At 32.3% G+C, this 72089-nt stretch overlaps 3 protein-coding genes and 3 non-coding genes across 12 annotated transcripts; 4 read left to right on the top strand and 2 right to left on the bottom strand.

The window, feature by feature from the left end:
* Positions 1-6932: 6932 nt before the first annotated feature.
* LOC107955663 (small ubiquitin-related modifier 1) lies at positions 6933-9046 on the top strand. The gene is made up of 3 exons (XM_016891469.2): positions 6933-7217; positions 8519-8668; positions 8772-9046. The coding sequence occupies exons 1-3, from the start codon at positions 7140-7142 to the stop codon at positions 8835-8837; spliced, it is 294 nt and encodes a 97-aa protein (XP_016746958.1). The 5' UTR covers positions 6933-7139; the 3' UTR covers positions 8838-9046.
* A 24601-nt stretch (positions 9047-33647) lies between these two features.
* Positions 33648-50267, bottom strand: LOC107955662 (AUGMIN subunit 2). 6 transcript variants are annotated; one of them, XR_001700056.2, is made up of 8 exons: positions 49987-50267; positions 49317-49442; positions 48779-48883; positions 48085-48153; positions 46967-47080; positions 46487-46868; positions 35623-35887; positions 33673-34007 (listed from the first exon to the last, which is right to left on the bottom strand). XR_001700056.2 is itself a non-coding variant. In XM_016891464.2 (7 exons), the coding sequence occupies exons 1-6, from the start codon at positions 50107-50109 to the stop codon at positions 46497-46499; spliced, it is 909 nt and encodes a 302-aa protein (XP_016746953.1). In that variant the 5' UTR covers positions 50110-50267; the 3' UTR covers positions 33648-34007; positions 46487-46496. The 6 variants fall into 6 exon arrangements, 4 of the variants coding, with proteins under 4 accessions (XP_016746953.1, XP_016746955.1, XP_016746956.1 ...); XR_001700055.2 differs by having other exon boundaries at positions 33740-34007; positions 35623-36008; XM_016891464.2 differs by lacking the exon at positions 35623-35887 and having other exon boundaries at positions 33648-34007.
* Positions 50268-57657: 7390 nt separating this feature from the next.
* On the top strand, positions 57658-57721 carry LOC121203929 (small nucleolar RNA U49). Its single transcript, XR_005898862.1, has one exon. It is a non-coding gene; the product is annotated as a small nucleolar RNA U49 (small nucleolar RNA).
* A 186-nt stretch (positions 57722-57907) lies between these two features.
* Positions 57908-58053, top strand: LOC121203928 (small nucleolar RNA snoR2/U65). The gene has a single exon (XR_005898861.1). It is a non-coding gene; the product is annotated as a small nucleolar RNA snoR2/U65 (small nucleolar RNA).
* A 20-nt stretch (positions 58054-58073) lies between these two features.
* LOC121203921 (small nucleolar RNA snoR77Y) lies at positions 58074-58166 on the top strand. Its single transcript, XR_005898854.1, has one exon. It is a non-coding gene; the product is annotated as a small nucleolar RNA snoR77Y (small nucleolar RNA).
* Positions 58167-59190: 1024 nt separating this feature from the next.
* LOC107955660 (pseudopaline exporter CntI) lies at positions 59191-66715 on the bottom strand. Of its 2 annotated transcripts, none has more exons than XM_016891462.2 (10): positions 66276-66715; positions 64657-64810; positions 63294-63468; positions 62453-62568; positions 62280-62347; positions 60912-61051; positions 60676-60742; positions 59755-59826; positions 59542-59607; positions 59191-59450 (listed from the first exon to the last, which is right to left on the bottom strand). In XM_016891462.2, exons 1-10 carry the CDS (start codon positions 66468-66470, stop codon positions 59316-59318), a joined length of 1188 nt encoding a protein of 395 aa, XP_016746951.2. In that variant the 5' UTR covers positions 66471-66715; the 3' UTR covers positions 59191-59315. The 2 variants fall into 2 exon arrangements, with proteins under 2 accessions (XP_016746951.2, XP_016746950.2); XM_016891461.2 differs by having other exon boundaries at positions 60912-61062; positions 62288-62347; positions 66276-66712.
* Positions 66716-72089: the final 5374 nt, after the last annotated feature.

The raw sequence follows: 72089 nt of genomic DNA, 5'->3' as shown, positions 1-72089 counted from the left end.
GTATTCAAGGAACTCGGATGCATACGCCACATCAGGACCTACGCTCAACATGTGGATCTCAGGGTCATTGTGTATGACAATGCCATAAGTAGGAACCGAAGTGGCATATAAATCATTGTCCGCACATTTGTTGTCGATATCATCTAAGACTTCAACTAGACTGGGTCACTAAAATCTTCACCCTCATGATCAGAACGACTATCATTACCGCATCTTTCTTCACCATCTACATGAGTACCAACCACCAACTGATGTATCTGTAAACGAGGACTTGTATTATGGTTGTTATACACAGTCGCAGCATTGTGTGGATTCTTGGCCCATACCGATGTCGATCCATAACCGCACGGTTCTGCTCATCCAACATTCAGATCAAAGTCAAAACTGTGTACAAACGATCGCCTATTGACAGACAGGGGCAAAGCCAGAAAATTTTTTTAGGGGGGCCGGATAAAATTTTAATTTTTTATAGTTTATATTTTTATAATTTGTAAAGGATTAAATTGAATTTTTATAATTTTAGGGGGGCAAAGTGCAATTTTACCTTTACTAATTTAAAATTTTTAAAAAATTTCAAGAGCCTAAAATGAAATTTTCCATTTTAGAGGGGGCCGGGGCCCATGCCAGTCCCCCTGGCTACGCCCCTGTCGACAGACGCCCTCAGAACCTCCGTACACAAGTCTTGAACTCCATATTGTTGGTTTAATAGAGTGACATTGTAATGACCCAAATTTTACGGTTATCGGGAAAGTGAATTTTCGGGTCTCCATTTCTAAAAAAATGGATTCGTAAATATTTATTAAAAATATTTACGAAGTCAATTGAGTGGTTAATTAGACTTTAATTAAGTAAATTTAGCTTAATTAAGAGTAATTAATGGAAAAGATTAAATTGAATTAAGTGTGAAAGTTTAATTATAGAATAAAGAAAAGTGAAGGGACTAAATAGGCAAATAAGTCAAAAAGGGGTGACAAATGTATGGTTAAAATAAGTTAAATGTGTACAAATATAAATGGTACACATGTATTATACATGTGTATTTACTTATTATATAAGTAAAATAATAATAATTAAAGTATATTATATTAATATTATTTTAAATTAATTAATTAAATAAATAAAAGTTATGACAAGTGTAAGGTGATAAATGAATACATGTGTATTAATAAATATACACATGTATAAATAATAAATATTTTAATATTTTAATAATAAAAATAAAGAAATGAAATAAAAAATAAATGAAATAAAAGAAATGAAAAAGAAAAACAAAGCAAACGAAACAGAGAAGAACAGGGAAGAAAGAAAGCAAAGAAAGAAAGAAAGGGAAAAAAGGGAAAATCGAGGTTTTGAAGCTTTAAACTTTAATAGGTATGTCAATTTAGCCATTTTTACTTAATTTTGATGTTTTAAAAGCTTTAGAACAAAGTTTTGATGAAATTAAGTTGATATTTTGAAAGTTATTAGATTTCTAAATATTGTTCATGTTGAGTAAAATGATGAATTAAGGGCTAAATTGATAGAAATTTAAGTTAGAAATGAAATAAGGATTGAATTGTAAAGTGATTCATAAGTTTTATGCTTTAAGGACTAAATTGAAAGAATTTTGAAATTATGGTTTTATGATGAAAATTAGATAATTATGTCTAAGTTTGGTTAAAAATTGAGTAGAAATAAAGTATGAATTAAGATAGAAAAGTAAGTGAATTTAGTTAGGATTAAATTGAAATTAAAAGTAGAAAATCAACATTTTGCACTAAGACTATTTTGGACAGCAGCAGTAGTCTAAGTTTGAAAAATCACCAAAAATTGTAGAAATTGAATTAAAGTATAAATAAAATATTGAATTAAATATTATTGAGTCTAGTTTTTTATAAAAGAAACGGTATAAGCAATTGAATTGTAAATTATGAGATATAATGAATTTTGTGAGACAAGGTCAGAATGAATTCGAGTTCCCCTGTTCTGAATTTGGAAAATCACTAAAAATTGGAGAAAAATAATTTGAGGGTTAAATTTATATGTTTAGAATCCCTAATGAGTCTATTTTTAGGAGAAATAAACGGGAATATTATCCGAGTTCTGTACTGTGAGATAATTAATTTTTAGTGAAGAATGGTCGAAACTGTCAAACAGCAAAATAGGGGTGAATTTAAAGAATAAACTGTACTTAATGGCTAAACCAAAAATTCTGAAAAATTTTATGGTAATAAGATTTGTGAGTCTAGTTTCAGGAAAAATTAACGGATCTTAATTTAGAATTCTGTAACTCAAGATATAAATTAGTAATGTATTAATGATTATGAATTGTATTAATTTCGTAGTCAATGTGGTGCCGAAAATCTCGGCTAAGAAAAGACAAGACAAAGTCAACGGGAGTTAGCTCGAAAATTACGGTTTGTATTTCTATAACCCGAACTTAATATTTAATTATTGAATTTATTATTTATTATGTATGGTAGGTGCATTGATTAAATTATTTGAAATAAAATGAATATTGATTGAAATTGAAGGGTGAATTTAATTAATAATTGTTGTATTTTAATTGAATGTTATGGTAAATAATTAAAGTATGAATTATTGGTATTGTGTTTTTATTGAAATAATTTGATTTGAAAATGTTGTGAAATAATTATGAACATGTGTTTATTGTGGAATTTAATTATATGAAAATGAAAAGTGAATTGAATTGTATTAAATTATGAATTAATGTGCATAACTGAGATATGTATATATTGAATTGAATGAAAATGTATGAGATTGTGAAAATGTGTGAATATATATAATTATTGGAATGGTATATTAAGGAAAGAATTATTGAATTGAGAAAGTGAATTATAATTGATACTGAAATGAGATAGAAATTATACTGAAAAGTGAGTTAAATACCCTATTAACTAGTCGGGCTAGTCGGATATAGTTGGCATGCCATAGGATATGGAAGAGTACGGGTTTTGCCGGCTTACTGATCAGGCACTTATGTGCCGACTACTGTTACTGTTACCGTTACTGTTACCGATTCGGCACTTTGTGTGTCGAATACTGTTACTGTTATCGTTATTGATTCAGCACTTTGTGTGTTGAATACTGTTACTGTTACTGTTCCGGATTTGTTCCGATGAGGTACTCTGTGTACCGTATTTCTACTGTTACTGTTACTGTTTTGGCTTCGGCCGATGAGGCACTATGTGCCATACTAGTGTGTTGGTTGGATCCGTGTATCCGTCTGAGTCCGAGTCATGTTAATAGGGGTAAATAAAGGTATAAAATAACTGATTATTTTTGAATAATTGACTGTTACCGAATAATTGACTGTTACTGGATAACTAATCAATTGATCAATACTGAATAATTGGTTATTATTGAATGATTGATTGTTACCGAATAACTGACTGTTACTGAATAAATAATTGTTCTGATTATTAATGAACATTACTGATTGATTAATTGCTATTGAAATTAATAAATGATTTGAAATTTAAAGTAGACCAAAACATTGGTTGGAAAGTAAATGTTTGAATGCTCATTGAGTTTGAATAGTTCGATATATATAAATTAATAAGTTTTATAATTGCTTAAGTGTTTAGATTATAGAAATACCACTGTGTGTATACTCAGCGTACGGTTTGTTTCCGTGCGCAGGTTGAGTTAAGGCTAGACTGTTGAATCAGCATCCCAGGCCGATCCTGAATTCAATGAGGTAAAGTATGTTGAGTATTGATAATGGCATGTACCTAGGATGTTTAATGAGAGTCATTTAGGTTGTAAAAGTATTGATGAAATAAGTAAATTATGGTTGGCAACGGTATATAGTATGAATTTTGAAATTTATAAAAAAATTCATATTGATTCTAAATTAGTTCCAAATTGAATTTACTGTTCATATTGGACCGCGAGGGCCCATTAAAGGGACGACATCTTAAAACTAGGATGAGTGTGAATATTTATTTTAATTAATGACCAGAATTGGACTGCACTGACTGGTAATATCTCGTAACCCTGTTCCGGCGACGGTATAGGGTTAAAGGACGTTACAGACATTTTGAACGGGCTCCACATGCGCTAACTCAACGAACAACTCAACTTTTTAGCATTCAAATTTTCCAATCGAGCAATAAGTATGATCATAGTCTCCACAACTTCATCATCTATAGATTCCATCTCCGTATATTTGCAGGGATTTGACAAAATTGGAAATTTGTAGAATAGTCTGGACATCATCCTCCTACAACATCGAGCAATTTTTGCACTAATCTTTTGTTTCATATCATCAACTTTTACATGTTTATTAAACTTCATTCCTATTTGTTGGCGAGATTCAAATATATAACCAACTATCATTTGTAAAATTACCCCCTCAAAATGAACGTATACGAAGAATTGGTTATTTATCTTCGATACTAAATCTGTAAGATAAATTAAAAAACAAAAAAATATTAGCTCTTATTAAAAAATATATATAGCAACAAAAATATTTTTTATCAAAAAAATATACCTTGCATCTCATATTACTAATTATCACTATAAAATAAAATAAAATTTACAAATAATTACAAACTAACATTATAAACTCGAACTTAATTTTTAAAGTCTAAAACGAAAGGCAAATGTTAATCTTAAAATATTGATTTTTAACATCTCATTTTTTTCTCCCGATTTCTTAAACCAATTATTTTCTCTCGTATTGCTAAACAAATTATTTTTAGTTATTTTTTTTCTGTTTTCTCCCATTCTACTAAACATTAATCTTTCTTCTTTTTTCTCTTCAATAGAAACAATTTTTTTTGACAGGGGAAAGGGGTATATATACTAGGTTGTGTACCTAACAGTGTTGCGGGACCACTAGTTCCACCTAACACGTCGGCAGCACCACTAAAAAATTAATTTTGGGGGGTTTCTCTTGTTTTCCCCTCTAATATCCAAATTTTTTTTTAAAAATATAGTGGTGTTGTTTGACACACCGGTGACATCAATTAATTTTTTTTATCTTAGGATTTTTTTTTCCTAACAACAGTTTTTTTAAATATCACCAGTGTCGCCTAACAGACCAATGACACTATTATTTTTTTTAACACTTTGGATACCTGTATTTCAATGGGTATTTTGATAAATAAATGCAGGTGTTGTCTGACATAGTGGCGACACTAATAAAAAATTCTTTTTTTTAAATAATGATTTTGTCATGATTGGCTGAAATGGGAGTGATGTCGTAGGTGTGTCACCAGCGGCACTGACGAGTACTATTGCAAACAACCCATTCCCGTAAATAATTTCTCCCCAACCCATTTTCATAATTAATTAATTTTTTGTGTTATTTTTATAAAAAAAAGCCTATAAACAATGGCGAATCTATAAGGGTGCTGGCATGGGCCCCGACCCCCTTTAAAATGTAAAATTGTTATTTAAGCCCTTAATTTAAAAAAAATTAAATTAATAAAGGTAAAATTGTATTTTGCCCCATCTAAAATTATAAAAATTCGATTTAATCCTTTAAAATTATAAAGATATAGACTATAAAAAATTAAAATTTCATTCGCCCCTAAAAGATTGTTCTGACTTCTCCCTTGCCTATAAATAGCATTGGAGAGACTAATTGGGCAAACTTGACTTACCTTCTTTGAGTTTATCTATTTAAGGATTATTAAGGGTTTTGGTATCGTTCATAGTGAGAGGATTTTAGTATCACACTATTGTTAACGTTTTTCCATACCAACATCCTTCAAAATTCCATTTCCTAGCTAAACTATGTATAAACTTTACATGTTTTTTAGTTTCCTAAGAGGTGGCTTGAGCTTTTGGATCTATTTTTTATTAGTAATGAACGGCTAGAGGCTAACCAATGATAGTCTTCTAAAACCTAGTGTAGGTATTACTATTGAGCTTCTTGATCTTGCAAGTAAATGAATACTTGAGACTAACCAATGATAGTCTTCCAAAACCTAGTGGAAGTATTACTATTTATTACTTCCAAGTTCTTTGAATCTTCAATTGTTTCTCCCCAAATCCTTCATGTTAGTGTTGAGTTGTTATTCAATTGTATTTTGAGTTGCAATTAACGACAAAGATGAAATTAGAAAAAGTAAAAAAAACAAACAAACACACAAATTAGTTACAACATATTTTGGAATCCTTTCTTATATTTGCACAACTTTGCTCGAAGAGTTATCCATTATAATTTCAATAGTACAAGATGTGGTTTATGCTTGATTCGCTCATTGTGTTGCAACTCACTCCTATATAATTATCCATATTCACTCTTTTACTAAATCTTTCATCCTAAAAGTTTCGGCATAGGCTAATCAAAATGGTTTGTTTACAACATAAAATGCGCTCACAACAAATTCGTCTATTGAATAAATTAGTTCTCTCTCGAATTCATCCACAAATTAGGGAACAAGTCTTCAATATATAGACGTTTGTAAAACTGTAAATCCAAGCTAGTATGATCAAAATAAACATTCCAATTAAGCACACTTGATATGACATAAAATAAAATAGATCTTCAACAATCAAATTTCTACCAATGACAAATCACTTTAAACAATGTAAGTGAAATATACTAAAACTTTTTAAAAGATTTTTTCTTGTCCGAATATTTTCACCAATTATAATTACGAAAATTATTGCTCAATATCCTTTAAAATATGCATAAAAATAGGTAAAAATATACCTAAAAAACAAAATAAATAAATTGGAATTTGCACAATTGTAAAATGAGTTGTTGACAATTGTAAGTAAAATGTCTTTATTTTAGATAATTATGATTTTCCTTTTCTTAATATTTTATTAAACAATGAAAATGTTTTGAAAAAACAATTACAAGCTGATTGAATTTTAATTCGTTTGACATAAATATTATTATCAATATAAGAAGATATAAGTTTGAATGTGCCGAAACATATATTATTGAAAAAGTTAACTTATATTTATTTATTTAATTTGATAATAAATAAAAATCGAATTAAGTTTACACGTCATTAAATTTGATTTAAAAAAAATATATAAGCTGATGCTTTAATAAAATAATAAAATAATTTGAAATCAAAAGAAAAAGAAAACCCTAATTCTATAAAAGATCGATTTAGTGAAGAATCGGAATCAGAAATCACTGAGAGGACAAAACCCAGAAAAAGAATAATATGTCGGGGCCGCAAGAGGAAGATAAGAAGCCTGGCGATCAATCCGCTGCCCATATCAACCTCAAAGTCAAAGGCCAGGTCTTTCTCCACTTGAATCCCTCCATTCTATTTTTTTTTAGTTAATACTGGGAGAAAATTTTCTCTTTTTTTCCCTTTTCACTTGTTTGCTCAGTTATTTTAATTCCTATTCTTTTTCATTGCACATAGAAAATTATGCTAATGTGGACTAGGATTGATTTCATAATTCCCCTTGTCTTTCCTTGTAATTTCTGTGTTTGATATTTGAACTTTGGGATTAAATAAGATGCTGGTATGATTGCGATTGGGTTGTTGCAGAGATTGTTCTTTTTATATTCCTGTTTTTGTTGTTATGGAGCTTAATACTTGAAATTAAAGTTAATTCTGTAATTTTCGTCTTATAATATTATTTTCATTATTTTCTTCTTCTTTTTTCTTTGTTACGATTTATGCATGCTTTAGAGTTAGACTAGACTGTCTTCGGTAACTTGAGTATTTTTTTTTTCACAAAAGAATGGATTTTTCTATTAGTATAAAATGTAGATAAACGACATGTAATTATGAGTTTTATGATTATTTTCAAATTTATCTGATTTGTTGAATACTATGTAATGGTAAATTATTTTCAAGTTCATTTTGTTATATGTTTCAAATATATAAATAGTATATATTGAATGTTAACTAGTTTTTACACGGTGCATATGTCATTCTTTCAATTTGTATAACAAACCAAATCCAGTTTCTGTCTCTCAAGTTCACTTTGTTTTTATTTATTTATGTTTGATTTTGTCTTTTAATTGATTCTTTGCTTACATAATAATGGCACCCTTTCCTTGGCCAAAAGAAACACCACACTTCCAGTTTGATTTTTCCGGTATCTGATAGTTTTCTTTTTGAAAGTTGGCTGACAAATTTACAACCATCCCTTCCATTTGTAGGCATACATTAGAATGGTTAGTGTCGGACTTACTTCGGATCTTCTTGTGCTTCTTGTATTTCTTGCAATCCAGTTTGGAAAACACATATAAGCAAGAGATAATTCGGGCTGTGGGTCGTAGAAAATTTGAAGGTTGAAGTAGTTTTAGTACTTTTGGGATGATAGAGAACTGCAAGTCTGGTATAAATTCTTGTAGTGACCGTGACACACCTTTGTTTTGACTTATCTATTCATGGAAACTGTTAATTTTTTTGTTGGTAAGCGGTTCTGGTTCAACACTTTGTTAGTTTACCGTTAAATGATATATATATTTGGAGAGGTGTTCATATTGTCGTAGTGGAATTGAGATTTATAATTGGCCTTTTGGAGTAAGGCTTCCTCTTTTATTTTGGACTAAATTTGTAATTTTGTATGATGTGCCTAGGATGGAAATGAAGTTTTCTTTAGGATCAAAAGAAGCACTCAACTGAAGAAGCTCATAAATGCATATTGTGATCGACAATCTGTGGATTTCAACTCAATTGCCTTCTTGTTCGATGGCCGCCGCCTGCGAGGCGAGCAAACTCCTGATGAGGTATCATTCCATTTTCTCTCTGTTAGATGAGTGACCACTCGTGCTAATGTGCACATTGCGGATGGGGAATGTGTTCTAATGCATATTTTCTCTTTTCCTTCAGCTGGAAATGGAGGATGGTGATGAGATTGATGCTATGCTTCACCAAACTGGTGGCAGAAGCGCTTGATGTTGTCATTTGTGTGAAGGCAAGTTTTAGCTTACTGTTTTTAGCAGTTGAAAGTAGACTTATTGTCTGATTGTGTAGATGTTATTATATACAGACTTATTGCTATGGAATCTTTATTTACCTATTTGGTTCTGAAATATCTAGCTTTCCTTTATGAGTTCTACTGGCTTCGGTTTAAAATGAGATGAGATTTGAAGCTTGTTTTTTCATTATGCCTTTGGTTTGATGGCTGTGGCAATTGCTAGCTATTTGTAAGTTAGTGATTTCTTGGTTCTCAAATATTTATACTGCATGCATAGTGTATTCACTATATTATGATCCAAATTTGGACGAGGTTTTAATATTATAGATTGGATTTTATTCGTTGAAAGAAAGAAAAATATGTAGAAAGGTTAAATTCTGCTATTGGTCCTTATATGTAAAAAGATTGTATCACCTCCGGATGTGTTGAACATGAATATAGAACATGAGTACTTCAACTGAACCTAAAAGTAAGTAAAAAGGGATTGTATCTTACTATATGGCACATTTATTTATGTTGGGGTAAAACTATTATATAATAAGTATATTTATTAAAAATTTATATAAAATTTAAATGAAATTTTGGTTGAAATAGTAAAATTTTAAGTTTTTAACTTATTTTGTATATAAAATGTATTTTGGTATTTTTCCAATTGAGTTGATGTTTTGTTAATTTGTGATATTAATTCAACCAAAAGCTTAATATCTAATATAACATTCTCCCAATAATATAACTTACTTTCTATATATATATAGAAATGAGTTGGAGTTCGATTGATTTATGAAATCAACTAATATCTAATGTAGATATTATTCCAATTTTTGAGTGGATATCAAAAGCGGATATATATTCAACGTAAATATATTTAATTTTTAAAAATCTTTTATCTAGTTTAAATTTTGTTTTATACTTTCTACATTTGAATCTTTCATATGCACCAAAACAAATATTAAATAATTTTAAAATAATAATATTTACCTTTTTTTTCCATGTACGTATTTTTTTCAAACTACTATATAAATTTCTTTGTTATGGGGATTGGAAAAAATTAATCTCTATATCATTAAATGAATCAAAATAAAGTTAAACTGCAGTAGAGTTCAGCACTATAGAGAATTTTTTTGGTAAAGTGAGGAGACGTTACAATGTAACAAAACGAGATATTGAGAAGAGATGGTAGAGAGAAAATTTGGAGCAGACTCTAGAAAACAAGTATAATGGTAGGTGGTGGTAATGGATGCAATACAGGGTTAGGAAAGATGAGAGCTACAATGGTTGACAAGGGACTGAGAAAGATGAAAGCTATGGCGGTTATTATGATGGTAGAAAGAAAGTTGTAGAGAGAATTTTAGGGTGTTAAGTTTATTAGAAGATCAAAAAATCCCCCGAATAATATGCTCAAATTTCTATTTATAAACTTAGGAAAGGAAGTTATCTATTATGAAACAAGTGACATATTTTATGGAATGTGGGAGAGATGTGGGTTATTTTTCAAGTATGTATTGTGAGTTATTGGGTAATGAATTAAAATAAAATCACGTTCATGTCACTTGTAGTGAATAATGAAAGAGAAGTTATAAAAATAGTGGATATAATGTTAGTTTAATGAAAGTTACTTTCGTATAACTCATTTTAGCAAAGAGAATGCTACTTGCAAACTTAAGTGCAAGTCCACATCTTGATAAACAAAGACAGGGAGAGGTAAAAACACTTAATACTCCAAAGAAAGGTTAAAAAATAGAATTCTTAATCATATATGTATCTAAGCCTTCAAGCAATGCTTTTCAAGACATCCCAACAGTGGAGTAAACTTATGAATATTGTCAACTTTCTTAAGCTTAGTTACACAACTTTCTCAACATAGAATCGTTATGCAAAAAATAATATTACCTAACACTACTATTGATAAAAGCGTTAATAAAAAAAAATACCTATATTTTGCCTCTGCTGCCTCTGCATGAGGAACTTCTTTTTAACAAAAGAAATTCTCGTGCATATGCATAGATGAATGATACAGCAACAGTGATATATTACAAGTTACATTCAAATTCCAATAAATAAATAGTCTACTGGTCCCCTTGCAAGGCATTTATTGATAATTGCTTATTAAGTTATATAAGTAGTAATATTTGCAAGCGAGCTTCTTTCACAACAATAATAAAAATAAGTAAATAACAAAAAGATTTTTTTAATAATAAATAATAGGATAAATAAATAACCACACTAATTTGCACGCAAAGGAGCGTGAGTTCACTATCAATGATTTTTTTATTAATAAATATAAAGGTATAAAATTAATCTAACTTTATAATTTAGAAAAAAAAACATTTTAGCCTACAATTTAAATTTTTTATCCCTTGAATTTATGCTTTTTGTTAAACCACCCAAAATGGATGGAAATTTTTTTTTAATTTTAGTAATGTAGCATACACGTGGATTACCACATGAATAATATGTCAACATTTAATTAATTTTTTAAATTTTAAAAAATTCAAAAAATTACTTTTAAAATTTTAAAATCATTAAAATTATTTTAAAAATATAAAAAATATTTTTACGATATTTTTAAAAATTAAAAATTAATTAAATGCCGACATGTCATTCATGTAATAATTTACGTGTATACTACGCCAACAAAATTCAAAAACTAAAAGAGACAAAAATAAATAAAGGTTAAAATAAACTTTTTTTATAAAATTAAAATACCAAATAAATCATAATGTATAAATAGAAATCATAAATAGAGATGGATGAAAGCAAGCGAGAGGCGAAGCTAACAAGAAATGTAAGCTGGTAAATTGCGACGTTAGCAAGATCAAAACTAGTAGGTCGCGAAATAGGAGGAAGTGAAGCTAACAGGAATAAAAATCTAATTGAAATTATAACTCTTATTATTAATCAAGTTATAAGACGATAAGTCTCAACATGAACTAAGTTGCTAATATGTTATATCATATATATATTATAAGGTACAAAAATACTATATTGTGCCACTTGTCATATCTCTATTTTTTATTTTTTAGTAATAAAATCAGATTATATATATCACCAATTTTTTAAATACAATTAATTCAAAATAATTATTCAAAGATTGATGATAATTTTTGCTTTAATTATCAATGGATCCTCTTAAATCAATACTTTCTTCTTTACTTTATCTGGTCTTTTGCTTGGAGAAAGGTAAACGAATATCTCTACTCTTCTTTATAAAAATTTCAACCAATTTCACTATGATTGTATTAAGATATTTTTCTAAGAAATAAGAGTTTTGAGTTTTTATTTTGTTAGTTCCTACTATTTTGTAAATTGTTTCTCAATTTTTACTTATCCAGTTGCCTACCTATTAGTAGAAGTTTGTTTTTTAACGTTATTGAAATTGTCTATATTAAGGCTACTACTTCATAAATAAAACATATAGTTCAGTTTTCTCCCCTTTGAGTCTATTTTCTTACTTAGTCTTTTATTTAGTTTTAGCAAAAACTTTCAGTTAACAGTGATATCAAATTTATGTTATCAAAAACACACACACAAAAAAAAGGCACCAGCTTTTCGTATTCCATGGCATCTAAAAATTTCGTGCAACCTGCAATACCTTGCTTCGATGGTCATGGTCACTGGAGCATGCTAATGAATAATTTTCTGAGATTAAATGAGCATTGGTAAGTTGCCTCGAATGGAATGTCAGCACCACCAACAACAGTGTCTCGAATGAAGTTAAAGGATCTTAAGCTTAAAAACTACTTGTTTCAGGCCATTGAACATTCAATCTTGGAGACAATTCTTTGCAAAGATACCTCCAAGCACATTTGGGACTCCATGAAAAACAAATATCAAGGATCAAATAAGATTAAGAGGCAACAGTTACAATCTCTACGATATGAATTCGAAACATTATGGATGAAGACTGGAGAATCAGTTTCTGATTTTTTTCTCAAGAACAATGGCAATAATAAACAAAATGTGAATCCATGGTGAAAAGATTGAAGATGTGATTGTGATTGAGAAAATTCTGCTATCAATGACACTACAATTTAATAATGTGGTATGTTTTATTAAAAAATCAAAGGATCTTGATACTCTTTCTCGTGATGCGTTGCAGGGCTCTCTATTAGTTCATGAGAAGAAAATAGTTCAGTAGGACGAGGAGGAGTAAGCACTAAAAGCTTCTACAGATCATGTATCTTCGCCTAGTCGAGGAAGAGGTCGAGGCAATAGAGATGGTGGCAGACATCACCAACACAATATGAATAATCAAGATTTATCTCAAGGCAGAGGCAAAAGATATCATCAACTATTCAAATAAAAAATTGAGTGCTATAGATGTCACAAGCTTGGGCATTATCAAAACGAATGTCAAACCAAGTTGTCTCAAGACAAAGAGAAGACCTTGAAATCAAGTTTTGCTACACACACACACACACAAAAAAAAAACATTGTTGATGGCAGTTCATGAAAATATGGACAAGACTAAAACAGAAATTTGGTATGTAGACACAGGCTGCAGCAATCATATGAGTGTAGTAGTAAATCCATATTTTCTCATTCAAATGGAAATTTTTATACTACTAATCAGTTTTGAGGATAAATTTACTGTAAATGTAACACCTCCTAACCCAATTCCGTTGCCGGAAGGTTATGATGTATTACCTAACGATCACAACAACATTTGAACACTCATATAGCAAAATTAGACTGTACAATATTATGCTACCAAACCGAATTTATAAATAAATATATTTCTAATCAAAATTTTAGGCTTATAGAAAAATATGTTATAAAAACTCGTGCCAATATAAAATTACACAATAAATTCAACATGTATATGCAAACATAGTATAATGTATGCGCATAACAAGAAAATATGAAAAGAATTCATTAATAAAACTAACACAAATCAGTGTCACGGTTCCTTTGTTCTCTTTTGAACCTGGTTAGTTACCAACTCATTTGCTTATACTTACTTACAAAGTCAATTGACCATTTTACGAATTCATTTTAAAAAAAATTAATAGGTTAAACCGAATGCCATCAATGTTTGATATTTACTCAACAAAATAAGATATATATATACTTAACAAAAATTATGCGTATGAAGTAACGTTATAACAAGAGCAAATGTGCATCATTTCTCATCAATGTTTAAGCAAAATGACCATGTCCATTTCAACCATTTTGAACGTTTATATAAAACCATATATGCTCAATGTGCATGCCAAAATCATATATATATATAATAAACCGAATATAAATACCAATTAATAAGCTTAAAACATACTCATGCTTGCCATTACCACCGAATATCAATATCCAACCCACAATTGATCAAATTATAAGTATAAATATTCGATCATCAACCAAGAACATATAAAACAACTCACTTATCACAACATATACATATCATGATTAAACTTACACCACCATAGCATATAATACTTAGACTCGATTAATGCTCATTATTCCATCATATTCAAATTTTACCGAACTAATATTATAACCCATATTGATCATTACGATAATCAAATACGCATAGTTTAGGTATCACAAATAAAGGCAAATTCAAACCACAACCAAACATAACCAAACTTTAACATGTAAATTAAGTCATTTTCGCATGACTTAACCATTATACATATATGAAATTTAAACATCTTCAAAAGAGTTATTAGCTTATACATGCCATAAGTACCAAACCAACTTTTAAAAGTACCAAAATATTGAAGATAATGTGGATGACTTTACTAACGATCCCCGAGTGCGTAACGGTCTCCAAATTCTATAAAATAGAGACAAGAAAAACACATCCAAAGTAAGCTACCATAGCTTAGTAAGTTATAAGCATCCAAAACTCCAAATTCAATTTAATAGTTTAGTATCATCTAACTAAGTCATGCTACTAGATCATTTAGTCAATATCTTACCACATTCAAGGTAATTTATTAATCATATACTCAATTTCAACTAAGTCCAATATGCATATGCTCAACCACAATATACTACATTACTCTCAAACACAAAACCGAATGCATTTAGCATTCCATCATCGTATAACATTAATATGTTCGAGCACAAAGCCATTAAAACCAATCTATCATTATACATACTTTCCATTTATAATATCCATTACCTAGAATCAATACTCACCTGCACAAACTTGAGCTATACATCATAGTTGTTCATCAAGAAATTTGAAGCTTTAATTCATTCAACCATTCCCGATCTACTCAAATAAATTGCACACCTAGTGCTAATGTTTACTCGGAAATATATATCGAGTTTGCACACTTAGTGCTCGATATTTAAACTCGCACACTCAAAAACCACATTCGCACACTTAATGCAAGATTCACATCCGTAATCATTTATACTCGCACACTTAGTACCTAAATTCCATTACTCAATACACATCAATTTAAATTCATCAATTCCCTTTGAATTCCGCAACATCAATCTTTCATGTAATTCAATTCGGCTCATATACTTAAATTGATTTAAATTTAATCAACAACAAAAATAATTTTGGTTAATAACTTACCTCGGATATCGGCGGACAGTTAAATTCGACTACTCAATGATTTTTGATTTTCCCAGATCCACGTCCGATCTTTTTGGTTCTTCATTTAAAAAGTTCCAAATTAAGCTCATTCAAATAGAATTTCATTCATTTAAGTCCAAATACAAATAATTGAGCAATTTATCAATTTACCCCTAACATTATGCACTTTTACAATTTAATCCAATTTTCACAAAACACAAAATATGAAGAATTTGCATATACAATGCTAGGGCCGAATGTTCACTAGGCTTATATAAGTCCTCCATTTCACTAATTTCACAATCTAGTCCTTCAATTTAGTATTTTTGCAATTTAACCCTAAATGCTCAAAATTACCAAAAATCCTAATACCAAAAATGTTAATCTAACACAATTATTTTATTTTCTAACATCAAACATAAATTTCATCAAACTATCAACAATGACACTTCATGAATACACAATCAAATTTCAAAATTTTAAGCATGGGCTTTATAGTATTCAAAACAACGATCTCGAAAACGTAAAAATTAATAAAAACCGAACTCAAATCACTTACCTAATTGAATTTGCAAGGACAAAAAATATCAAAGCTTAAACTTTCTTTTCTTTCTCTTAGTTTCGGCCAAAAATAATAAGAAAGATGAACACTTTCATCTTTTATCAAATATAATATATTAACATGTATTAAAATATACCATAATGCCATAAAATATAATAAACAATTCAAGTCATTAATTCATGCATATTGGCCGGCCACTAATTCCTATTTATGGCCAAATTGCAACCTTAATATTCCATAATATAAAAACAATCATAATTTGGCCCTTATACATTAACCCTTAAATTTTCCATTTTACGCGATTAAACCCTTTTTCATCAATCGACCTCCAAACACTAAAATTTTTAAACGGAACTTTCATAAAAGCAACTTCACACATTTTAAACATAGAAAATAATATTTAAATATCATTCTGACTCGAATTCATGGTCCCAAAACTACCGTTCCAATTAAGGTCAAAATTGGGCTGTTTCAACTCTCTCCCCTTAGGGATTTTCGTCCTTGAAAATCTTACCGATGAATAGGTTTGGATAACATTCTTTCATCGAATCCTCAAGTTCCCAAGCTGCTTCCTCAACCCCGTGCTTATGCCATAGCACTTTCACCAATGAGATTTTCTTATTTCTCAACTCTTTCACTTCGCGAGCCAGAATACGGATCGGTTCTTCCTCATAAGTTAAATCGGACTGAATGGACTAATCAGATGAGAAGGATCAGATCTATACCGTCGGAGCATCGAAACACGAAAAACATTGTGGATCTTTTCTAGCTCAGGTGGCAACAGTAATCTATATGCAACCGACCCAATCCGCTCTACAATCTCATATGGCCCAATAAATCTCGGACTCAACTTACCTCTGTGACCAAATCGAAGAACTTTCTTCCACGGCGAGACTTTCAAAAATACTCGGTCACCTATCTGAAATTCTATGTCTTTACACTTCAAATCCTCATATGATTTCTGACGATCTGACACTGCTTTCAAACTTTCACAGATCACTTTTACTTTCTGCTCAGTCTCTTTCACCAAATCAACCCCGTATATCTTGTTCTCACAGAGCTCGGTCCAGTACAAAGGTGTACGACATTTACGACCGTACAAAGCTTCATAATGTGTCATCTTGATACTCGACTGAAAGCTATTATTGTACGCAAATTAAATCAGGGACAAGTATCTTTTCCACGTACCCTCAAACTCGAGAAAACAACATCTCAACATATCCTCAAGTATTTATATATCCTCAAGTATTTGAATGATTCGTTCGGACTGACCATCCGTCTGGGGGTGGAAAGCAGTGCTAAAATGTAATTTAGCACCTAGTGCATCTTGCAGTTTCTTCCAAAACCGCGATGTAAACCTCGGATCTCTATTCGAAACAATAGAAATAGATACCCCGTGTAATCATACAATCTGAGAAATGTACAATTCAGCTATCTTATCGAGCGAGTAATCTGTACAGACTGGAATAAAGTGAGCCGACTTCGTCAATCTATCAACAATAACCCAGATTGCATCTTTCTTGCTCGGTGTTAACGGTAAACCAGATACGAAATCCATCGTGACTTGATCCCATTTCCATTTAGGTATCATAATTGGCTGAAGTAATCCCGATGGCACCTGATGCTCGGCTTTTACTTGCTGACATATCAAACATTTCGACACGAAGTCTGAAATATCTCTTTTCATACCGTGCCACCAGTAATACTGTTTCAGATCATTATACATCTTCGTGCTACCTGGGTGAATAGACAATCTACTATTATAAGCTTCATTACAAATCATCCGAATCAACTCAGGATCCTCTGGTACACATATTCTGTTTCTGAACCGCAAACATCCCTCAGCATCAATCTGAAATTTCGAGTCAGCATTCGAATCATAGTGATTCCCTTTTGCTATCAAGTCATCATCAACCTTTTGAGCTTCGCAAATCTGCTAAACAAATAACGGTCTCGCTTTTAATTCTACTATAATCGTACCATCGTTAGTCATAGCCATATCTGCATTCATTGTACGCAGAGCAAACAATGATTTTCAGCTTAGGGCATCAGCAACCACATTAGCCTTTTCCGAGTGATAATCAATCACAAGCTCGTAATCTTTAAGCAACTCTAACCATCGTCGCTGTCTCAAATTCAAATCTTTTCAAGTCATCAAATATTTGAGACTTTTGTGATCAGAATAAACATGACATTTTTCACCGAACAAATAATGACGCCATATCTTCAGAGCAAATACTATAGCGGCCAATTCGAGATCGTGTGTCGAATAGTTCTTTTCATGCGGCTTTAACTGTCTTGAGGCATAAGCTACAACTTTGCCTTCCTGCATTAGAACACAACCCAAACCATTCAAGGATGCATCACTAAATATAACGAACTCTTTACTCGATTCCGGTTGAACAAGCATTGGAGCTTCAGTCAACAAAGTTTTCAATTGGTCGAAGCTTTTCTGACACCATTCTGTCCACTCAAATCTAATATCTTTTTGAAGTAGCTTTGTCATCAGAGTTGCAATATCGAGAAACCTTTTACAAATCGCCTGTAGTAACCAGCAAGTCCTAGAAAACTCCGAACTTCTGAAACATTTCTCGAGGGTTTCCAATCAAGTATAGTCGAAATCTTACTCGGACCAACTCGTATTCTCGATGTTGAAACCACATGCCCTAAAAAGGTAAACTCGTGTAACCAGAACTCACATTTATTGAACTTTGCATACAATTATTTATCTCGCAAAGTCTGTAATACCAATTTCAAGTGCTCGACATGCTCGATTTCATCACGAGAGTAGATCAATATATCATCAATAAACACAACCATAAATCGATCTAAGTACTGTCTGAAGATTTGATTCATCAAATCCATAAAAACAGCAGGTACATTAGTAAGTCCGAACGGCATCACCAAAAACTCATAATGTCCGTATCTCGTTCGGAAAGCAATCTTAGGCACATCAGAATCTCTAACTCGCAGTTGATAGTAACCCGATCTCAAATCTATTTTTGAAAACATCGAAGCACCCTTTAGCTGATCGAACAAATCATCAATGCGTGGCAACGAATATTTCTTCTTTATGGTCACTTTATTGAGTTGTCGATAATCAATGCACATTCTCATAGTTCCATCCTTCTTTTTTACAAATAGAACTGGGCTTTCAATTCTTTTAACTCAGTAGGTGACATTCAGTACGGAGCAATCGAAATCGGAGTCATCCCTGGTACTAACTCAATACCAAACTTTACCTCTCGAATAGGCGGCAATCCCGGTAATTCTTCAAGGAACACATCCAAATACTCGCACACCACTGGTACAGATTCAATCTTCTTTTCAGTTACTTTACTATCAAGCACATATGCAAGGTAAGCTTCGCAACCCTTTCTCACATACTTCCGAACCCATACAGAAGATATCACTGCTGGCAAACCATTCAGATCAGTAGACTCAATTCGGATTATCTCATCATTCTAGCACCGCAAATCAATTGTCTTTCATTTACAATTCACCACCGCATCATGTACTGTTAACCAATCCATTCCCAGAATTATATCAAACTCATTAAACGACAATAGCATTAAATCAGCCGGGAAACATGAATCTCGAATAATCAGGGGGTAGTTCTTACACACTTTATCAACTAACATACATCGGCCCAGGGGGTTTGATACCTGAATCACAAACTCAGTAGACTCAACAGACAAAGTCTTATTGGGTACTAATGTTTCACACACATAAGAATGAGTTGAACCGGGATCAATTAAAACAATTACACTAATATTATAGAGAGTGAAAATACTGGTAGTAACATCAAGGGATGAGGCCTCCTATCGAGCGCGAATGTCATATGCTCTGGCAGGTGCACGAGTCTCAGATCGAATTGCTGTGTTCGAAGCCCCTCTCTGAGTACCACTCCTACCTCCCGTGTTCCTAGGTGGTCTACCCCTAGCTATCGCGCCACTTGGTCTCACACTTTGAACATTATCTTTCTCAACTAGCTCCGGGCAATTCCGAATGAAATGATCTCGTGAACCACATCTATCACAGACTCTATTGTTATATTTGCCCCAACATTCACCCATATGCCGCCTTCCGCATTGCTGACACTCAGGTTTATTCGGTCGAGTATTACCAACACTGGCAATCGAAGTGGCTTGTGAACTCACTGGTGGTCGATCTCGTACAGAAAGCCCGGCAGTAGTCTTAAATCGGTTGCAATCATCTCGAAACTTTTTTGTTTCCGACTGAAAAGACTTACTCGTTGATCTCTTGCGAAAATCTCTAGCTTCGAACTCAGCTTCTCTTTTCTCTTTCCCAAGCTCTTCAGCTTCGCAAGCTCGCTCGACAAGTACTACGAACTCTTTTATTTCAAGTATGCCAACAAGCAATTTTATATCTTCATTCAGCCCTTCTTCAAATCTTTTACAAATAGCAGCTTCATATGAAACACACTCTCGGGCATATCGACTGAGTCTCACAAATTTTCGCTCTTATTCAGTGACAATCATACGACCCTATTTAAGCTCGAGAAACTCTTTACGTTTCTGATCTATGAATCTCTGGCTGATATATTTCTTACAAAATTCAGTCTGAAAGAATTCCCAAGTGGCCCATTCTTTCGGCACAACTGAAACCAAAGTATTCCACCAATAATAGGCAGAATCGCGTAACAAAGACATGGCACATTTTAGACACTCATCAAGAGTACATGATAGTTCTTCAAATACTCAGATAGTGTTATCGAGCCAAAATTCAGCCCTCTCAGCATCGTCATCATCTGTGGCCCTAAATTCTTGGGCCCTGTATTTTCAAATTTTATCAATAGGGGGCTTATTTAATCTCACAAGATCAATAGTCGGAGGTACCACAGGCATCAGAGGTGGGTTATTCGGGTTCGAGGGTTGTTGAACAGCCAGATTTGTCTGAATATATTGAATGAACCGCTCGTTCATCATAATATAAAAGGCTTGCTTATCCACATCATCATGGTTACTTGCATTCGGTCGAGAATCAACCAGCTCTATCCCTTGCGCAGGAGCAGGCGCTACACTCTCGACATCATCCGCTACGGCTCGATCGGGATCAGGATCCATTTACTATACGAAAAACACATTTCAAGTGTCAGGAGCCATCACACTATCGTAGTATAATTTATGGCATGTATAGCTAGACTCAAACACTCTACGTTAGTCCGAGAATCGGCTAAACCGTAGCTCTGATACCAATCAAATGTAACACCCCCTCACTCAATTCCGTCGCTGGAGGGTTATGAGGTATTACTTAACGATCACAACAACATTTGAACACTCAAATAGCAAAATTAGAATGTACAATATTATGCTACCAAACCAAATTTATAAATAAATATATTTCTAATCAAAATTTCAGGCTTATAGAAAAATATGTTATAAAAACTCATGCCAATATAAAATTACACAATAAATTCAACATGTATATGCAAACATAGTATAATGTATGCGCATAACAAGAAAATATGAAAAGAATTCATTAATAAAACTAACACAAATCAGTGTCACGGTTCCTTTGGTCTCTTTTGAACCTGGTTAGTTACCAACTCATTTGCTTATACTTACTTACAAAGTCAATTGACCATTTTACGAATTCATTTTAAAAAAAAATTAATAGGTTAAACCGAATGCCATCAATGTTTGATATTTACTCAACAAAATAAGATATATATATACTTAACAAAAATTATGCGTATGAAGTAACGTTATAACAAGAGCAAATGTGCATCATTTCTCATCAATGTTTAAGCAAAATGACCATGTCCATTTCAACCATTTTGAACGTTTAAATAAAACCATATATGCTCAATGTGCATACCAAAATCATATATATATAATAAACCGAATATAAATACCAATTAATAAGCTTAAAACATACTCATGCTTGCCATTACCACCGAATATCAATATCCAACCCACAATTGATCAAATTATAAGTATAAATATTCGATCATCAACCAAGAACATATAAAACAACTCACTTATCATAACATATACATATCATGATTAAACTTACACCACCATAGCATATAATACTTAGACTCGATTAATGCTCATTATTCCATCATATTCAAATTTTACCGAACTAATATTATAACCCATATTGATCATTACGATAATCAAATACGCATAGTTTAGGTATCACAAATAAAGGCAAATTCAAACCACAACCAAACATAACCAAACTTTAACATGTAAATTAAGTCATTTTCGCATGACTTAACCATTATACATATATGAAATTTAAACATCTTCAAAAGAGTTATTAGCTTATACATGCCATAAGTACCAAACCAACTTTTAAAAGTACCAAAATATTGAAGATAGTGTGGATGACTTTACTAACGATCCCCGAGCGTGTAACAATCTCCAAAATCTATAAAATAGAGACAAGAAAAACACATCCAAAGTAAGCTACCATAGCTTAGTAAGTTATAAGCATCCAAAACTCCAAATTCAATTTAATAGTTTAGTATCATCTAACTAAGTCATGCTACTAGATCATTTAGTCAATATCTTACCACATTCAAGGCAATTTATTAATCATATACTCAATTTCAACTAAGTCCAATATACATATGCTCAACCACAATATACTACATTACTCTCAAACACAAAACTGAATGCATTTAGCATTCCATCATCGTATAACATTAATATATTTGAGCGCAAAGCCATTAAAACCAATCTATCATTATACATACTTTCAATTTATAATATCCATCACCTAGAATCGATACTCACCTGCACAAACTTGAGCTATACATCATAGTTGTTCATCAAGAAATTTGAAGCTTTAATTCATTCAAGCATTCCCGATCTACTCAAATAAATCGCACATCTAGTGCTAATGTTTACTCGGAAATATATATCGAGTTTGCACACTTAGTGCTCGATATTTAAACTCGCACACTTAGTGCTCAAAAAACTCATTCGCACACTTAATGCAAGATTCACATCCGTAATCATTTATACTCACACACTTAGTGCCTAAATTCCATTACTCAATGCACATCAATTTAAATTCATCAATTCCCTTTGAATTCGGCAACATCAATCTTTCATGTAATTCAATTCGGCTCATATACATAAATTGATTTAAATTTAATCAACAACAAAAAAATTTTGGTTAATAACTTACCTCGGATATCGGCGGACAGTTGAATTCGACTACTCAACGATTTTTGATTTTCCCGGATCCACATCCGATCTTTTTGGTTCTTGATCTAAAAAGTTCCAAATTAAGCTCATTCAAATAGAATTTCATTCATTTAAGTCCAAATACACATAATTGAGCAATTTATCAATTTACCCCTAACATTATGCACTTTTACAGTTTAATCCAATTTTCACAAAACAAATAATATGAAGAATTTGCATATACAATGCTAGGGCCGAATGTTCACTAGGATTATATAAGTCATCCCATTTCACTAATTTCATAATCTAGTCCTTCAACTTAGTATTTTTTCAATTTAACCCTAAATGCTCAAAATTACCAAAAATCCCAATACCATAAATGTTAATCTAACACATTTATTTTATTTTCTAACATCAAACCTAAATTTCATCAAACTATCAACAATGACACTTCATGAATACACAATCAAATTTCAAAATTTCAAGCATGGGCTTTATAGTATTCAAAACAACGATCTCGAAAACGAAAAAATTAATAAAAACCGAACTCAAATCACTTACCTAATTGAATTTGCAAGGACCGAAAATATCAAAGCTTAAACTTTCTTTTCTTTCTCTTAGTTTTGGCCAAAAATAATAAGAATGATGAACACTTTCATCTTTTATAAAATATAATATATTAACATGTATTAAAATATACCATAATGCCATAAAATATAATAAACAATTCAAGTCATTAATTCATGCATATTGGCCGGCCACTAATTCCTATTTATGGCCAAATTGCAACCTTAATATTCCATAATATAAAACAATCATAATTTGGCCCTTATACATTAACCCTTAAATTTTTTATTTTACGGGATTAAACCCTTTTTCATCAATTGACCTCCAAACACTAAAATTTTTTAAACGAAACTTTCACAAAAGCAACTTCACACATTTTAAACGTATAAAATAATATTTAAATATTATTTTGGCTCGGATTTATAGTCCCGAAACTATCGTTCCAATTAAGGTCAAAATTGGGCTGTTACAACTCTCCCCCCTTAGGGATTTTCGTCCCTGCAAATCTTACCAATGAATAGGTTTGGACAATGTTCTTTCATCGAATCTTCAAGTTCCCAAGTTGCTTCCTCAACTCTGTGCTTATGCCATAGCACTTTCACCAATGAGATTTTCTTATTTCTCAACTCTTTCACTTCGTGAGCCAGAATACGGATCTGTTCTCCCTCATAAGTTAAATCGGACTAAATCTCAATCTCGGATGGACTAATCACATGAGAAGGAACAGATCTATACCGTCAGAGCATCGAAACATGAAAAATATTATGGATCTTTTCTAGCTCAGGTGGTAACAGTAATCTATACGCAACCGACCCAATCTGCTCTACAATCTCATACGACCCAATAAATCTCGGACTCAACTTGCCTCTACGACCAAATCTAAGAATCTTTTTGGTTCTTGATCTAAAAACTTCCAAAGAAAAGTAAGAGAAACGAAGGAATGGGGCTGCATGTCAGTGAAGAATAGCATATTAGCTTAATCAAGTGTGGAACTCGTGGACTGGAAGGAGAAAAACCAAGCGACAAGAGAATGGCTAAGCTAGCATAGGCACTACAACTCTGAGGTAATCGTTGGTGAGTTTCTGAACTTTAAACTTTGGTGTTTGTCTTACTTTTTCATTACTGTCTTGTTTGGGTTATAGTTGATTTTGTGTTCTGCTGATGATGAGGGGTTGCTCTGTTGCAAGATTTTTGCTGTAATTGTTTATGCATGTTTAGTGTTGACATAAAAATGCATGCCCGATTGCTAGCATAAGCATGTTGTATTGATGAGATGCTTACTGAGTAAATCGCTATTGGTTATGTTGTATTGTCGAACAGTCCATTAGTTGTAATGTGTTTTAGTGATTATGGTGGAATTGTTGGCATGTTTGGTTTTGTGCCAGTAAACGGTATGATTAGTTGAATATGTGAATTTGTTGAATGTTAGATAAGTGATATCTTGATCTGAATAATTTGCATGCGGAGCATATGAGGTATGTGATGATTAGAGATGAAAGAATAAGAGATGTCATGTTGTGTACTTGTACCCCATGTTATTTGGCTTTGCGAAGGTTCGGGTGTATGGTATGGAGAATGGCCAAGCATGCTCAAATTACAAGTATGAGACTCTACGAAGTCTATGGCTTTAAGCCTCATGTATGAATGCAAGTCTCATGGCCATGGGCATACACAAGTTATGACAGTAACACCTCTAACCCTATCCGTCGTCAAACTAGGGTTAAATGCGTTATCGGATTAATCTAAACATCTCGCATTCATTTCTTAATCATCATAGCATCATCGTCAAACATTATTATAAAGTCCCTTACATAGGTCAATGAGACATTAAACATGCTTTAGAAAGGGGTCGGGACTAAACCGAGCACATACAAATTTTCTCAAAAACTTAACAAAATTTTCAAAGTTTCACAGGTCACATGCTAGTGTGAATAGGCCGTGTCCCTCACACGGCTTTAGACACGCCCATGTGTCTAAACCGTGGCAAAACAGGGCATACATACTAACTTAACCACACGGCCACAAGACACGCCCATGTGCCTTGGCCGTGGTCGAAACTGACTTAGGTCACACGGTCGATCACACGCCCTTGTGTCTAGCCCGTGTACTCTTCAAAATGGTTACACACGCCCATGTACTAAGGTTGTGTGCCTCACAAGGCCACCAGACATGCACATGTGTCCAGGCCATGCTCGAGACTGACTTAAATAACTAAATCACAACAGACACAAAGCCGAGACACACGCCCGTGTACTCAACCGTGTAGGGTGAAATTAGGCTTGGTTTAAGCCACATTTACCACCTATCTCAAGCACACCAAAACCATAACATTTTTGCAACATTTGCATACATTCATAGGCTACCAAATCAACCAATTTGTATATACCATCCAATTACCAACCAATTCATTACTCAATTTCTCAACCAAAACTTACCAAATCAATGTACCAAAATCAACACAACTTATATAAATTTCAAATACATAAACTCATCATTTTATCACGTACTTCATACCACAAAACTTGCCAATTTAACATTCCATAATCAAACCATCACATGAACATTATAACATCATATAACTTACCTATCAAACACATCATTTAGGCCAACTTAAAAGGCCTTACATACCAACATTCACAAGCCAAATCCCATGGTTAAATATTCACATCACAAAATATACCAAAATACTTCTAGCCTATACGTGCCATATACCATATATACAACTCTCAAAATGGTACCAAAATAGTTGTCCGATAGTGTGATTGATGTCACTGACGATCACCAGATCCGAGCTAGCTTTATAACTCTGTAAAACAGAGAACATTTTACACAGTAAGCTTACAGCTTAGTAAGTTCATGATATGATACATTTAACTCATCAATCCACAATTCAATATCTTAACTAACACTTAATTTTACTCATCACATTACTCTTAGTTATTCAAAGCTATAACTTTAAGCATATGATAAACATTATTTACATAATCTCTCATCTGTATCATACACAATATCATCCACCACATAGGTTCTATACATACCTGTACCATCACATTCTTACCTATCATATTTATCTCTTCAATGCTCGATGCACAATATCATTTAATCATCTTTAGACGTTCTTTGATCTTGCACACTTAGTGCCAATTAATTAGCCGAAGCTATAATATTATCGCACACTTAGTGCCATTTTATTAAACCAAATTTATATCGGTACCGCACACTTAGTGCCATTTATTCAGCCATCGCTGTTATATTCTCGCACACTCAGTGCCATTTTTAATAGCCGTAGCTATTTTATTTCTCGCACACTTAGTGCCTCAAATTCAATTCACATTTCACATTCTCCAACTTCTCAATCTCATTCTATTTATTTCATCACATATAAATGTTATACAAACAATATGTATTATACACGAACTTACCTCGGACGTAATAACGACGATATTAGTCGATCAATCGAGCACCTTGTTTTTGCCTCAATCTAAGTCCGAATTCCTCTTTTCTTAATCTATATGTATTCAAAATTAACTCATTTAATCACCAACACATTCAATTTAATACACAAACACATCTTTGGGGATTTTTGCACTTTATCCCCTAAAATTACACATTTTGACATTTTAGTCCTTATTACACAAACACCAAATATACAAAATTCATCAAAACCATGCCTTAGCCGAACTTTACGCTAGATCATATAAGCCCACACATTTCATTTATTTCACATTTTAGCCTCTCAATTTCTCATTTTTCACAAATTAATCCCTAGTATACATTTTTACTCAAAATCACTTTACAAAACATGTATATCAAGCACTGAGCTTTCATATTTCATCATTTTACATCACAAAACTCATGAATTCATCAATGCCATCTCACCAAATTATCAACAATTTCATAAATTTAAGCATGGGCTAGCTAGATCATTTAACAACGATCACAAAAACGTAAAAATTATCAAAAACCGAGCAAAACTCATACCTTAATCACAAATTCCTCTAGCCGAAACCCTAAAATTATTCTTCCTTTCTTTTCTTCTTCAATTTTTGGCAACCATGGATGATAATGGCTTAGTTTGATGTTCTTTTTTTAATTAATAAACATTAATAAGCCATTTACATATTTAGCCTTATTATTTTCATTATAATTCCACTATCTCATGTCCATTAATGTCCATACATTAATTCAATGGTCAAATATAAACATAAGGACTTCTCATTTATAAAGACATAGCAAATAGGCTCTTTAACAATTTGAAGGCCAATTTTACATTTTACGCGGTTAGGTCTTTTTAAAAAAAAATTAAGCACACAATCAATAAAACTTCCGCAGGAAACTTTCACACATGTTTAAACACATACTTTAAACACATAAAATAATAGTAAAATATTTTTTTGACTTAGATTCGTGGTCCCAAAACCACTATTCCGACTAGGGTCTAAACCGAGCTGTTACAACTCTCCCCCCTTAGGGATTTTCGTCCTCGAAAATCTTACCAGTTAATAGGTTTGGATATTACTTTCTCATAGCATCCTCGGGTTCCCACGTAGCTTCTTCAACCCTGTGCCGATGCTACAACACTTTCACTAATGCTATTCTTTTAGTCTCAGCTCTTTGATCTCACGAGCTAAAATCTGTATAAGTTTTTCTTCATAAGACATATCAAACTGAATTTCAACCTCAGTAGGGGAAATAACATGCGAAGGATTTGATATGTATCTTCGTAGCATCGATATGTGGAGTACATTGTGAATCCTTTCCAATTCTGGTGGCAACAACAAACTATAAGCAACTGGCCCGACATGCTCGATAATCTCATACGGTCCGATAAATCTCGGACTCAATTTTCCTTTTCTGCCGAATTGAAGTACTTTCTTCCACGGTGAGACTTTTAAAATACTTTATCACCAATCTCAAATTCAATATCTTTTCTTTTTAAATTTGCATACGATTTCTGACGATCCGCAGCGCTTTTCGGACTATTTCGAATTACTTTCACTTTTTCTTCTGTTTCTCTAATCAAATCAACCCTGTGGATCTTATTCTCACTAAGCTTTATCCAGTACAACGATGTTCGACATTCTCGACCGTATAAAGCTTCGTAAGGAGCCATTTTGATACTCGATTGAAAGCTATTATTATATACAAATTCAATCAATGGCAAGTATTATTCCCACGTACCTTCAAACTCAACAATACAACATCTCAACATATCCTTAAGTATCTGAATAATCCATTTAGATTGACCATCCGTCTGTGGGTGAAAAGCAGTGCTAAAGTGTTAAACTGTAGTTTCGTACCTAACGCATCTTGTAGTTTCTTCCAAAAGCGCGATATGAACCTCGGATCTCTATTTGAAACAATAGAAATAAATACTCCATGCAATCTCACAATCTGAGAAATGTATAACTCAGCAGGCTTATCAAGTGAATAATCTGTACGAATCGGAAGAAATGAGCTGATTTAGTCTATCTATCAACCACAACCTAGACTGCATCTTTCTTACTCGGCGACGGAGGTAAACCCGATACAAAATTCATCGTGATTTTGTCCCATTTCCACTCAAGAATCATAATCGGTTGTAACAAACCAGATGACACTTGATGTTCAGCTTTAACTTGCTGACATATCAAACATTTCGAAACAAAATCAGAGATATCTCTTTTCATTCCAGACCACCAATAATGTTGTTTCAAATCGTTATACATTTTTATACTTCCCGGATGTACAGATAACCGATTACTATGAGCTTCGTTCAAAATTATATTAACTCTGAATTTCTCGGAACACAAATCATATCTCAAAATCTCAAGCAATCATCATTATCAACTCGGAATTCAGAATAAGAATTCAAATCACACTGAGCTCGTTTTGCTACTATCTCATTATCAATCTTTTGAGCATCAACAATCCGCTGTAAAAACAAAGGTCTTGCTTTCAATTTCGAAAAAATCGAACCATCATCAAACAAAGCTAAATGAGCATTCATGGTACATAATGCAAACAATGATTTCCGACTCAAAGCACCAGCAACAACATTTGCTTTTCCAAGATGATAATCGATAACAAGCTCGTAGTCTTTTAGCAGTTCTAGCCATCTTCTCTGTCGTAGATTCATATCTTTCTAAGTCATTAGATATTTTAAACTCTTATGATCAGAATATATGTGACATTTATCACCGAACAAATAGTGGCGCCAAATCTTCAAAGCAAATACAATCGCAGCTAACTCAAGGTCGTGCGTCGGATAGTTCTTTTCATGTGGCTTTAACTGTCTCGAAGCATAGGCTATGACCTTGCCTTCCTGTATCAAAACGCAGCCCAAACCGTTCAATGAAGCATCACTGTAAATCACAAATTCTTTACTCGATTCTGGCTGTACTAACATCGGAGCTTCAGTCAATAGAGCTTTCAACTGATCAAAACTTTTCTGACACTTTTCAAACCAATCAAATTTCATATCTTTTTGAAGCAGTTTTGTGAACAAAGTCACGAACATTGAAAAGCCTTTTACAAATCTCCTATAATAACCGACAGGTCCCAGGAAACTGCAGACTTTAGAAACATTTCTCGGAGGCTTCCAATCCAGAATAGCCAAACTGGATCAACTTTAATACCAGATGCTGATACAATATGGCCCAGAAAACCGACCTCTCGTAACCAAAATTCACATTTACTGAACTTCGCAAACAATTGCTTATCTTTCAAAGTCTATAGCACTATTCTCAAAGTCTAAATACGGTCTGAAATTATGTTCATCAAATCCATAAAAACAGTAGGTGCATTCGTTAATCCGAAAGGCATAACTAGAAACTCATAATGTTCATACCTCATTCTGAATGCAGTTTTCGGAATGTCTGAATCTTATACTCGCAATTGATAGTAACCTGATCTCAGATCTATCTTTGAAAACACAGTAGCTCCTTTCAACTGGTCAAACAAATCATCTATCCAATGTAAAGGATATTTGTTCTTGATCGACACTTTATTGAGCTGTCGATAATCGATGCACATTCTCATAGTTTTGTCTTTCTTTTTCACAAACAAAATCGATGCACCCCAAGGAGAATAACTCGACCGTGCAAAGCCTCTATCTGTCAATTCTTGCAATTGAGCTTTCAACTCTTTTAATTCAGTCAGTGTCATTCTATATGGAGCTATCGAAATCGGAGTAGTCCCTGGCATTAATTCAATACCAAATTCAACCTCTCGGATCGGTGGTAAACCCGATAACTCATCAAGAAACACATCTGGATAATCACAAACAACTGACACTGATTTAATCTTCTTTTCAATCACTTTCATGTCAATTATATAAGCTTAATAAGCTTCACAACCCTTTCTCACATATTTCTAAGCTAGCATCATTGAAATCATTGCCGGCAATCCGTTCAAACCATCTGATTCAATTTGGATAATCTCATTACTCTGACATCTCAAATCAATCATCTTTCGTTTACAATTTACGACTGCATCATGCAACGTTAGCCAATCCATACCCAGAATTATGTCAAACTCGTCAAATGGTAGCAACATCAAATCGGCCAGAAAAAAATTACCCCAAATCATCAATGGACAATTCTTGCACACTTTATCAACTAATACACACTTGCCTAAGGGGCTCGATACTCTAATTACAATTTCAGTAGAATCTACAGGAAAAGTCTTACTGGATACTAAATTCATGCATATATACGAATGAGTAGACCCTGGATCTATCAATGCAATAACTTTAGTATCATAGAGAGTAAAAGTACCGGTAATAACATTTGGAGGTGAAGCTTCTATACATAATCGAATAGTGTAGGCTCGTGCGGGTGCTCTAGCTTCTGATCTTGCTGCATTGTCTCGCGTCACACTTCTACCACCACTCGCATTTCTTGTGTTTCTCGGTGGTCTACCTCTAGCTGTAGTGTTACTCGACCTCATGCTCGGAGCATTATCTTTTTTAGCTAGCTCTGGGCAATCTTTTATAAAGTGATCTCGTGAACCACAACTATAACAAGCTCGGTTATTACTTTTTCCCCAGCACTCTCCAAAATGCCATCTTCCACATTGTTGCACTCAAGCTTAACATCTTTTATATTGCCAACGCTCGATACCGATGTGGCTTGAGCTTTAAGATTAGTTTATTACTTCTTGCGATCTCTATTCTGATATCCCATTGAAGCTGTCGATCGATTAAAGTAATCTCTTGATTTCTTTGATGAAGAATGATAAGATCTATTCATCGATCTCTTCCTCGAATCTCTCGCCTCTGCATCAACTTATCTCTTTTCTTTGCTATGGTCCTCGGCTTTATAAGCCCTCTCAATCAGTACTACAAATTCTTTCAGGTCAAGTATTCCAACTATCAGCTTTATTTCTTCGTTCAATCCATCAACAAATCTTTTGCACATAATCTTTTTAGTAGACACGTATTTTCGAGCATACTTACTCAAACGTACAAATTCTCTTTCGTATTCTATAACAGTCATCCGACTCTATTTCAACTCCAAAAACTCTATTTTTTTGATCGAGGAATCTCTGGCTAATGTACTTCTTCCGGAACTCGGTCTAAAAGAATTCTCAGGTAACTTGTTATTTAGGAACCACCGATGTCAACGTTTTCCACCAGTGATATGCATTATCTCTAAGCAAAGATACTACACATTTAATATATTCATCTGGAGTATAAGACAACTCATCGAATACTCGGATAGTGTTTTTAAGCTAGAACTCAGCCCTCTCGACATCATCATCAATCGTAGCCCGAAACTCTTCAGCCCCATGTTTATGAATCTTATCAATAGGTGGCTTACTCAGTCGAATCGGATCTATTACTTGTGGCAAAATCGGGACTTGTTGAAGAATAGGTGAGGGTGGAGGTTGTTGAGCTGCCGGATTCGTTCGTATGAACTCTATGAACCACTCACTTATCATTTGGAAGAAGGCTTGCTTAGCCTCTCCTCCTTGAATACTAGATATCAGCCTAAATTCGGTTGGTGCTACCCCCTGAGCGGGAACGGGCGCATTGCTCTCAACATCATCAAGTATCGCTCGTTCAGAATCCATAAGCTATATGAAAAACATAATTTAACTGTCAAGAATCATCACACTATCGCAGTTCATATATACGGCATGTATAGCTAGACTCACATACGCTACATTAGTCCTAGAATCGATTAAACTATAGCTTTAATACCAATCAAATGTAACACCCCTAACCTATATTTGTCGCCGGACTAGGGTTAAAGGCGTTACCGGACAAATCTAAACATCTCGCATTCATTTCTCAATCATCATAGCATTACCGTCACACATCATTATAATGTCCCTTACATAGGTCAATGAGACCTTAACCATGCTTTAGAAATGGGTCGGGTCTAAACCGAGCACATACAAATTTTGTAAGAAACTTAACAAAATTTTCAAAGTTTCACAGGTCACACGTCCGTGTGAACAGGCAGTTTGCCTCACACGGCTTTAGACACGCCTGTGTGTCTAAACCGTGGCAGAACAGGGCATACATATTGACTTAACCACACAGCCACAAGACACGCTCGTGTGCCTTGGCCGTGGTCAAAACTGACTTGGGTCACACAGCCGATCACACGTCCGTGTGTTTAACCCATGTACTCTTTGAAATGGTTACACACGCCCATGTACTAAGGCCGTGTGCCTCACATGGCCACCAGACACGCCCGTGTGTCCAGGCTGTGCTCGAGACTGACTTGAATAACTGAATCACAACGAACACACGGTCGAGACACACACCTGTGTGCTCAACCGTGTGGGGTGAAATTAGGCTTAGTTTAAGCCACATTTCCCACCTATCTCAAGCACACCAAAACCACAACATTTATGCATCATTTACATACATTCATAGGCAACCAAATTAACTAATTTGTATATATATTCATACCATCCAATTACCAACCAATTCATTACTCAATTTCTCAACCAAAACTTACCAAATCAATGTACCAAAATCAACACAACTTATATAAATTTCAAATACATAAACTTATCATTTTATTACATACTTCATACCACAAAACTTGCCAATTTAACATTCCATAATCAAACCATCACATGAACATTATAACATCATATAACTTACCTATCAAACACATCATTTAGGCCAACTTAAAAAGCCTTATATACCAACATTTACAAGCCAAGTCTCATGGTCAAATATTCACATCACAAAACATACCAAAATACTTCTAGCTTATACATGTTATATACCATATATACAACTCTCAAAATGGTACCAAAATAGTTGTCCGATAGTGTGATTGATGTCGCTGATGATCACCAGATCCAAGCTAGCTTTATAACGCTGTAAAACAGAGAATATTTCACAGAGTAAGCTTACAGCTTAGTAAGTTCATGATATAATACATTTAACGCATCAATCCACAATTCAATATCTTAACTAACACTTAATTTACTCTTCACATTACTCTTAGTTATTCAAAGTTATAAATTTAAGCATATGATAAGCATTCGCAATACTATACAATGCAACTCAACTTATCATTCATTTATATAATCTCTCATCTATATCATACACAATATCATCTACCACGTAGGTTCCATACATACCTGTACCATCACATTCTTACCTATCACATTTATCTCTTCAATGCTCGATACGCAATGTCATTCAATCATCTTTAGACATTCTTTGATCTCGCACACTTAGTGCCAATTAATTATCTAAAGCTATAATATTACCGCACACTTAGTGCCATTTCATTAAACTGAATTTATATCGGTATCGTACACTTAGTCCATTTATTCAGCCATCACTGTTATATTCTCGCACACTCAATGTCATTTATAATAGCCGTAGGTATTTCATTTCTCGCACACTTAGTGCCTCAAATTCAATTCACATTTCACATACTCTAACTTCTCAATCTCATTTCTATTTATTTCATCACATATAAATGTTACACAAACAATATGTATTATACACGAACTTACCTCGGACATAAAAACGACGATATTAGTCGATCAATCGAGCACTTTATTTTTGCCTCGATCTAGGTCTAAATTCCTCTTTTCTTGATCTATATGTATTCAAAATTAACTCATTTAATCACCAAAATATTCAATTTAATACATCTTTGGGCATTTTTTCACTTTAACCCCTAAAATTACACATTTTGACATTTTAGTCATTATTACACAAAACACCAAATATACAAAATTCATTAAAACCATGCCTTAGCCGAATTTTACCCTAGCTCATATAAGCCCACACATTTCATTTGTTTCCCATTTTAGCCCCTCAATTTCTCATTTTCACAAATTAATCCCTAGTATACATTTTTACTCAAAAGCACTTTACAAAACATGTATATCAAGCACTAAGCTTTCATATTTCATCATTTTACATCAAAAAACCTCATGAATTCATCAATGGAGTCTCATCAAGTTATCAGCAATTCCATAAATCTAAGCATGGGCTAGCTAGATCACTTAACAACGATCACAAAAACATAAAAATCATAAAAATCGAGCAAAATTCATACCTTAATCACAAATTCTTCTAGCTGAAACCCTAAAACTCTTTTTCCTTTCTTTTCTTCTTCAATTTTTGGCAACCATGGAGATAATGGCTTAATTTGATGTTTTATTTTAATTAATAAACATTAATAACCCATTTACATATTTAGCCTTATTATTTTTATTATAATTTCACTATCTCATGTCCATTAATGTCCATACATTAATTCAATGGCCAAATATAAACATAAGGACCTCTCATTTATAAAGACATAGCAAATAAGCACTTTAAAATTTTGAAGGCCAATTTTACATTTTACGCGATTAGGTCTTTTTTTTTTTAAATTAAGCACACAATCAATAAAATTTTCACAAGAAACTTTCACACATGCTTAAACACATACTGTAAACACAGAAAATAATATTAGAATATTTTCTACCTTATATTCGTGGTCCAGAAACTACTATTCCGACTAGGGTCTAAACTGGGTTGTTACAATGACAGTCCGCTGGACTTGTCCTCATGCTTCAAGTTATGATAGTCCGCTAGAATTTTCCTCATGTTTCAAGATACGACGATATGTGGATGTGTCTTTAAGCTTCCATGTTAAGGCTATACGTTGGACTCTTTCATATAAAAATCCACGAGACTATCTGTTCATCGAATCCATACGATTGAATTTGCATGGAATGACTTCTTGCATCCTAGCCCACCAAGCACGAATACAACATATATGAATCTTTATCTATGAATCTTTCAAGCAAGAATCCGCAAAAACTAACTGATGAGTATGAATTCTCCAGTCTAAATTCACCAAGTATATTCCTGCGAATCTAAGTTCGCCAAGAATTAGTTCACATGTATGAATCTGTATCTATAAATCTGCATGTACGAATCCGCCTGTATGAATCTGTAACTATGATTCAACAAATATGAATTTGTGTTTATGAATCATCATGTATGAAATCATTGTAGATGTGCAAAAGGAATCATCTTACAAGATATACTAGTGCACGAACGCTGAAAGTGAAAAACTGTGTCAATGTGTAAAATGGGTCAATTTGCAAGTTGTGTCAATGCAAATGAATGACAAGAATGCTCTATGAAGACGTGCGATTTGCCCTCAGGCAAGTGTTGTCAAATAGGAAATCAGGCCATTAAAGTTATATCATATAATAATATCATGATCGGGTATGTTATACTAGAAAATCATTAAGTTCATTAGAATTTACCTAGCTTCCTATTATGCTTTTCAGGCATAATACGCAAGTGAAGGACTAAGCCAGAATTCACCAAGCCTGTGTAAGCTTGTTCCTCTCACCTATAACATGCATATAGTGGGGGCAATCTGTAGGTTAAGCCTTAGGATTTGAAAATTTTCTAATCGAGTTTGAACAACATTGTAATTATTCCAACATAGGTTGATTGATACAATTTAATGAAGTCAATATTCTTAATCACCATTAATATGCTTGTTACTGTCTCAATTAAAATTTTGCGTGATCGTAGCCATTCTGCTTTGGTCAGTCGAGTAGTTGGGATGCTACAATAGTTCTTCAAAATTTGTGAAAGGTTTATCAATTAGATGTAAAGTTAGCCTTTCTATACGGAGAATTGCGAGAAAAGGTATACATTGATCAATGTCCTGGTTTCATGAAGCAAGGTGATGAAAGTAAAGTATACAAATTGAAAAAAGGACTATACAGACTAAAACAAGCTCCCAAGAGCTGAGTATAGTCGTATAGATGCTTATTTTACGAAAGAAGATTTTTTTTAAGTGTTCACATGAAAAAACTATTCACAAATTAGATGGTAACGGAAAATTACTTGCAGTGTGTCTCTACATTGATGATTTGATCTATACTGGCAATGATAAACTAATGATCAAGTCTTTTAAGAAAATATGATGACTAAGTTTGACATGACTGATTTGGGATTGATGCATTACTTCCTTGGCATAGAATTTTGGCAATCAGATACTGGTATATTTATTTCACAAAAGAAATACATTCTTGAGGTTTTGAGTAGATTTAAAATGCATGATTGCAACTAACCTGTACTCCGATAAAGTTTGGCATAAAGCAAAGAAAACATAATGTAACAACCTAGGGAATCCCACATCCACAAAACATGAGAGAGACCTGAACTAAATAAAGGGGTAGCAACACTTAAGTGGTAAAAGGCCTTTTGGAGGTGTATAGGCACTCTCAAGAACAAAACTATGAGGGTCATGTGCACCCAAAGCAGATAATATCTTACCAGACTGGGTGTTGGCTATGACATTTATTAATATCAGAGCCACTGGTCGTGCCTCTTGAGCGATGATGGGGCAAACCTCAGCCGAGGACGCTAATCTTTAACGGGGGTGAATGTAAGACCCTAGGCAGGCCTTTTGAGGGTGTATGGGCGCTCCTAATAGCAAAACCGTGAGGGTCATGTACGCCCAAAGTAAACAATATCTTATCGGGCTAGATGTTGGCTATGACATTTATGAGTTAAGAAGATAAATGCTACTTTGTTCAAGCAAATGATTGGAAGTTTAGTGTATATAAATTCCACAATACCTAACATCATGCATGGTGTTAGCTTAATTAGTCGTTATATGGAAAATCCAAGTAAGAACCATTTGCTAGCTGCCAAAAGAATCTTTCGTTATCTTAAAGGCACAGTTGATTTTGGTATTATGCACAAAGGTGAAGTGAAAAGCTCCTTATTTAGATTTACAAGCAGTGATTATGTCGGTGATTTTGAATATAGGAAAAGCTCATCAGGTTTTGGCTTTATGATGAGTTTTGAAGCAATATCATGGTCATCAAAGAAACAACAGATAGTGACATTGTCATCCATAGAAGTTGAATTTGTTGCAGCAGCTTTATCCTCCTATCAAGTTCTTTGGTTGAGAAGATTGCTTGAGACACTTCAGCAGCATCAAAAGGAAGCAATAACTATCTATTGTGATTATATTTTAGCAATAAAGATTTCAAAAAAGTCCAGTTCTTCATGGAATAAGTAAACATATTGTTGTCAGATACCATTTTATACACAATTTGTGAAATGGTGGTGTAACTGATTTAGTGTTTTGTAACAGTGAAAGTCAATAGTTGACATCTTAATAAAGCTATTGAAGCAAATTGTGTTTGAAAAACTTAGAAGGATGCTTGAAGTATGCTTTTCAACGGAAGTTGCAATTAGAGGTGTGCATGGGCCGGGCGGCCCGGCCCGGCCCGAAGGCCCGCCAGAAAAATGGGAGGGTTTGGGTAAAAATATAGGCCCGAAAAATGGGCTTGGACAAAAAACGAGGCCCGTTTAGAAAATGGGCCGGGCCTCGGGTAAGATTTTTTTGGCCCGGGCCCTGCCTGATTTTAATATTAAATTATTTTTTAAAAAAATTATTTTTAATTTTAAGTAACTTTAGTATTTTACTTTACTCTTTTTGTTGTTTTTAATGTTATTTTAATATTGTAAAACTTTTGTTATTATATAATTTAGTTCTTAATTTAATTTTAATTTGTTTCAATTTTCAATTTAATATAATTACTTTTTATTTTATTTTAATTTATGTATTATTTTAAGAATTATTTTAGTCTTATTTTTTATTTGTTTTTTGTTTTAATATTTGTTTTTATGTTTTAAATGTATTTGATTTATTATATTTTAAAGTTTTTTATTTAATAAAAAAAGTAGAAATTTTTTTTTAATATGGCCGGGCCGGGCCGAGCCGGGCTCGGGCCTACCATTTTTTTCCCGAGCCGGGCTTGGACAAATTTCTAGTTCCATATTTCGGGCCGAGCCGGGCACGAGCCTTGAAAACTGGCCGAAATTTTTTATGGGCCCGGCCCAAACCCGGCCCGGCCCGACCCATGCACACCTCTAGTTGCAATTGATGTCTACAGACATCAGTTTAAGGGAGGGTGTTAAGATATTTCTCTATGAAATAAGAGTTTTTGTTTTAGTAGTTCCTACTTTTTTGTAGATTGCTTCCTAATTTTTAGCTAATGAGTTGCTTAACTATTAAGAGAAGTTTGGTTTTTAAAGTTATTGAAATCACCTATATTAAGGTGGTTATTTCATGAATAAAATAGATAGTTCAACTTTCCTTTCCTCTGAGTCTATTTTCTTATTAAAGTCTTTTATTTAGTTTTAACAAAAATTCTCAATTAACAAATTTCTCATATTTTTATTAAATTTTAGTTTTTCACTATCAAGACTTGATCTGAATTTGTTTAAAACATCTATAATAACTTAATTTTTATTATTTTAAACTTCAATCTTTTTATATTTAAATTTTATTAATTGAAGTTATCTTTTTTTTCATCAAGAAAATTTATTTATTTATTTCATTGAAAAAAAAAATTCTCTAAGAGTATTTTTTTTTTTTTCAAGAAACTCCATTCGATTTCACTATGGTTTTAGTTATACTAATGCCAAGATCACATATATTTTAATGAGTATATATATTTACTTTAAATATATTTAATAATTTATTGTTATCGAATATGTATTTTATATACTTATACTATATTGCAAATATATACATACATATTTAGATTGAACTCCAATACTCCAATTTTTTTCCAATTTACTTTTATATGTATATTTTCATTCAATATCCATTAAAACATATATAATATGTTTTCAATTCTATAATTTATACATAATTCTTTATAGTAAATTTATATTGAATTTTAGAATACATATTTTTCTTAATATTGTGTTATGTAAATTTTATGGTGGTCAGCTCCACACTGACTCTGGCTGTTTCGATTGGTGTGCACTATTTTTGTGCTAAAATAAAACATCAAATGACCCTTTCTGTACTAGTAAAAATTTCAGTTTGCACTAGTTGCACTGGCTCGTTCCAGTCAATTTCGGTCATACCGAGTGGAATATGATACACCAAATAATATTAAAAAAATATTTATTTTATCATTTGTTTCGTTTGTGTTAAATTAAGTTTTATTTGATAAAATATTTTGATATAACAAAAATTATTTTTGAACAAAGACTTAATGAAGTTCAAAGTTAAGATTTCTCAAAGACACTGAAAATTACTTTGAGCACTTAAAAATTACTTTAGACAAATTTCAATCATTTTAAAACAAGTGAAAAATTGCTCTCTTATATTTACAAAATTGTTTTTAAGTTTCGAAGTTTAGAAACATTGAGCAAAAATATACAGTATTGATACTTAGACATTTTTATTGATACTCATGCCTGGTATTGATATGGAATTGTCATTCTGGATTTTTTGAACAAAGTAAAAATATCAATACTTATTATTAAGTATCGATACCTTTTTTGATATCGATACGAATTGATATTCTGACTTCAAGGAAAAATTGAGCAAAAGTGTTAAGTATCGATAATTGCAATTACCTAAAAAAATTTATCGATACCCTCCTTTGATATCGATATGGTTTTCAGGTTTGATGTTTTGAAAATTATTCAAAAATTACTCAAGTATCGATACGCATAAAAAAGTATCGATACTTTTAATCAAGTATCGATAAATTTCTCTAGGTATCGACATGAAAAAGGAGAAACGGTCACTAAATTGGACATTAAATGCTTTAAGTATCGATACCCTCAAAAGATATCGATACATGTTGTTAGAGGTGACATTAATGCACTAGTTTTTACATCCCCAACGACTCTATTCAATTCTACAACAATCACAATGGATGGAAATCAATTTGGGAGTATAACTATCATCTTCAAAAGGTTCAACAATAACATGAGAGTACAAAAAGATCAAAAAGTCATCCCATCAATCTTTGTGCTTAAATTCTTCATATTTTTCTTGTATACACTTGTGAGCATTTAGTGTTTTTCAATCAGCTCAAGTGTTTTCTTTGTATTAGTGCTTAATTGGCAAACATTCTAATCTTGTAAGGATTATTTCTTTGTTTGCTCTTTTGAGAGGGTTTGTATCTTAAGAATTGGTAGAAATCTTAAAGGAATTGTAAGGTTAAACATTGTCCTCAAAGGTTCATCAAATTAGTGAATTTATAAAAATCGTTAATTATGGAAAGTTAAGTAGTGGAGTAAGCAATTAGGGCCGAACCACTCTAAATTTCTTGAGTTCATTATTTCATACTTTTTCTTTTGCTTCCACAATTTTTAAAAGGTCAATTCAAACCTCCCTCTTAACTATTTCAGTTAATTGATCGAATTAAAAATTTTAAACTTTGAAAAATCAACACTTGCATTAATCAAAACTACACTTAATCTAACAAACTTTAAAATAGAAAATCAAAATATAATAAAAATTAATAAACTCGCTCAGGGGTCAAAATAATTTCTCCTCGCGTTTACCTTCTTTTATTTCTTTTAGGGAAGAGGGAAAGAAGTTGAATACCTAAATACCTAATATTTTAGCTTTTAGCTTGGTTTCAGAAAACCTCTTTCAACCTTTGATATGTATGTTAGTATTAAATGGGTTAATGTTGTGGATTATATTCTCGTTTAATACATTAGATGTTTTTTTTTGTTAATTTTAAATTTACTGAATGATAGATTTTGATTTTAGAGTTTATTGATGAGTATTTTATATAATTGATAAATATTTATATTCAAAATATATTTAATATCATTCATTTAATATTTTTAAATATTAAAATGCATAAATTAAATATTTTTTAAAAATTTTCAATAAATTTGAAAAGGTACATCACATACCAATATCAATACATACCAATTCTAATAGAAAAATAATGTATTTACTAATACGGTACCGACTACCTTAATAAATTTACAATAATTTTACGTATATAACTTTTTTCTCATATTAAATCCACTTTACAACTTTTAATAAGTGATTTATAAATATAGCTTTTTTAATATTTCCATTATATGCTCATTTTCTTGATGTAACTTTATTTTGGTTAAATTAATTGTATTTTTTATAATGTAACTCTCACTAAATTAATTTTATATAAATCCAATTATTACGTTAGTTTTATGAACTTAGCAATGTTTAGATTTGTTTTATACTTATTATGAATATTATTCTTTATCATTAAAAACATTAATTGACTAATAGATTAACAAACAAGTGAAACATAAAATACTAATGGATAGTTCTTTTTATGTAAATTAATGCTATCTATGTTATGTGTTTATTAATTAATACAAAATTTTATTACAAACCAAATTTACAATTATCAAAAATCGTTGGATGTAATATTAAGATACATTTTATTCTTAAAAGGAGAATATGAGTTCGAGTTTCAAAGACAATATTGTTGAGAGGAGCAACTATGAACACTAAATATGGACCATGAACAATTTAAAAAAAATTAAATTCACAATTCATCATATTATTATTGTTGTTTTGATAAGTTGACCATTTTATTTTTAATAATTTAAAAAATAATTTCCAAAATTTTACCATCTACCTTAAAAATCATACTTTTATTTGTGTTAATAATACGTTTAAAGTTTTTATCATATTATTCATCACATTAGTAAGAGAATGTACAATAATTTAATATTTTAATTGACATATGCAACCATCCCGTATATCTCACAAGTGTGAAACTATTATTCATATGATTCTAAATAAAAATATTAATTTTAAATAATAATATATTCATTCTAACATCAATTATCATTTTTTCAAGTTTTAATTTCTTGATTATTATGTTTAAAGTTTTTAATCATGTTATTTGTGAAAATTTTAAGATATTAAAAATCTATATCAACTAATTTAATCATTTTATGCATAGCACGGGTAAAAAGAATTAATTTACATATCAAACAAATATATATGAATGAATTATATTCAATGGTGATTTTTTTAATGTAAAAATAATTAAAAGGAATATCTTGAGAAAATATTCAGGGGCTTAAGATAAATCTAAGTATTTCTTTTAGAGTGAAATTTATAAAAGGACTAATAATAATAATAATAATAATAAAAGGACTAATAATAATAATAATAATAATAATAATCAATTTCAACAATTCTTCTTAATATTTAAAATTGTATTTCCTTCTCAAATCTCAATGTAAGTGACCCTTTTTAAATAATAATAATAATAATTTAAGATACCAAATAAACATGCTATTACAAATCTAGTATGACAAAGTCTTGTATTCTCTAATCCTTTCTGAACAAGATTAAGTGGACATTCTGAACAAGATTAAGTGGATTTCCTTTTTCAAATTATAATCAACAAAGCACATTAAAACCACATATGCATGAAAGATAAGCACCTGTGTATGAAATTATAGCTAGGAAGAAACAAAAACAACTACAAAGTAGGATCATACCTTCTAAGGTTTGCCCCCACAAGGATCATTAGTTTCTCCTTGGAGCATTAAATTATTTAATGATTTATAAATCCCATTTCCTCTTATTTAAAGTATATATAATAATTTTTAATTCCATATGTTACCATGAAAAACAAGATTGCAAGCTGAGGTCATGCCATCTCACAAGTATTTCTTGCAGAAGAAGAAAATAGATGACTACATAATTGTGAAATTGTCAAGTCTACTTCTAAGGATGGATTTAGTGATAGTAATGTTTCTAATATTGTTCTAGTTGTTCTTTGTGCTTCTCCCACCTTAGTATTAAAAGTTATAGATTGCAACCATACTTTCTAGCACGACTAACTCATAAATAACCTTTACAGATATCTAAATTTGTGAATAATGCTTTTGGTACAAGTAGTCTAAGTGGAATGAAAGCATTTAGATCAAGCATCTCTTCTTCGATTTCTTTTTAGGTTTCTAGACCGATGTGATCTTTTGGTACTTTCTTATTTTATTAATCAAATTATCTTCAGCATGATAGAATAACAAAAGATTAGTAGTATTGTAAGCTTGCTCAACTAAATTATAATTCTGTGGCCCAAGTATGAGCGATTATAGCTACAATCAAGGTAATTTTCCATTTTCACTAGGGAGATCATATCTCCACTTAAGTGGAGTAAATTACTCAAAGTCTACATATAACTTACTAGTGGCCAAAATTTAAATGATTATAGTTATGGCCAGGGGAGTTATCCTCTTTCACTGGTGAAATAAATTTCTCAAACCCTGTGTATAAATTATTAGCAGCCAAGTTTTGAACAATCTTAATTGTGACTGGGGAATCCACTAGGGAAATCATGTCTCTACCTAAGTGAAAAAAATTACTCAGACCTTGCATATGAATTATTAGCGACCAAATTTTGAGTTATCATAACTGCAGTCAGGGGAGTTATTTACTTCTACTAGAAAGATAGTTATAACATCATGACCAAAGTTTCTTACAAATTAAGAATGAAGTTACTGCTAGTTCATGAACCCTATCATAAATTATATAAGCATTACCTACAATCTATGGATGGTAATATTCATATTCATCTCGCGCTTTAATGAGGTGGAAGTGTTTCCATTGCTTGAGGGTCGAACTTAGGAAGCAGTGGCCTTTGAGGATGATACAAAAGAAAAGTGTTTCCGATATTTTTGGTGAAGATAAAATAATAGTCGGTGGCATTTCACTAAATGTAATCACTCTTCCCCAATGGAGTCACTAAAATGTAGAGAGTTCTTTTGGTAAAGTGAGGAGATGTTACAATTTAGAAAAACGAGATGTCGGAGAGAGATGGCAGAGAGAAAGATCGGAGAAGACTCTCGAAAACAAGTGCAATGACAGGCGGTGGTGATGGACACAATAAGGGGATGAGAAAGATAAGAGCTATGGGATTGTCATGATTGTAGAAGGAATAGGATGATAAGTTTGTCAAAAGATCAAAAAATCCCCCAAAAGAGACGTTTAAACCTCATATTACTAGTAGTGAGTAATGAGAAAGAAGTTATGAAAATAGTGAATATAATAGTAGTTTGGTTAAAGTTATTCTCGTGTAACTCATTCTAGCAAAGAGAGTGCTACTTGCAAACTTAAGTGCAAGTGCATAGTTTGATCAACAAAGAGAGGGAGAGAAAACACTTGCTCTCTAAAAAAAGGTTAAAAAGTAGAATTCTTAACAATATCTGTATCTAAGCCTCTAAACCATGTTCTCCAAAACATCCCAACAGTGGAGCAAACCTAAGAATTCTGTCAACTTTCTTAAGTTTAGCTCCATAACTTTCTCAACATAGAGTGGTTATGCAATGAATGATATTTCCTGAACTATTATTGACAGAAGTGTTAATAACAAAAAATTGAGTATCTACAAACACTAGACAAAAAGATTATTTATAAAACCATAAAAACTTTCAAAATATTAACTTTGTTCAACAATAAATGACATTTTTTTATCAATAAATGTTAACTCTGTAAAAATTTGACCTTATTTAATTATTTTTAATAGCATAAAGATTAAATTAATTCTTAGAATAGTAGAGAAACTAATTTAATATGAGCTCTATGATAAAGGGTCTTGCCAAACACTTACACCAGTGTAGTTCTATTGAGTTAGAAATTTTCTTTGCTTCTATTCATACCAAATTATGACACACCTACATATGTAGATGACATGAATTTATGTAAATTTATATTTATAAAAAATATTTAAAAAATGAAACTTTGGTTAAAAAGATAAAATTGAGACATTAAAATTATATTATCTAAAGACTCAAATTTTAATGCCAATCATACTACTAGCTTGGTGACAAACTTAGGTTTCAAGTTTATTGACATGAGGTCTAAGGTTCAATTCCTGTGTTTGAAAGCCCTTTCCCCTTCCTCCTGTTGTTTACATATAACAAATAGTTAAAAAACTTTAATTTATGCGTAACTTGATATGCATGATCTACAATAATGAAATATGACGTTTGAATTGTTAAAATATTAATCATATAAAAAGTTATAGAAGGATAAAATCACTTAAGTTTTACATCAATGTAAGTGAATCCCTCCCCTTAAATTAATTTTTATAAATTTTATATAAAAATAAATCATTTTATTACGCATAAATGAATTCCTTTAATTTATGCTCATTTTTTTTTAAAAAATAGTATCCAAATATGCCACTAAGCTTTAATTTATACCTCAACAAACTCTTAACATAAATCACCCTTTCATTTTAATGTAAAACCATATTTAAGTTTCCTTTAAGAAAAGCATATTTAAGTGCAAATAAGAAGATAAGGGTTTATTTGAATTAGAGAAGTGACTTCAAACATAGCATTGATTTCAAATAAGAACACTGAGTGGATATATAATATGTTTGGGGAAAGAAGAAAACAAAGAAAAGATAATATGCAGACTCATTGTTATTTATTGCTCAATTTTCAGGCAAACAATACTACTATGGATTAAAGACAATACTTACTAGGGAGGAAACAAACCAGAGCAAGCAAGTACTTACATGATAGAGGTTACAGACCATTCTTTTTAACTGACGGAGGCCAAGACAATCTCCTGTGGCTTGTACCATCGACAGGATCAAAGTCCCCCACCTCGCTATTTTCATCATCTGCTTCTTGGCGTTCAAGTTCTTGGCTTCTGAGGCTTTTGATAGCTAAGTCATCAAAACTCGTTTCATTTTTCCAAGCCGGAAGAGTTGTGTGCTCTGAGTCTCCTCCTATTGCTCTATGGGAGGGATCCTTGACTGGTGTTGTTGGTAATGGGGTTGCAGAATGCCCCACTCTCAAATTTTGAAGGGTTGCAAATGACTCTCTTGTTGCAGACATGGCCTCAAAGAATCGGGTGCAGGATGCTAATGCAACTGGAATTGGACGGAGCATCTCCTGTGTAAGGAAAAGGAAAACAACATCACATAAGAGAGGCAAAATGTCACGCTCTTGATCGTACATATATATATATCAAAATGCATCTTTAATCCTACCCCCCAAACTGAAGGAGGCTCCTTAAAGTTTTGGCTCCATTGGAAATCAGTAACAGCAGCAGTCAATGCACCATAATCACTTGCAGCCTTCATCAGTAATTCAGAAAATTGTTTCTGCATAAATCCAAGTAAAATGGCCTTTAGTAGTGAAACTAAATCCTTCTCTTTTTGGTTCACAAATTGAACTAAAACAACCAGCCAAAAAGCCTAAATTTGTTATTCTTGTTTTCAGTTTATTTTTTGTATGGAAGAATACTACTAAAACGTGCATAATCGTGCATTCAATACTTTAACATGGCATTATTTAGAAAATTGCATTCGAATATATGATTTTTTTCTAATATCTACTGTCTTGTATCTTTCAACAAACTAATATCCTTAAACTTCTCAATTTCCATTCTGATACTACAAGGTTCGCATGCAATGGGAGGAATCAAAGTAACTGAATCAGTGCATATCCAAAATAACTATATCAATAATCCAATTCTCCTCTGACCTTTCATCATAAACTAACAAAAAATTCGCACAAGAGTTCATACCTTACAGACCCAATTGCAATGTCATGAAGCCCAGTGGGCAACATGTTAATCTTTTTAATGATTAAATTTTCATGTAAAATTGCATAAAATCTGAAATTTTGGAACTGAATGTGGAATATGTTGTTTTCACTAGTATAACGTGACAAAGCAGATAAATACAAATTGAGGACAAGATAGGGAAAAAAGGTTAAACAAATAAACTGATATTTAAAGTATGTTCATAACCTACAAGTACTTGATCCAGGATCATGTTTGGCAGATTGTGAAGTTGAAAGTTTTTTCAGGTGATCTTCACCAGATACGAATATTCTGGTTCATGAAAACAAAAGTAAATCTCATCTTTAAAGCAACTACCAAAAATGCATGAGGAAAGTAGCAACCTAAACGTCTAGTTCCCATGTTCCACTATAATAAACTTTCCAGACCAGTACCAAATTCAATAGCTTAGAATCTAAAAAGCAACTGAACACAGAAGTTCTACCTGTAAGCACTCATCACTAGACCAAGGAAAACAAGAACCAAAATCTCAAATTCTTTTCTGTGCTTATATTTAAACTAAACCACAGAAGAACGGAAAACCTGATATTCTGCTTCCACGGGAATGCAATCTAGGGAATAAGGTTGTTGCAGACGAGCTATAATTCGATCCTGCCAAAATAATAAAGCAAGAGAAAAATAGTCAGATAATAAATGAACTCATCTTGGTTGTGTGATATGAAAAGTAGGAATACAATGTGTTAGGGCAAAGACAATATCTAATTGTAGGAAAGCTATGGACAAATTTTTTGTTTCTGTTTTCAACACAATTTTCTTGGGACAAAATAAATAAGCCAATGACATAGTCCTCACAAGGGTATCAACACAAACAGGTCAATACAGTCTGAAATCCACGAATAATATATAAACAACAAAGCCGTCAAGGATCACCAATAAATGATATGCACATTTCTGTAGTTCCATTATTGTTTACAGCACCATTTTGATAAGAATTTTGAAAGTTGAATTTGGTCTGGGTCATGGGAGTTCTAAAACCAGACATAAAACTTACTAAGAGCAGAAATAAAATCTCTTATCTTCCTAACCCTATTGACAAGTAAAAAGATCAAAAGGAATTGTTGCAGAAAGTAGTGGCAGAGAAATTCAAAACCACTAAAATGGAAGTCATATGTTGCACATATGAGTCTATATCTATAAAATTCCATCAAAAAAACGTATCATGAGACAATCCGGACAGTAGCATGCTAAAGTACACAATAAGAAAACCTGAAATTACCTTATTCTGAATAACATCTTTCAATATAGTAGTAATCCTCGCCAATGTTTCACACTTCTTTTCCATTTCACTCACGTGTGTAAGGTGTGCAACATTTTTGTCATCCTATACATACCATAAAATGGGTCAGTTAAAGTAGAAAACATGCAGTTAGAGAACTGTACTGTAGTTGAATCAGCAAGATTAAGTTAAAAGCAAAATTCATTGTTTTCTACAAAATACTTTTAAATTTTACATTAAAATATTTTCAAATGTATACTAAAAGTTGGAGTGAAAACTACATAAACATATGAAGCTACCAAGGTTTTAGTGTGAGTTGTCCATTTATTTATCATTCCTATTTTGAACGAACAAACATGTAATTGAACTGCTCATTTATTTTATTTTCAGTAATAAATCCAACCCTTATAAATACTCGAGAGTTTAATTTCTTCTGGTCAACTGTAAACCTGTAATACTATTCAAAAGTGCCAAGCAATGAACCTTACAAGGAGTGAAAAAAACAATGCAGATAGAATAAATAACCTGGGGAGCTTACCTTTCGGCCCTGTAGTTCAACTTGCAAATCGGCTATCTTTCTCTGTACAGTGGTTAGCTCTCTTAATACCTTTATCAAGTCATCACCGTTTTCTCCTGTAGCAGATGATAAGTTTTGCACTTCTTCCTATAAAAGAAAAACAACATTAATTCTGATTATACACTTTTAGTTCCATAGACGACAATGTACAAACTATTCAACAATGAAATTAAAGAGGAAAATGCTCGAGATATTAGGCTTTGAGACGATATATCTTAGTCTCGATTATATCAGACATGTATGAGTAACTTATCTGCCATTTTAGTTGACTGGCTAAAACCATACGTCTTTGAAAAGTTAAATGAAAATCTCAGACTTCAGCTATTGCTAAGGAACCCTAAATTTACAATTCAAGCAACGAGATCATATGGTTTTGAAGGTTAATTTCTTCATAAAATTAACCATTAAAAGGGTGAGAAGGGGGGGATGCCAAACGATTTCAGCATAAGCATCAAAAACCCAAATTCGTTACACAAACTGCAGCGAGGAATGAGGATTTTGAAATTGCGTGATTTGAAAGTTGAACTTATAAAATCCAATAATTAAATATCAATAAAATCTACCAAAAAGAAAAGAAATTATAAGACGCAAAGCAAATGGAATTAATTAAGAAACAGAAAAAAGGAGGAACCTGAGAAGGAGGAGGGGGAACAGAGAAACCAAGATCGGCGGCAATGGAGAGAGCATCGGACATTCCTCCGATGCGCCTCAAAGGCTTCTTCCCAACCCAAGTGGTATCGGTCCCCATTGACATTTCACGCCCAAATGCTACCTTCTAACCTCTCGCCGATCTGAATTTACTTTCAAAGTGATAAAATAAAGTGGGTGATTTGAACGGAGTAGCTAGTTCCCAGATTTGCCAGGCCGGCCTCTGTTTCTACTTCAGTTTTTTTTTTCCCCAACTTATTTGAATTTAAATTACTTTTTCTCATTGGAATTTATAAAAAAAAAGAAAAGAAAAGCGGTATTCTTTCTAAAATTTTTAAATTGTTAGTCTTTTAGAATATTATTTTTTGTGATTAATAAATATTTTTTAGAAAAATTAGTTCATTGAAAATTCATCACTCAAAAATAATTATAAAGGAAAAGTAATTATATTAAAAATATGCAATACAAATATCATGTGTATTTCTAGACTTTATTATATAATAAAATTATGTTTATGAAGAATTTGAATATAGAATATGAGTTACACATATTTATTTTTGAAATTTTTTTTAAAATATTAAATTTCTTGATAAAGATGATTTTTTATCTAAATACACCATTAAATATTTGTAGCTGCATTAAATATAATTTTGACTTAATTCACAAATTTGTATCTATTTTTTTTCATTTTGATACCTAAATTTTTTTGTCACAAGTGGTACCTAAATTACTTTTTTTTCTCAAGTTGATACATTCGTTAGTCAAACCATTAAGTCTATTTAAGAAAAATGTTTAACCTACAAATTGGTACCTAAACTAAGTCTTCTTTTTCCTATTTTGGGTATCTAAACAGTTTTTTAGTCCCAAGTGGTACATTGTTATACCCTTACCTCCTACCTGGACATATGGCATCACAAGAAGCAACTAGGAAGCACTCATGGATGGCCCTCAGAATTATACCACCCGACGAATGACCAACCATTCGCTAAATAGCGAACCCTCTATTAGGCCACCCGTTTTTTCGCGAGTACGTACTTATTCCCCAAGATGGGATCACTAAGGCTAACAACCTCTTATTATCTCAACAAAGGGAATGTTAAAGCAGTACTACACTTTATGACAATTAGGGTGTAACGACCTTGCCACCTAGACTACCATACGTTTTTTATATCTCAAAGTTGTCGATGATGTGCAAGACAATAAGGATCCTCCCCCTATATATAACCCAACACCCAATGATAAGGTATCTTATATACCCCAACACACAATGATAAGGTATCTTCTCTCATTTTTAGCAACCAAAAAGCATCCAACCTAGCACACAATCTCCCTTATCTACCTTAAGTTTCCTTCTTCTTACTTCTCTCACTTTACCTCTCCACTTATCAAGGTGAATCGACCTCTTTGTCACCACCACCATCTCCTCCTAACTCTTCTATTGTTGAACACTTGTATCAACAATTGGTGTAATGAGCATGGTTCGAACCATGCCTCCTTTTTCAATCGATGCCCTCTGTCAACCCAACAAACCCTAATCTAGAGCTTTTTTCAAACCAAACATCTACTTAACCACATGCACTGGCTACAAAGCAACCAACCTTCAATTTTGACCAAATAATACCATGCCAATCTCAGCCTCCTCTTGGTGCTTCATCCTCTCTCTCCCCAGAGACATTCTCTCATTATACTACTAATACACTTTCCACGTTGGTGGTTTACTCCACCTCCCCAGGTTACTATTGCTACCACTCCTACTGACCATGCATCTCAGCATCAAAACTCTAGCTCCTAACAACAAAGTCACTGAGATATAAAAGAAGATGTGTCGCCTTAAACTACAACTTCCTAAGTAACAACACCAGTTTCAAGAACAACAAGAGTGCCAATGCCTTTTGGACTTAAAGAATAGTTAAAATGAATAGTTAATAGAGGAGTTCAAGATAGCCAAAGACGCTTCCAGAAAGGATAACCAAAATGCAACATGAGATTAAACGAGGCCTAAATGTAAGATGAGATCGTTTAATTCTATGCAAAATTCTGCATGCGGACGTTGAGACCTAATGATGAATGCTAATTTGTGTAAAATTACACAAATTTTAATTTATTTCATGTCTTATTATTACAGAATTTTAATGTCTTAATCATATTTAATTATGGTAGTTATAGTTAAGTTGGTTGGTAGTTTATACAATTAGTTTTATTGCATTTTATTATGTCTTGAAACTAGCTATTTAATTTGTATTTTTTTTATTACATCTTTAATGCTTGTTTTAGTTTTAGGCATGTTTAATGTGTTTTCATTACAACTTTATTGTTGCATTTTAAGGTGCCCTAATATATTGTTTAATGTGTGATTTAATATTCCTAGGAGAGTCTAATAGCCGATTTTAAAGGCTTCAAAAATGGTTGCTTGTTTTTGGCAAAAGGGAATCAAATGAGTTCACACCATAAGTGGCAGTTTGGGTTAGCAAATGGTTGTTCGTGTGGGCTAAAAAATGACCATTCGGTTAACACTTAAATGCACTATCCAAATTGAAGGGATGAATGGGCAGATTCTATAAGCTGAATTAATTATCTAAGTTGAACAAACATTTGCTTCATGACTAAGGATGCATATATGGACGACAAGGGGGAAGAATGTGACATAAATGTCATTCAATAGATGAACATATGTCATTAAAATTGGTTCATGTATGGGTTGATTCATGTTACTTATTAATGGCCAAAATTGGGCATTCATGTCCTAGTTTTTAGTATAAATAGTTGGCTTGTGAACATGTAAAGGTTAGATCATTTTGTTATAAAACATATATTTGAGTTAATTCTATTTGTTCTTCAATAACTACCAAACTTATCAAGAATTTCATTATTGTGGCATTCACAAAACAGATCTTATCACTTTGTTCCCCATCCCAATGTGTGGTGATCAACCTTATACCTTCGGTTCTTATCTCATTATAGATAGCGGGTCAAGGTTCATTCCCTTCCCAAACTTTGTGAAGCAACCTTATAGAATTCGAGTCGCGTTGTCATATAATGTCGGTTCTCTTTTGGTTCGTTTATTATTCGTAACTTATATTCATTATCCATCTATTGTTTTATCTTTTCTTTTCGTAATTCATCCATTTGTTCAAGCAAGTACCTATTTAGATGATCGGGACACTTAAATAGTGAATCAACTCGTAATCGAGTTCATGTCACCTTAAGAAGAAGGAATAATTCAATCTACCCTCCACAGGTAGAATGACCAAATACAATGGGATAACCATTTCGTTGATAATATGCGTCTGACTGGTTCCCAAGGCCAAAGTCCCCGTGATAATGATGTTGGATTTGGTGCTCTAAGTGTAGTATTTTCATCTAAGTACACTTGAAATTTTTTCGAACATATTAGTTAATAAAATTATTCATGAATTACATTAATATTTTTTATATTGGCCTTACATGGTTTTTGCATGCAAAGCAAAATAGAAGCAAATGTTGCACATTGGTTATCTAATGTTTAACTAATCCTAAGTGGTATTATGTGGTCGAATCATAATACAAAAATATAGTTTGTATTAGTAGACGAGCCTAAACATGCCCTTAGCCTAATTGAGAATTAGCAAACTGATTAAAAGACTAATATGTTGTCTATCAAGTCCAGTTAGGGAGATGTTTTGTCTTGAGTATTAGAGTGGATGACTCCCAGAAGATAGAGACACAGATACGACTAACTGGACTATTAATACATCGGGTAAGACCCAAGCAAAATAGATCTTGAATTCATTTATGGATTTATTCACTGGTGATGTTCATAGTGTGATGTACCTAAATCCTGAGTGGATGACGGCCTATGTATGCGTGACTCGTACACTTTGATGTAAGTAAAATCCTGAGTTCAAATAGATAAAGAACTGAAAGCTAGTACTTTAGGTGTACAACTTCTGTAGTATGTAGTGTTATTCACAACAGTGGAATTCAGAGCCAAAAACATGGGTAAACGATATCCTCTCATTGGCATTGCATGGTTGATGAAAAGTAAACATGGCCACAGGTCATCCGTCTTTGTGATGGATGATTTGGTCCCTATTTGATAGTGACTGACTTTTCATAAAGGAACATGTAATGATTACCATGAGATAAAATAGGATCATATTGGGCGAACAAATATTATCCCAAAGAGATCAAGGATATCCTATGAGGGTAACACACTTATGACAAGGTCATTGGACGAGCACACTGAGTAGTTGCTTTCATAATGGTATGTTGTTGAGGACAACTCAATCATGATACTATAGTGGAATGACTTTGTGACTAAATGAGTTTATAATTAATAGGCAAAAAGCCGAAACTTAATTATAAATCATTTGAGCTTCAACTACATATACCTAATCGGTCCCTCCATTAGCTCTTTGAAACGAAAAATAAATTGTGTGTTTGAATAGAAATGAATGAAATAAATAGAAAAGGAGAAATAAGAACATTCAGAAATGATTACGATTTTCTTTGAAATAGAGAAATGGAATCATTTGGAAATAAACGTAGGTTTCCGAAAAAGGAAATGGAAATGAAAATGAAAATGAAAATGAAAACTTGCAACCCTATATAGGATTACTTAAAAAATGATAGGAGAATGAGTTTATTTTTTTAGACTATTTTGAAGCCTGAAAATGAAAATAAATCATTCGGTCATAGTGGACATGTTGAGTTGTGACATATTGAACAAAATTTCTCAAAATTTTATCGGGGTAAAATCGGTAAAATTTTATCGATGGTAAAATTGTCAATTTTACTGGGATAAAATTAGGGTAAGAAAATTATTTAATATGTAGATATTAAAGTTTATTTTGGGAAATAGAAAAACTAAATCGGGTTGGATCATATTACAAAGTATTGGGTCAAAAAGGTTCAAAAAGTAATCATAATTGGACTCGATGTGAAAGAGGCCCAAAACCCCTCATGTAAGGAGGTAGAACGACAAAACCCTAGTATCATTAACTAGGTTTGTTGTCCCTTATATCCTAGATAAACTAGGATATTATTTTTTTAGTGGAAATAAACTTCTACAACTCTATAAGGGTTCTCTACCTTCTCTTTCTATAAATAGATGACACCAATAGAGCTATCTAGACAACTTTTGAGATATTGTTATTCTACCAAAAAATAGAGAGAATTTATTCTCAACTTATAAACATATTTTTTAGAATAACAATTTTACCGGTTTCTATTAAAGAAGAGAATTTTTGTTTTCACCCCAAAAGGAAAAAAAATTTTCTAGCTATGTGTTTTTATTCAATTGGTTTAAACCCACACTCGAAGCAGTTCGTGGTACAAGAATAGTAAAGATCGTTTGGTTGAAAGTTGTAAAACATCAAGGATCCACTTATCCTAAAATACAGGTATGGATTCTGTTAAGGTTTATTGCTATAAATATCACAAACAAGTCAGTTTTGAAAATCTTAATTTTCCGTTGTGCAAGAAAACCGTTTTCAAACCAATTTTTTTCAATAAATGATGCTTCTTTGGAGGAGCAAATGCTAACATTAAAGAAGGAATTATTGCAAAAGTTCCAAGAGGTCAAGACAGATGAGAACTCCCACTTGTCTCGGATGTGTTGGCCTATAACCTCCCTTCATCTTTCAAGCTCCCCAAGTCTCTTATGGTGGTCTAAGGGACTCGAAAGACCACTTGGCCCAGTACAAGAACTATATAAAAATCTTGGGTGCCTTTGATGAAATCAAATATTGGGTCTTCTCTGTGACCCTTACCCATACCATCTGAACATGGTACTTGCCACTCCCGAGGTGTTCTATTCTTACTTTTAATCAGGTAGCCAACCTGTTCATGAGTTGGTTCTTGGCCAACAAGACTTTGCAACAATCCTTGACCTATCTGATGTCCATTTAGTAGAAAGAGGGCGAATCTCTCTAGGACTTTGTGAGGCGCTTCAACGTGGCTACCATGATAACTAAAAAGGTCTCGAATGATCTAGTCATATAAGCTTTCATTGCTAACACCACTCATTCCTCAAGTACAACATCATTGGAAAACCCCTAGACAAGCTTTCCACCTTATATGAACTCATTCATAGATTCGTGAAAAGTGAAGAGATTTAGTAAGGCAATGCTAGATCCTCTACTAGTACAATCGTTAGTTAAACTTATAAGCCTATTTTTAAAAAAAAGATAACAAAGTAAAAATTGAAATGTGGCAAAAAGGAGAATATTATTTTCTCTTATATATATTCTTTTTATTATTTTTTTCTTTCTTCAACACTATACTAATGGTCAAACTAGTCAAGTCACCAATTCTTAATTTGATCAGTTCATTCAGTTTGGTTAAATAATAAAAAATATAAAAATATAACAATAATTTAAAATAGAAAAGATTAGTTCAACTGGTTTTTTTCAGGTTGGTTCAATCAATATGTATTGGTTTACGAGTCAGTTGGTTTAACTCCTATCTTCGGATTAGTACCTTGACAGGTTCCGAGTCTAGCTAGTCTGGTTCTAAAAACGCTAGTTTTGACTGATAAATACCTTTTTTTTATCTTATCAAGTCGAGCAAGCAAGCAATAAAGTTCAAAAATAGAATTAATCGCTAACGTCTCAACCTTAGGAGTTAAGGGGCAAATTTCAAGAATTGTTGGTTTTGTCAAACATTATGAAGGAAAAAAAAAAGAAAAAGAAAAAAAAGTGAGAAATAATGTAAAAATAAATAAATAAATAAAATAATTAAAAAATATTTTTTATGTTTATATGATGTGGCTATTCATTATTGGCTAGAATTCTTTTTAATATATATAATATTTTTGGTGTAAAATAAGTAACAAAAGAATATTTTAAGTATAACTTGTGACAAAAAAGTTTAGATACTAATTTGAGAAAAATGATATAATTTAGATACTAATTTGTAGGTTAAGCTCTTTTTTAAAATAGGTTTAACAATTTGACAAACGGTTTGACTAATAGTAGGAAAAAAATAATTTAAGAAGCACTAGTGACAAAAAAAGATTAAGCATAAAGATGGGAAAAAGTATATAATTTAAATCTATAAATTTTTATAAGCCTTTGGCTTCAGTTTTTTAATTTTTATAAAGTAATCCAATAAAACATAGAATAATAATACCATATGATTTGATAGGGATTAAACTAGTTGGGGATTGAATTGGTCGGTGAATAACTCAACAAATTTTGGATTTTTTAAAACATGTTTTTAACAAGTTCTTTTTAAAAAAAATGTATTTTCATTATGTTTTAATTCACTTTTATATTCTGATATTTATAGATTAAATATTTTTAAAAAAAACAAAGATGGATGGAAACAGATTAATAAGACCAATAGTTTAGGCATATGGAGTTTGTAGGAGCAACCTACCCCAAGCATTTTGGGCATTGAAAATCCCTTTCGGTTTATTTAAAATCACCAAAATAAGCCCAATTTAATGAATTTCAGTCTCTCTACAATTTCCAATTTAGAGATCTAGGGTTTCTTTTAACTCTGTTGCTCCCTATAAAACCCTACCCAAGTTTCTTCGTCATATAATGAAAAGAACAATTCATTCCAGGTTTTATCTGCGGAGCTCTCCCTTTTACTCTCTGTTTTTGTTTTGTTTTGGTTTGGTTTAAATTTGTTTTGAGATGTAGAAGAAAAAGTATTTTAGAGTTTAAAATCCCATTGAAGAAGAATTCCCATAGATAGGAAGTGCCGTATGACACTTTATCAGCAGCAACAACGCGCTAAGGAACACACCCGTCTTCCCATCCGCCAATTCTCAGCCCTCTGATATTTGTTCTTAGGTGTTTGATGGTTGGCCGGGAAATCAGGCGGGTGCTTCCTCGAAGCGTGTTCCGCTGTGTGAGTGATTTGAAACGGGTCTCTGAGGGTTTCCTTTTGAATGGTTTTTTTGTCTATCATTTTTGGGTCCGATGCCACGTCGCCAGTAGCCAACAGCAGTGACCGGCGATGCTATGATTGGACCGATATAAATTCCATGTTTCGCTTGCTGATAGGAACCTGTGGATCTGAAACGTTGTGATCTACGGAGCCGTTTTCGGCGATTACAGTTTATAAATGGATGGATTGTGGAAGCCAATGAGGATTTGATTATTATAGTTGGAATTACCGACTGAATATTTAATTTATCTTGATGTCAACTCGACTGGCTGTCTGAGGCTTCCTATAATCTGTTTTCTCTTGCTTAGTTCATACTGTAGGAATTATTGAGCCATTTTAAAAATAATTATTTTTGTCAAAAGAAATCATTTACCTACCAAGATATTGTGATTAAGGAAATTGGTTTTTTGGTATTTACAAACGCAAATATAATACAAAACACAAATAATGATGGACTGAAATGTAGTGGAGTAAAAACCTTAAATACCTTGATGAAACCCGTTACATAATTGGATAAAAAAACCTAAATCCGGGGCTTCATTCACTACTTTCCATATGATTTTTATCTGTTTCAGAAATAAAATCAATTGTTTTTAATGAATTTATTTCTTATTTCGAAATTGGCACATGATTGTAGGTGAGCAAAAATTATTGAATTTTTTTTTCTAATTTTAAGTGTCTTAATGAATCTGGAATTTTATAATATGAATGATTTGAATAATTTGTTTCAAATTAGTCTATTTTTTTTCCTTGTTAAGTTTGTTTGAAATTGAGTGTTTCTCTTTCAACAAAAAAAATACTAGTTTTTTTAAAAAAAATGTAAAATTTAATATAATTTTTAAATTTTAAAATATTTATAAAAATTTCAAAATTTAAAATTTAAAAAATTTTAAAAAATAAATAAATAAATTATTTTTTTTTAAAATGATAATTTTAGAATCTAGATAACTTAGTTAATTACTCAAGTTAATTATATATATTTTTTTGATTTAAATTTTTTTCATATATATAAATTATAAATTTATTTATTTTGACATGAAATATGTAATAAAATTTTAAATTTATTTGTTTAATTTTTTTAATTTAAATAAAAAGTTTCACTTAATTTAATTTTAAATCAAATTTTATTTCACCTATTTGATTTTTTAAAATTAAATTAGGATAATAAAATATGACTCATAAATTTGATTAATTTGAAATTTTTCACCTCATCCCTAACTGAAAAACGAAGCAAATTTCAAGCCAATTAACAAGGGTGCGACGAAGTCGGATGTTTCATCTTTCAAGTATTTCTTTCTCTTTGAGATGGTTAAACTAAAAATGGGCATAAATTCAATTAAAGAAACAACAAAATGAATGCAATATCTTCAAAAAAACAATTGGGTGATGTTGCAAGAACAGAAAGGTAAAGAAGATGGAATTGACCAACATTTCTCATTCATTCTCTTTTTCAGGTCCAAAAAACATAGTAAAAGACACTGAGATTAAGATGAGTATGCACCCAACGAGTCGACCCAAAGAAGGGGCTATGCTTGATGTACCTATGCCCCATAACTGGGACAAGGCAGCCTGTAATACGTTAAACCAATGAAAAAAAAAATCAATGCACTCCTCAATCAACCAGAAAAAAAGAATACCGAAAGTGTAAACAAGAGCGTACCTCCATAAACATGACATTTGCAGCTTTGTTTATTTTCTCAAGGTGTAGTCCGTGAGCTAGAAACACCTGTAGCAGAAATATGTTTAACGCAATGCCAAAAGTTTTAAGGAAACTATGGTTCAGCATGGTTGGTCATTATCATTATTCCAAGGAAAAAAAGTTGTTACTACTATCGTTGGTGCAAAAGCGTACTGATTGTTATAATGGACAAACCTCAGCTAAGAAGGACAGAATACCAAGTGCAAGCATCAGAGATAGTGAATTGAAACTTGGCAGCACAAACTCCTGAGATATAAATAGCAATTTTATGTTGAATACTGGAATACCAGGAAATGCAAACCATATTCAAAATTATGATTTCTTGCTAATACAAGTATCAATTAAATGAAGCTCAAAATCTTTTGGCAGTTATCCAGGCAAATCATTTTCACGTCTAGGAGCAAGCACAAAATAACAACAAACTAAATCTTTTCCCTTAAGTGAGATGGGAATTAAAAGTGTTGATCAGCATATTCGGATCCACCAAGGAATAGACTTGGGCAACAATAAGCATCCAAAAATTGTTGCTTCAGCTTTAATATTTGGCTGTCAATACCAGGAAGCAGTAAAAAATCTTAAATATAACTACTAATTCAATTTCACTTATCATTTTCTATTTCATCTAGCCTATGACAGCCCTAGAGTTCATAAACATTAGCATTCCACATTACCGCTTTGGAATGCTTTACTTGTTTGGAATAACTGTATTCATATAAAAGGTATTTTCCATGCATAGAGAATTGCAAGTTTAGGCTATGACAACGTATTCAAGCTGCTGTCAGCTACTGTTGTTGATACAATAAGCGAACTAGGACTTGTTATGAAATGATTAAAACCAGCCATGTATGACTTGTAAGGTAAACCAGTGTGTGAGGTTTCTGGACCAATGAGTCTATTATGAAATCTCTGATTTGCTTCCAAAATCAGAAACTTGCAAGAGACTAATAAATGGTACAATATGCAGAATAGAAAATGCGTCTCTTTAAACATAATGGGGCTTTGTTACATTAGATAAGCCCTGGTCAAACTGTAATTAGTTGCACATAAAAAAAGTGTCTCTAAACATTCAAAAATTGATCATATTATGGCACTCACCTCAAAGGCAAAAGTGCATATTCCTGCAGCAGGGCTAGCCAGTATGGCAAAGGACAGAACTGTTACCCTAAAGAAGGATTATTTGCAACAAGCATTAATAGAATCACAAAAAAAAAAAATTGTAGATATCATAATAAGGCTCGTGAACATAAATTTTGGAATGATGATTACAGAAAATTTTAGGAAGTTTGATGGTAAGCAATGATCTGAAACACGGAAACATAGAAAGAACTTACACAGGCTGATCTGTTGCCTTTGCTGCAGCCTTTATGAGGCAGTAGCTAATTCCACCAGTTATTGATGAAAAAAAACCAATCAAGGCTGCATATATATGGTTACTTCCTCTGAAACTTGAATTGCTTGCTTCCTCAGTTTTCTGTAGCCCTCCTTCCACATCCAGCAACAGGTTTGTCATCAGTAATGCACAATTATAGGAAACCGTGTAAATAATTCCATGATCCAAGAAGAGAAAACAAAATTGAAGGACATGGTTTTGCTCATGGCACTAGCTTCATCATAATCATTAAAGAAAACATGTGCATATGCCTGCACTAGAATGAAACCAGTGTTTTAAAACCTTTTTACAAAAAAATGCAATGTACTCCTCAATGACCTCAACTCTGAAGTTGGAATAATTTCATAGAAAAAAGAAAGAAGATAAGTACATGAATAAAAAATTGAGTCTAAGCGTCACCTAGGAATAAATTTAAAATGGATTTAAACTGTTGCCTCAAACTGCTTTGTTGTGGTTTGGTATAATAAATGGTATCAAGGGTTACTGGGTTAGAGATGATAATTCGTTTATAGAAAGTAAAAATGATAACAAAAAGTTGAAGTAAAGGTTTGATCTATGCATGTAGTTGATTTTCCTGGCATCTCTAAGATGAATTTTATTTTGACTTTTTTCTTATGATTTGGTTAATTTATTGAACTGGCTGGTATTGAGAAGAGGCTACAAACTTAAGGCTCTGAAATCTGAATAACACATAAGATGTCTGAAACTTGGTAGGACTGAAAGTAATCGAGAATAGAGAAATTTCAATATTAGGTGTCAAGGTTTGGTATTTTGGTGTTCGAAATGAGAAGAATCACTGCTAGGTGCTAGCCATTAAATTATTAAGAAATGAATCTAAATTAGTGCAGAAAAGGGCAAATAAATCCATATATGCTAACAGATGAAAAAAAAAAGAAAAGAAAAGAAAAGAAAATCCAGGAGAACTACATAATCGAACATATTTTATCACTTGATGGATGCATAGAAAGTGGAGACAACCTCTCACATACCTACCAGAACAAGGATTTTAATCATGAAACTAAAAGTGACTGAAAAAACTTAAGGCCATATAACAATATTAAAACTTAAGTAACAAATATGCAGAGAAAGAGAAAAGAGAAGCGAAGTGAGGTTACTGAAGAGACTGCAGGATATCATAATTTCAGAAACATGGAAACAATAAAAATCACTCATTAGCATAAATGGAAATACTCCATTATCTTTATAAACATATAGTAGCAAACTAACAAAATATTCCCACTATATTTCAACTTTTAACATATCCAAGGCATTCATTTTGAGCACATTAGAGAAGGTTCTGTCAACTCACTTCTGTACCTTGTGTAGTAAGCATCTGCTGAAAAATGAAAAGCATGCCAGAGAAACTGCAAGCAAGACCTGGAAATGGATGAAAATCAATAAAGTAATTAAACCCTACCACTGTAAGGCAGCTCAATTTTTATAGCATAAGTCAAGATAGAAGGTGAGAATATGTTAACAGACCTCCAATTTCTGTAATTTTCAACTTCTCATACAAAATAATTCTAGCCACGATTGAAGCCATTATTGGAGTTGTAAAGCTTAATAAAATAGCCAAAGAGAAAGGTATCCTTTGAATGCTGAAAACAAAATTGAGCAAACCAGTTATGACTACCAGATTATCTTATTTTTGTTAACAATGAAAAATCTTACTTGCCATAGCAAGAGCAATTTCAAGAATTGCTAGTTTAAAATAACTAGAGAAATTAAAAAGAAGCAAAACCTAGTTTTGGAAACTAATGTTTAAACCATTATCAACAGTGGGTTATACTAGCAAACGGGTTAATTCATGTTTAGCTTGGTAATAGTCTACATCCTATGCCAATTTATTGTCTAAATTTCCAATTTCACGTAAAGCAAGGCATCAAATAGATTAGATAAAAACTACAGCTTTGCAGGCATAGAAGTGATAAGCCCTTTATGATACACTGCAAAGATAGGACTCGTAACAACTGGTATAAGCAGGAAGAAAAATGTAATTGCAGCACCGCCTCCCCCCCCCCAAAAAAAAAAAACAAAAAAAAAAAGAAAAAAAATCTAGTATGCCTAGTGTATCACTGGAGCAACATCAGTGTCAATATAATCTAACAACAATAGAAAGAAGCTTTTAACTTTAGCAAGATGAATATGCTGTAAAAAAGTTCCAAAAAGATAACAGAGGGGAGTAGTCCAATATGATGAAAACTTTCTCCTTTTCCTTTCTTCCTAGGTTATTCCTTCTCTGTCATGGAAGAAGAGCGAAAGGGTCCCTAATATAAGCAAGCTCTAAAGAGGCAGAGAAGCAAGAATGTGAACTAAAACTTACCAATAGATAAAACTCAATAATGAGAGATACCCCACTAGTGATCTTAAAAGTAAAAGTTTCCTGGGATGAGTTGCTCCAAATATTGGCAGGCCAATTCTTCGCAACCATATATATGATAATATCAAGGTAACTGTACATCTTACAAATGCCGTCTCAAATAAAGGAATTGACTGAGCTGCCATCATAAAAAAAGTAATGGAAAAGATAATTAAATCAAGGAAAAACATCTAATGCCAAATAATTTGGAATCATTGGAAAATAGATATCAGAAGCTAGCAAAAGGGGAAGGTGTAAACACTTAAAAATAACACTACATAACATCAGCATTGCATATATCTGTATGTCAACAACAATAGTATACAGTGAAGACTCTACTTAAAAATGTAGGTTGTTTATTGCATGCATTTTGTGGTTCACATGCCCTTTGTCTTAGTTGTTTTATAGAGATCTACATCTGAGACTACTAAATTGTGTTATCACATATCAATGAAGTTGGTGCTTGTTACAGTTGGCCCGCTCTTGACTATCATTTTATAGATTAATCCATACCCGCTCAGCTATAGCAAACAATGATAGAATAGAAAAATTCCCTGCAGTGCTGTCAAGGCGTGCACCCAGTTGCACCTAGGCGTGTTTTTTTGGAAAGTCAAAATGCATAAAAAATCCCGCCTGATTGAGTTTCTCTTTAGTTTCTTTCATTTTCACCTTTTTAATTTGATATACCTTTACTAGTAAGAAAGGGTTAATATCAAAACCTATACTCCACAATATTTGAGCATTCAACAAGAAATATTGACCATAAGGAAGTCGTGCATATTGACTGATAAAAAAGTTGCATGTTTTGTAGATAAACCAGACCATACTTTAGAGTTTATATATATCTTAAGCTTCATATATTTATATACACACACTCAGACATACAAAAACCCAAAGATATACATATTGTATTGTATTGCGCTTTACTTCACTCAAGCCAGCATTTTTTTGTGCCTTACACCTGAGGCAATATAAGGGTTCTAGCACCTAGGGTGTGCCTTGCGCCATTGATAACAACATTGCTTCCCTGTTAACTTACAATGGATTCTATTAGGAGGATGCAACCGCATGACAATCTTATTTATGCAATTGAAGTTTAAGAATCATTTATGCCATTTAGAATTTATGGCTATCACTATACCTAATTCAGTCTATCATTAGCTAGGGTTATGTTAGGACTTCCATTTACCATAACTAGAATCTCATGGGGACCACAAAATATCATTTACAACAGAAAAGGGGCTAATTTACGTAGGAAGCAACATATATGAATTATGACATGCCTTGTGAGTTGGCTTCAGGCATAGGGGCACAGAAACTTACTAACCAGTAAAGTTTTCGGAAAGAATTTCCATGACAAAGTAGATAACAGATGACAAGGCCATGCATAGTAGACCAGAATATCTGGATCCACTCCATGCCCACAACATAAACTGTGAAACCGGAGATATCTCTGTTTCTGGAGCTTTTATCACTAACTCCTGCAAACACATTAAACCAATTAAACCTAAATTCAGTCCATAAACTAAAATACTTCTGCATCACCTTATGCATTCTTGGTAAGCAAATACTAATATTAGTTTAAGCACAAGCAATAAGATTGACCGACGATTTCAATAAACCATACTAACCTCAATTTGTAGGAACTTTGTTATTTTAAGCTTAGCATTGCTATCAGGGACGGATCTAGGATTTTACTCCAAGGGGAGCAAAACTTCTAAATCCGAACGACCTTTTATTTAATTTAAAAAAGTACCAATTCTTCTCGGAGACATTTTTTTCATATCAAACAAATCAATTTAATGTTTTTTAAAAAGTATGAATGATTTAACCGTAAAAAAATGAAAAGAAAAAAATCAGACTATATAAAATTAAATATTTCTTTCCAATATGCAAAAAAGAATAACTAATACTATACTAAAAAATTTCATAAATATCATTATAGTTCCAAAAATTAAATTAAAAAAACTTGGCGTTAGTCTTATTTCTCAATACTAGGCATCCTAAATTGCACCCTCCGCTTTTTCATAAGATCAAACTCATCAATGATAGAATCTGTTGAAAATTCTCAAGAGGTCTCTTGCGTAAGGAGTCGAGAGGAAGATAATTTGTATTTTTTTACTCTGTGCTCTCATTCTTTGCATCAAACTCCTTTCTTTTTCTCTCGGCAATGCCGGCACCTTACTAGAGGAATATAATTCCTTAGCAAGACATACAAATTAAAATACAGGAAAGTCCCTAACCTAATATATATGGGTATTGGTCAAATCAATTAATTCTGAAATTCAACTTTAAAGTCCATATTGGGCCTCTAAGTTTAGTCTTTCAAGGCGCATCATAGATTAATATTTGATTATTATTATTAAAGTTATATAATTAAAAACTGAAAAATACTTTGTTAATATAAAATATAACTTATGCCTTAAAAAAGGCCGAATTATATAAATTACAATTTGGCCAAAGGGGGCGAATGATATACAATGTGGACACCAAATCTAAAATAAATGATAATTTATATATAAAATTCAAAAATCTGAGAAAATTCCAAGTGGCGACTGCCCCCGCGCCCCCTGGATCCTATGACTTAAATCTATAGCAAATTGTTCAAACTTTATCAATTATGAATCTGAGTTGAGTTAAACTGCTTCATTTCTGCAACATTTTCCATTTCTTTCTAATAAAATGAAATAGCAATGATAAGAACTAATGCTCGGTTTGATTTGTTTGTCCATTGATTTAGCTAATTTCTTTTCCTCTAGGGGCATGGGAAGTTCAGATTCGATGTAAATCATAAATAAATGGTTTATCCAGTCAAACATTCAACTTTCAATACAACCAGCTTCCCTTAACAAGTAAAACTACAAATAAAGATTCAGGCAGACAGAACTAGATAACTTCAAATTAACAAAACTGTAAAAAATAACATCAAGGGTTTACTTTACTTACCCTAGGTTTTCTTCGGGAACGAGAGACAGAAAAGATGTTGATCTTGGGCCTCTCGATCTGCGTCAAGAGAGGTGTTATCTCCTCCGAAGACGCTGCTGCAGAGCCACCATTAGCTGCCGATTCCTCGTTGTCAAGCACGGTCAGTTCAACCGTATGATTCCCGTCGTCGGTAATGGTATCCTCTGAAGCCGCCATCACCACGCATCAAAATGTCCAAAAATAAAAACAGAAAGAAAGAAAGAGATCTAGAGAGACCGCACGGTGGATTGTTGTTCAGAATCTGGAGTATCAATTAAAAGCGAGTCAATTAAGTTCAGTTCCGGCGGCAACCATGAATGTGGATTTTTCTTTTCTGTTTTTATTTTTTTTTCTTTCAATAGGGAATAAAAATGATTTTTTTTTTTAAAAATTTTCCTTAGTAGTTCGTTGGTGGAAGTGACATGTCAACAGTCAAGTTAGTATTTGCTATTAATAAAAAAAAAAATGGAAACTCGCTTACCCAACCATGTAACCATTTAATAAATTTTTAATTGTATTGGTTTTACCGGTTAATTGTGTATCAATTAAGTTAAAAAAATGTTTAATATATCTTTATATTAAATTACTAATTTTAGGTCCTTTTCATCTTTTTATATTTTTTTGAATTATAATAATAGGGTAAAATTTGAATAATAAAGGTGATTAGCATTCAAATCCAAGCTATCACATGGGATTCTTTATCTTTTTATACTTCAAGAGATTAAATTTATGTTTAAGGAATTTATTAACAATTTCTTTTACCACGGCACCAAATTCTTCCCTCAATTTTAAAAAAATTAACTATTAACATAAAATGTTTCCTTTCATCAAATTTATGTATATATACTATTAATAAAACTCTTAATTAAGTTAGTGTCACAAATTAACATGTATATTTTATTTTTTTACTGTGATAAATTGGTCCTAACACCTAAACTACTTTCGTCGTATGAATATACCTTGTAATTTATTTTATTATAAGAATTGGATCAAATTAATTCTTATATTAAATAAGTCAAACTAATCTTCATATTATTAAAAAAAATTCTAAATTTCAATAAAGTTAATATTCATTGCTAACAAAGTTAATATTTTGAAAGTATTTTATGATTCTAATAATAATTTCTATTCCATTTTTTAACGGTAAATGTTAACTCTATTATAATTTTGGTTGCGTTTGTTTCTCTGAAAATAAATTCTGAAAAATGGATTGATTTTCCAGAAAATTGATATTTTCTGGTGTTTGGATAATTCTGCATAAAATATTTTTCGTTATTCGACAAATTTTCTTGAAATCATTTCTAAAAGTTGTTTTTAGTAAAACAAACACAAGATAAATATATTTGTTACAAAATATTATAATAACATCTCTTTTAAACAATTGAAATTTATTTTATAATAAGATAATATTCTATAATAATAAATATCATACATAAACTTAATAATAAATAATGTTGATGCCCAATTTCGTCCGGCCCAATAAACAAAACAACAAAAAACAATAACAATAACAAAGTCCATTTACAGAAGCCTAAATAGACTAGCCTAATAGCCCAAGACCTAAACAAAAAAAGAAAACCCTAGAACCCTAAAAGCTTCGGCACTGCTCCTTCGCCATGTCAGTATGCATGCCACTCGAGGTCTGCCCCCCTTCACCGAAATGGCAAAGCATGACTCCCCAATGTGGTTGACCTTGACATAGACACCTGCAAAAAAAAGGAAAAAAAAATAAAAGCAAAGGACAGAACGCAAAAACAAAAGAAACAGTAAAAAAAGAAAACAAAAAATAAATATTTTGTAATGTATTTGGCTATAAAAGCCACAACAACCATATGTAACAGAGGAAAAGAGAAAAAAATCGAATACAAAAGAAAAAAAAAGTTAAGAAAAAAAAATCAGGTTGTTCATCTCTTCTTCTTCTTTTTTCTACTTTTATTTCGAAAAATATAAGAAAATAAAATAAGAGTTTAAATCTTACTTGTTCATTGCCATTGGGAGGCCCTCCTCCGCTCTGAAAGGTCTCTGAACCCCTTAGGGTCCGCCGATGGCCACATTGGAGAAGAGAAACCGAAAGGTCTCTCGGCTTCCCGTTGAACTTTGACTGGGTTTTCGGATGACCTATCACCAGATCCATGATTTATGCAAGAAAAGGGGCTTCGGGAAACTTTTTGGTTTTTATGGCCATCGGAAGTGGCTGTCGCCGTCGCTGATGATCGGTGGTCGCGACGTAGCTGCGACGGCCTCATGGCTAGCTGAAGGAGGACTTGAAAGAAAAAAGAAAAAGAGAAAGGAACTTTTTTTAAAAAATAGGTTTAGCATGATTTAAAAAAAATATTTTTAACATATATAGGCTTAATGAAACGTAGTCATTTTGGCCTGGCTTCAGAAGCCCCATAACGACGTTGTTTTGGGCATGACCCGATAACCCGACCTAGATCCTTTAGGATCCGCGTGTTTCTGAGGGAAGGGTCAAATTGCTTCCCAAGTCCTTCCGCCTTTAGGCGCTTTTCAATGTGGTCCTAATTTTGGTTTTTCTTCTTTTTAAAATTATACCATTTAATTTTGACTTGCTTTCATTTTGGTCCTCAGACTGTTGACCTTTTGGGGAGTGACACATGTACTGGAAATGGGTTATTTATCCTTTTGGTCCCTACATTTTTATTGTATTTTAATTTAACCTTTTATTTTTTATTTTTATTTATTTGTACCTAAAGTTCTATCATAGTTTTAATTTAGTCCTTTGTTCACTTAATTAAGCCCCTGTACTTTTTTTTAATTTTCACCCTTTAAGTTGTATGATTTGCATTTTTTTCCCTTGGCCCCTTTATTTTTAATTATTGATACTATTAACACTATTAAGTAATTATCGTTGCTAATTAATATTATTTTTGTTAAAATTTGCTCAAAAATCAATATTTTATGAATGTAATTATATTATTATTATACATTTTTATATTATTTCACTATTAGTATTATTATTATCATATAGTATTATTAATTGAATTTTTTTATTGTTATTATTATTTCTTATTATTGTATTCACTATAGAATTGTCATTTTATTTAACTATTTATGTTTTTATTTTGTTAATATCATAATTTTGTAAATATTACTACATACATTCATCCGTTTTTCGGTGCAAGCACATAAAAAAATAATTAAAACTGAGGCAATGTTCATTATTTTTGGGATTCAAGGAGTCGTGCTCCTAACTTACGGAGTATGGCCTTTTCCTAGAACCGAAGTAATCGAATATCCTATTTAAAATGAAAACATAGAATTTAGGTAATAATCAAATGACGATTATTCTTGTTTTCGAGGATTCGAGACATCATGTCCTAACTTATAGGGCATGATCTTTTCTTCTCGATTAACTCAAAATAAGGCCTTTTTCCATAAAATTTAATTTAGTTAGCCTTAATCAAATAACATCATGTAAAGAGGGGATCGTATTTTAAATTCTCTTTGAATTCTGAATTTTCGATGCTAAGAAATCAAATAATCAACTAGGTACCAATTCTTGGCATTATGAGGGTGCTAATCTTTCCTCATACGTAACCGAATCCCGAACCCACTTCTTGAATTTTGTAGACCAAAAATTATCGTTTTAGTAAATTTAACTTTTTATTAAAATGATTAAGTTTCAAGATGATTCGATTACATCTAATAAACATGATTGGTGGTGGCTCCATTTTCATTTTTTAAAATAAAAAGTCAATTTCCAAAAAAAAGAGTTTCGACAGCTTGGCGACTCCACTAGGGACCGAATAAGAGAGTTGAGCCTTGAGTTAATTACTTTTTCATCCTTCATATTTTATTTTGGTGATAAATAATGTCTTTGTTATCTCAGGTTACATAGCGATCTAATACATTTGTTTTATTGGTTCAAGAGTTTCTCTTTATGTTTTCACATATTGCATGGCATAATCGTTCCATTCTAGCCTTATTAAGTGGGAGTGAGAAGTTATTCCTTCGTGAGGTCTTCACCTCCGCATAAGATAGTGGATCACTTTCGGGATACATCCATACCTATGTCTTCATGAGGTCTTCACCTCTTCACAGACATAGGGAAATGTATTCCTCTGAACTGAACTCTGTCTGTATAAGCCTATAATGGGTGAGGATCAAGGAATTTACCGGTTTAGGTACCTTTATTTCAAAACCAAAATGTATGTAATAAACCCTAAGAGCCAACCCTAAGAAGAACCATGTCAAACTTTTAGCGGTTACCTGAATAGATTACAAAGAAGAGACATTTTAATTGTTATTCTTTGCTTTGTATTCAATCTTTCTACAAAATATACTGAAATGTTTTGTTTCGTTTTGGTTGTGGTTGAATTGTATTTTCATCTTAGAGGAAAGGTGTTGATTTGTGTTCAATTGCTAAATAGAGAGTTTGTCATAGAAAAAGGGTTTCTTGATAAAGTGGAAGTATCCGTTTTATGCAAAGAAACTCGTTTTCTAGTAAAGTTGTCTAATGGAATTGAACTAGAATCAGTGCCTTTTTGCATGCATCTTTTCCATTAATTAACATTACATTTCATTACATACAATAAATTTCATGAAATCTAAAAATACGTCAAGTTCAGAACTCTATTACAGAGCCTGATGGACAATAAAGAATTAGAATTCTTTAAAGACATTGAGGATTCAGAAGAGGGAACTTAGGAAGGAAACCTATAAAAAATTCGTCTCTATATCCCAGAAAGTGTTCTGAACAGCTGGACTGTAGAGGAGATCCCTAGAGTATTTAGGACTATTTTAGAGTAATGTTCAGAACACACTTGTTGCTCTAAGCTTGAGAGTAATAAGGATCTTTTTGTGAAAATGCGCTTGTCCATTATCTTTATTTCAATGAAAACAATGCATTTTTATGTCCCACTTGGCAAATATTCTACTTTTTTCCCCTCTTTTTTCTCATACTCATATCGCACATTTAACCATTCTTAAATTCATTTGTTCCTTGGGTCTCCTTTTATTCTTATAATATGTCTCTGAATATCAATGATATGACCGACGCCGCTGTAACTCAGAGTCTCATTTCAAGTAGGATATGTGTCTAGAGGAACCTTAGTACTTTTCAAAATTGTAACTTGTCTCCTGATTTGTTAAGGGTGGTAGAGCAAGATGAGAAACAGATCCTACCTCACAAAGATTCAGTAGAAGTTGTGAGCTTAGGGGATGAACAAGAAAAGAAAGAAATGAAAACCGAAACTTGTATCACTGTAGAGACAAGCCGAGACCTCGTTGAGTTACTCCAATAACTTAAAGATGTCTTCGCATGGTCATATCAAGACATGTCTAATCTAAATACTGATATTGAAGTACACCGGCTTTTCATAAAAGAAGAATACAAGTCGGTTTAGTAGAAACTTCGAAGGATGAGGCCTGACGTACTATTAAAAATAAAAGAAGAGGTCAATTTGACGCTGGTTTCCTACAAGTAGTCAAATATTCAGAGTGGGTAGCCAATATAGTCTCTGTCCCTAAAAAAGATGGAAAAGTACGAATGTGTGTCGATTATCGGGATTTAAACAAGGCCAACCCAAAGGACAATTTCCCGTTGCCCCATATCAATATCTTAATGGAGAACATGACATGTCATACATTGTTCTCCTTCATGGATGGTTTCTCTGAATATAACCAGATAAATATGCATATTGAAGACATGGAGAAGACCACATTCGTAACAATGTGGGGAACATTTTGTGATGCCATTTAGACTGAAAAATGCGGGAGCAATATATCAAAGAGCTATGCTAACTTTTTTTCATGATATGATGCACAAAGAAATTG

The sequence above is a fragment of the Gossypium hirsutum genome, chromosome A07 (assembly GCF_007990345.1).
Source record: "Gossypium hirsutum isolate 1008001.06 chromosome A07, Gossypium_hirsutum_v2.1, whole genome shotgun sequence".
In the NCBI taxonomy this organism is placed as follows: Eukaryota; Viridiplantae; Streptophyta; class Magnoliopsida; order Malvales; family Malvaceae; genus Gossypium; species Gossypium hirsutum.
This window is presented reverse-complemented; position numbering and strand designations above follow the sequence as displayed.

Coding starts and splice junctions, on each gene's coding strand:
- LOC107955663 (XM_016891469.2), top strand. CDS start 7,140: ATGTCGGGGCCGCAAGAGGAAGATAAGAAGCCTGGCGATCAATCCGCT. Junction 7,218..8,518: donor ACCTCAAAGTCAAAGGCCAG/GTCTTTCTCCAC, acceptor TGATGTGCCTAG/GATGGAAATGAAGTTTTCTT. Junction 8,669..8,771: donor GCGAGCAAACTCCTGATGAG/GTATCATTCCAT, acceptor CTTTTCCTTCAG/CTGGAAATGGAGGATGGTGA.
- LOC107955662 (XM_016891464.2), bottom strand. CDS start 50,109: ATGTCAATGGGGACCGATACCACTTGGGTTGGGAAGAAGCCTTTGAGG. Junction 48,884..49,316: donor TTGAACTACAGGGCCGAAAG/GTAAGCTCCCCA, acceptor TGGTATGTATAG/GATGACAAAAATGTTGCACA. Junction 46,869..46,966: donor AGCCTCCTTCAGTTTGGGGG/GTAGGATTAAAG, acceptor TTCCTTACACAG/GAGATGCTCCGTCCAATTCC.
- LOC107955660 (XM_016891461.2), bottom strand. CDS start 66,470: ATGGCGGCTTCAGAGGATACCATTACCGACGACGGGAATCATACGGTT. Junction 63,469..64,656: donor TCTTTCCGAAAACTTTACTG/GTTAGTAAGTTT, acceptor TTATGATGGCAG/CTCAGTCAATTCCTTTATTT. Junction 59,827..60,675: donor TATGCACTTTTGCCTTTGAG/GTGAGTGCCATA, acceptor TTTATATCTCAG/GAGTTTGTGCTGCCAAGTTT.